The sequence below is a fragment of the Acipenser ruthenus genome, chromosome 9, assembly GCF_902713425.1.
Source record: "Acipenser ruthenus chromosome 9, fAciRut3.2 maternal haplotype, whole genome shotgun sequence".
NCBI lineage: Eukaryota > Metazoa > Chordata > Actinopteri > Acipenseriformes > Acipenseridae > Acipenser > Acipenser ruthenus.
The window spans coordinates 12007066-12079154 of record NC_081197.1 but is presented as its reverse complement, the minus strand read 5'-3'; the positions used below and the strand labels follow the sequence as shown (position 1 = coordinate 12079154).

At 36.0% G+C, this 72089-nt stretch overlaps 1 protein-coding gene across 2 annotated transcripts; it reads left to right on the top strand.

The window, feature by feature from the left end:
* Positions 1-12974: 12974 nt before the first annotated feature.
* Positions 12975-59977, top strand: LOC117407401 (platelet-derived growth factor D-like). 2 transcript variants are annotated; one of them, XM_034012387.3, is made up of 7 exons: positions 12975-13827; positions 41919-42105; positions 42918-43098; positions 49954-50010; positions 51032-51233; positions 53278-53492; positions 56625-59977. In XM_034012387.3, exons 1-7 carry the CDS (start codon positions 13716-13718, stop codon positions 56754-56756), a joined length of 1086 nt encoding a protein of 361 aa, XP_033868278.1. In that variant the 5' UTR covers positions 12975-13715; the 3' UTR covers positions 56757-59977. The 2 variants fall into 2 exon arrangements, with proteins under 2 accessions (XP_033868278.1, XP_033868277.1); XM_034012386.3 differs by having other exon boundaries at positions 41901-42105.
* The last annotated feature ends 12112 nt before the right edge of the window (positions 59978-72089 follow it).

The following is a 72089-nucleotide window of genomic DNA, read 5'->3' as shown; positions in this document are numbered from 1 at the left end:
TCTGTATTGATAATAAACATGTCAAGCATGTAAAAAAGTTTGTGTGATGGAACAGCAGACTCAATATACTCTGTGGTGTTTCAAACTGATTTGGGAACATGATAAACAACATATTTTTCTAACTAGAAAACCAGCTTCTCAATATTTCTTAATCAGTGTTTAAAATAAATATACTTCTATGCGTTACTCAAACTAAATGCTAAAAACAAATCATTAGCAATTGTGTCAAAAGTTTGATTACTTTGATATTTCAAGTATGGGCCCTGCCTTGGTTACAATATCTCCATGACTGTTTATATCTGGTGAGATGGGAATTCTAATTTCTTATGAATCTTACCTAGCTCCAGACATAATCATGAAGGGGTCTTAGACCACTGAACCCACACATGCAATCAGGGAAAGGGTATGCTTGCACATGATGAAGTACAAAACCACAAGGTCACTGTGCTTGATTGCAGATAGTGCACTGTGTTAACGTTTGTCGAAGTTTTACTGTTTCTTTTCAGTCCTTCTATATAGTTGTTATTGTATATGCTAGTAAGTGCAGTTAAGAACAGAAAAAAAAACTATTTGTATTTGTTCATTTTGAGGCTTTTTTTATAAATAAGAATAATGGCAGGGAAATGTCATAAACACAGCTATAAAAGGAGAACACTGTCTCCATGTGTTATTGTAAAATTTTAATATTCATCCACAAGCAACCAGTATTTTTTTTTATCAGAACAAGCAAATATGCTACAGAGATGGATACTGACACAGAAGATTAATATAAAATGGATACATGGATTCTTTCAGAAATTTCAATTTTGCCATGTTTCCAAAACACAGGGAAAGTATAGAGCAGTGTTCCAACCCTGTTGTAAATTGTTTAATTGATCTAATTAAACCTACAACCAGACCCTGCAGTAGTTCATTATTTAATTATACTTGGTAAACCTGGAGTGGAATGGCCCTCCAGGACTGTGATTGAATAACCCTGGCATAGGGTATAGCAACTATTTAAGGAAGGGAGTCCCTTAGTAATATTCCACCGTGCAGGACTCTCTTGGCTTATTGTGCATATTGATTGATACCTTTCAGATACCACCATGCTCTGCAGCTATTGTTCTTTTTCCCAAAACTGTCACCAGAAGGCACCAGTCAGCAGTTGTCTTCTGGGACATTTCCCATCACACAGTGGATCAGTTGCAGTCTAAAATACAGATGCTTTGTTCAACTGAGGTGTGTCTATTTACTTCCCAGAAAAAAAGTATATCACAGCTGGTACATGTAATTGGGACAAAAAGTCTAATATCAATTGGATCCAATTTTACAGACATTGAAAGAGATTATTGTATTTGCAGGGCTTTAATCCTCCTGATACCATTACAAAACCCACGTGAAAACATGTCATAGCATTGGTATATTATTGGCATGGCTACAAGAATCTTGACACTGTTGGAGAGTGTGCACATTGTCTGGATATGTAAACACACTTAATGATGCATACTAACACCTTCAATGTGTTGATTAAGTAACAATGAGGCTCAGTTATACAGGAGAGATAGTACATGCCAGCTACAGGGCAGATGGTTTATAGAAACCTGAATTTACAGCTCTCCAGACTGAACATTTGAGGCTGATTATCCAAGGTAACTTTCTCTGTATGTGAATTTAGCTTATGTGCACCATATACTTTAAGCATTAATACATTAAATATGGATTTCAACCTGCATGTAGTGCCCTGGGTCATCCTTGAGTGGCTACCATTTTAAATGAAAAGTTCAAAGAGCTGAGTGACGGTTTGTAGATAAATGTAATCAATTTGCTTTAGAGCAGGAATGAAGTGGACAAAAATGTCAAATTATTGTCAATATGTCAGACACTGTAAAACGCAGAGTCCATATCCATCATTATGATGTGAAATAGAAAGAGCTTGAAAATTGTAGGTACGTTTACATGAGGATAGCCTTGTCAGGATGCCAGTAGCATTTCACATGTATGATTCTTTTAACCCTTTAAGGACACGATCTTACTGAAGTGTCTTTCTGGGCCTGTGATTGGGTAAACATGATAACACTGTAAATCTGATGTATTGGACTTATAATTATATTAGAACATTGATTCTGTCTCATGTGTTTTAATAGTCATAAATATCAAGAAATCAGTGGATATAAACAGATAATGTTGCAATTTCACTATGTTTACTTATAATAGTGATTTGTAGTTAGCACTATTTTTGTTGTTCTTGCAGTTTGTAAAATACTGCTCTGATAATAGAATATCCTGTGTATATGTTTACTGTTTATGTACAGAAATTGATATGCACACAATAATATAAATGTTTCCACTCTACAGAATTTCAAGATGGCAAGACAATTAGATGACTCATTGTTGGCAGAAATACTGTCTGGTGAATCAGAATTTTCTGACAGTGATTCAGTTTATATAATATAGGGGTTCTCGGTATTATTTATTTTTAAAATAAATGTTCAGTTCTAAACCACGTATTGTGTTTGTTTTTTAACAAAAGGCTCTAAATTCATCAAATCACTCAGATGAAAGAATGTCTTGTATTTTGCCCATATTTTTTAAAACTCAATAATTTTTTTTTTTTTTTTTTTTTGTGGAAAATCAGTAAAGGTACTTTGTGTAGTTCCTGAAGTGTATAATATTCTCAGATGAAACAATCACTGAGGTGAAACAATGTCTTGTAATTTGCCCAAACATCAATATTTTTCAACAAAACTTTTAGTAAGTATTGTAAGATCCCTCACGTCATAGTGTAACATGTTTTTAAATACATACATAATAATAAAAAGAAACTTAACGTTTAAAAAAAAAATATATATATACTGTTAAAAAAAAGAGAGACATTGTTATGTTTTCTGAAGTACTTTATAATGTTCCCCAGAGTGTTCTGATAACAATTCAAAGATGCTACTGTAAAAAGTAGATTTTTATTGGGGGGTTTTGTAGGAAAACAGTCAAATACAGCCAAATAAAACCTGGTCCTGGGGAAGAATCCTACTGAAAAAAACTTGGTCCTTAAAGGGTTAATGACAACCATCCAGTCCCAAAAAAGCTATAGAATGTAGTTTTAACTGCACTTCAGTAACCATTTATAATTCATCTAGTCCCTGAGCAGCCAATAAAAATTTTTAAAAAAAACTCAATTTACAAATATTTTCTGACAGCTTGTCTTGCAACAGTTCTATGGACATCAATATTTCCATTCAAAACCAGAACAATCTAGGACAGATAGGGTGTATGGTCAGCCTTCTCAATGTTCTCTTACAGTATACACCTAAGTGTTCACAAGAGACAACTACATATAAACCTTTATTGCATCTCAACAAGAGCATTCCCTGTGTATTTCTAGTAATCTTAAATGCAAGACAAATTGTGTTACTGTTCAACAAACCTCTGTACAACTACACTCTGGAGGTAATGTCCCAATTTACATGGAATGCATTTCTGTTGCAGTTTAAGGGCCGATGTATTCCATATTGTTTTGACCTGTATTTCACTTGCTTTATTTTGGTTTATAATAATATTCTTACTGTTTCGACATATTGCTGTTTAACAAGTCCATAAAGATATGTATTGCAATAGATGAATCACTGCAGAAGTGGAGTCTGTCGATGAATGGTTTAAGATGCTGTAAAGTCCATCACAGTCATTTATTTGAAGCCCCTTATTTGCACCCAGTCTGAGCATGAACATTTTGTGTTTGTTGCTACCTCCATCTTCCCCTCCGTTACCTCAGCAACGGTCTCCTTGGAGATCTGGCTGCGCCAGGCTTCGCCTTCTAGGCCAAACCCTATGCTTTACTTGCTCTTATCTGCCCCCTATTTTACCGCATTTAATCCTGTACTTTAGATTACTGTAATCTGTCAAGTGTTATTTAATCTGTAGTATTTTGTATTTAATTATATCCTGATGTAACTATCACTGACACTGTTATCTGCTCCATTATTGAATCGTATTTTGTCATACTTGTACTTGCTAGAACCAAAGTCATTGTATTTATCTTGCTCTTAATTATATTATTAGCTGTACTGTGATTCTTGAAATGTATTTGTTTACGACTGTAAATCGCCCTGGATAAGGGCGTCTGCTAAGAAATAAATAATAATAGTAATAGTACCCTCCATACCCTCCACACAGCCACTGCTCCTATAACAACCCTTTAATATGGAATAATATATCTGAATGAGATGGCTGTTGTATGATAAAACAGTACCACGTATGTGACAAAAGGAATAACATATAATGCATTGTCATGTGACAGGAAGAGGAGGAGTAAAAAGTTTTCCTTTAGGTTTGATGTTAAAGTTTATTTTTAGTAGTCGTGTGTACAGTTTCGCTACAATTCCCTCAAATTCTTCTTCTCTCCATTGAGGTCTTTATTGAGTTGCCAACAAGAGGTCATATTTATTAAGGTGTTTACAAAAAAAATGTAATATTAAAATAAAACTTCTGAACGGTTAATTTAAAAATAGTAGAATTAGTGCTTTCTACAAGTTTAACACCCAGACTAGCCTTAGTTATACCTGGAGGGGTGCCGAATCCTAGTGACACCCACAATCAATGGGTAGCAGTTTTAGGTTTTGTCTTTCTGCACTTGTCTAATTTGTATCAGCATATGTTACAGTAGAATGTTTAACTGGGATATAGTTCAATGAATCCACAGAAGACTTACCCAGAGTCTTACATAGTTATCAATGATTAAAACTACTTCTAAATTATTAGGCTGAAGAAAGTAGATGTCAAAAGAGATAAAGTGATAAGAAACATTGGGATGGGAATGGGAGTGATTAAAGAGACACAGCCCTCCAGTGTAAACTAAATGTGAAGTGCGTTCTGTATTATTTAAGGCTTCATGCAGGCCTCAGAACAGTGACCTTAGACGTGCTGATAAGGATAAAAGAATATGCAATAATAAAGCTAGATGCATTAAAATATGTGCCTCAGTAGAACCCCAAATAGAACTGCTATTCTAGCAATGCCCGACATAACAGGTTTTCCCGTATAGTAGGGTACATATCACAAATACATATATAATGTAGGGGTTTTGAAGGATGTAATTTGTTTGAAAATTGCAGCAGTATGCCTAATTGACATTTAAGGTTAAAATAGGCAGCAGTGATAGATGCTGCCATCTAGTGATAGCTGAGGGAAGTGCATTTGACACATTCATTTTTTTTTATAGTGTTCTTCAGGACAAATTCACCCCAGTGCACTTAAAAACCAAACCACAACAAATACTAAAAACATATTTTATTCCAAGAACATCAGTTATAGCAATGATGCAATTTCATTCAGCAAACTAAAATGACAGTTTAAGACCTGTTCAAACAAAAATGTTTTAAAAGCTAAAACAAACTCAGCTGCTCTGAAATCCTGGGGCAGAGCATTCCATAGTTCATAATAACTATAGGCCCTTTCACCCTTTGTGCACAGTCTAGCTATAGGAAGTCTCAGTAAGAATGAATCATGAGAGCACAGTGCTGACAGGAACATACGCAGACAACCACTCACACTAATATGTCCTTTTACTGCCATATAAGTAAATAGTAGAATCACCAAACCATATCCTTAATGCAATCTGAATTGGGGTGATATGTTCAGTTTTCTTAGTTTTAGTCATATTCTGGCAGCGGTAAATGAGACAGAACATTTTCAGAGCTGCCAACAAATACTGTAAGACACTACAGTAGACTATCTTCAATGACACAAATGCCAAATCATCAGATAAGGATATAATGGATGACAAATATACTGTATCTGATTTCAGGAGCTGCTTCCATGTCAGCTTTATTGAAATAAAAGCGAGCGTCACCTAGTGCTGAGCTACTTTGGACCAAGTTTCCTTTTGTATTTCTGTCAATACACAGCTGGGCTCTATATAGTGGCAATATAAATAAACGTTTTTGCTTATCTAGCCTACATAACAACTGTGTATGGCAAGAAACTAGAGCAAAATAGAAGCTCCTGAACTCATAGTCAAAACACCTTAGCACAGAGTTATCAAAAGAAAAGAAAAAAATATTAATATTAATAATGAACATTAGATGTCATTTCCAAATCGGCTTTTTCGTAAAAAGTGCTTAGCTAACAATTCTACTACAAGGCAAGGCCATTTTACAACGCATGACCTCTGGAGATATTGGAAACGGGAGAGAAAATGAAAATTGCCTTGAACTTTGATCTTCCGTCAAAGCAGCATGCAGAGAATGTACAAGGTCCTCCTATGCTTTCACACAATTACTCTAACAATGGGTTTCAGTTTCCAGTGCATTGCAGTGTTTTTTCTTATCTTATATCCCTGCCTTTGAGCTACCGTCAGTGTACTGCCCTGCTTCTTTTGAAAAATGACAACATATGGGAAGGGTTGCCTACACTGCGTTATGAGTGAAGTTACTCAGAACTTTACACCCAGTTTAGAACGCGGTCACAGAGAGCATGCATGTAATCAATTTACCAGGAATCAATGGAACAAGGGCATGTATTATAATAAATATTAACCAACAAGGCTAGCACTGTGAGGTTCAAGTATAAAATAGTGTCGTAGAGCACATGAACATATAACTCATCCGTGCAGAACCTTTAGTTCAAATCACAGGTCATCAATATAATATTGTAAAATGATTACCCTTTTAAAGGGATTCTGTCCCATTCTGATTTCTCAAACGCTAAGCACTGCTGGGCCTGTGCAGTGCATGTTTATTTTGAATGTTTCAGTAGTTTGCTTCGCTTACTTTGTCACTCTTAAATTCTGCCAAAGACCCTTAAGATATTCAAAAGCATTGCTGGTGTGAAATGAGAATTTTATTATTGGATGCTTGCAAATGTATTTGCTGCCATGGCTTTCAAATGGTAGTCTACATGACTTGATTTTGGAAAAATACAAAGCAGTAAATGAAATAAAAGTATTTGGATTTCCATAATTTAAACAAAAATAAAATGTTGTTTTTTTTTTGTTTTGTTTTTTTACAAATCATAAAACACATGCAGGTGATAATATACCTCAAGGGCTATGCATAAACTGTACCATCTAGATTTATTCCTGGAACATTGTACTTTTTTCTAATTCATGTTGTCAGTTTGTTGGCATTTCAGTTTTAGGACTGTGATAGTGGGTATACTGTACAGTGACAACAGACCTTTTTGTTCATTTGCATACAATTTGACTAACCCATAAAAGAGTTTGATGCCAGTAAATTGTTTATTTTGCATCACCAATAAAATCTGTAAAGCAGCAGAGGAAATTAATCACAAACCTTTTGTCACTTGTTTTTACTGTCAATTTTGCCCTGGGAATAGAGCGCTGCAGATTTGTTGACATTTAATAATATCTTATGTTCCTATTGAAAACATTTAGAATGTGTCAAATAAAAAACATGATGCGTGAATATTATAATGTATTCAAATGTTATACGCCAACTTGCTTTGCTGATACAGTTTCAAATGCATGCAGAGCTGGTAGGTTTGGCAACTGTTTTGGACTTTTGTTTTGTTTGTTTTGGCCCAATTCATTTTAACCACCCAGCTGCTTATCCCGCGATTTCCACGTGGACCGCAAGCGAGTCAAAATGTGGCACTCCCGTGAGAATACTTATGCAAGCAAGATATTTTAGTTTTTTATTTTTCTTAAAAATATTTCCCAACATAAAACCAATGTCACCTTACAATAATTGATTTTGAGTTTCAGTGTTTTAAAATATCAAACAGAACGAAATTTCAATGTACCATTTGTAATTCAGTAATATGAGAGAATTGGTCAGGGGTCTGAATACTTTTGCAAGGCACTGTGTATATATATATATATATATATATATATATATATATATATATATATATATATATATATATATATATATATTCCCTTATCCATAGACTCTCAGGAAAAAACATGAATAAATCACAAGGGTCAAAGTTAATATTAAGGCTGGTGCTGGAGCCAGGGTAGGGTAATGATCCGGAGCAGTTTTTGCAAAATGAAACTGAACTGTACAGCTTAGTTTTGGGTGAAATGCAACAAATTATTGAAGATATTTTATTAAAATGTGCATGGCATGAAAATATATAGATCTGAAAACAAATATTTACATTATCTGTGCAAAAATGAGACAATCCTTTTCTCTAGCTACAGATTTAGTTTAGAACTCTTCATTTCCCCTTGTCCCATAATCAATTAGGAGGCACAGTATATCCGACAGGCAAGCTATGCAGCTGTTTCAACACATTCAAGTTATATAATACAACTAGAAACAAGCTATAGTTTGTGCGTTGTTTCAGATGGTCTTACAGAACTGGATCCATACATCTTTAGCCCCATTTGCCAAAGGAAAGATTGATTATCACCAGAGGTGCTTGACCCGCACAACACCACGTTCACATCCAGATGAATCACAGACGCCCTGCACTCTGTGATTCATCTTCCCTTGCTTTTTGCGGCTTCAACAGAAGCTGTCCCTTTCAGAAACCATGAAGCTTGTAAAACAGCACATATAAAACTCATATTTGAAGTCACCCACCTGTATTAACATAAACGTTTTTATCTTGTCAAAAAAAACTTGCATTACAAAGTAAAGCTTTTTTTAAACACACATTCATTTTATGAACTAATATTGAATGTAGTGGTCTGAAATGAAGACGTATAAGGTATATGGTTGGTCTGTGTGTTGAATTAGCTCTGCCACCATGCAATCATATTAATATACACCCAGATGCATGGGATTTATTCCGCCAGGTAAGTTGGTGTGTAAATCATATTTAAATTCTCCCCTGGGGAACTGAATTGCAGTTTGTGAACATGATAGTGACTTTAAGGTAAGGATTAGGTGTAATGTAGATGCTCCTGGAGCATTTGGCTGTGGATGGGTAACATGGGGCATGTACAGTGTTGGTTTGCTTCATAGACATTCTCATTTAATATACTTAGACTAATGTTTCATTTTTATTTAACCAGAGATTTTTTTAAAATTATATGTGTGTGTGTATATATATATATATATATATATATATATATATATATATATATATATAAATGTCTTTACATCTATCACCATCTTTTATTAAAAAAGTTAATCCCTTATGGTCCTCAGTTCCACAACAGTAAAGAAAGAAATATGATTGGACAAACATTCCGTAATCTTTTTCAGCACAGCATACGTCATGTTTTCATAGGTTTTATTGTTTGGATGTTTATATATACAGTCATATCTTATTGTCGTCAACAACAGGGTATTGCGCAAATCAGAAACGCTGCATCCACAGTTTTACTGCTCATAGGCCTGTATTATTGTATTCCGGTTGTTCAGAATGGTTGAGCAAGGAATGTTGAAATCTGCAGCAACATCCTCTTGTATGGTGATGTATTATTCACCCCTTTCAACACCTGTATATACTGTATATACTGTATATATATATATATAGAATATTGACGCAACAATGTAAGCCTATAGGGCCTTTCTGTGGCAGCCCCTGCAGGCTCTCTCTCATGCTCCGTGGATGGATAGCTGCAGGCTGGTGTTTCTGTAGGCGAAAGTGGACCACAACAGCGAAGCCTCATATCCCAAACTACGCACCACTTTACCGTGTGCATTTCTACCCTATTGAATTTGATGGGGCTGAGGCCTTTATTGGCCATTTTATCCTACATAACCCCCTTACTGACTACATATATTGGCAAAATAGAACAATATATTTATATTATATATTAATTATTATTATTAATCCGCACATTTTTCAATCACAAGGCCATCTTACAGGGAATATGTACCCCAAAATATAATCCATTTTCTAGTGATGGGAGTGGACTGAAGGGTATTAATGCCCCTCCCCTAGTCCCCTAGTTTTGTGAAATACTAATGAATTAATTTATATTTAACAATAATTTAGTATAAAGCATTTCTGTGTCATTACTGTAACAGTTCAGTCATTAATGAAACAAAATAAGTTATTACGGTATACACATTCTGACCTTGCCGAACATATAAATCATGAAATAAGTCTAACCTATTGTAAAAGGTAGGGATAACAGGGTACAGGTGCTGGCCATAATTAACAGCAATCAAGGCTTAATTGTCTTGTGTATTTACCTGGAAAAGCAGGAAAAGAGTTTATTCCTTTGTCTGTCCTGGGTTGTAGAGTTTGTCAAGTTGTCCCCACTTGTTCCAAGGTAAGCTGGTTGCGCTGTCTTAATTCTCTTTCTAGTGATTGGGTATTTTTGAAGGGAGAGTTCCAGTGTATTTTGTGTACAGGACGGCTGTTCCTCTGAACTCCCTGACCTAATTGTTTTTAATTGTCTTTTCTTTTAATGATTCTATAGCCAAACGGCTTATTTTCTGTTGCTTTAGAGTACGGGTCTCCAACCCTGGTCCTGGAGGGCCGGTGTCCTGGTTTTTGTTCCAACTGTACCCTAAATAACTTATTTGCACCAATTAAGTGCTTACTAGAAGCTTAATTGGTCCAATTAATTTATTTACTGTTCAGTTAGAACAAAAACCAGGAGGGACACCGGCCCTCCAGAACCAGGGTTGGAGACCCCTGTTTTAGGGCATTGGTTAGAACATAAGAACATAAGAAAGTTTACAAACGAGAGGAGGCCATTCAGCCTATCTTGCTCGTTTGGTTGTTAGTAGCTTATTGATCCCAGAATCTCATCAAGCAGCTTCTTGAAGGATCCCAGGGTGTCGGCTTCAACAGCATTACTGGGGAGTTGGTTCCTGGGGGAGTTGTACTGACTTTGTGTTTTTTCTCATTGAAGGACATCAGTTAGCCACTGCTTTCTTGTCTGCTGCTTTTACCTGGGTTTTCTCTCTGTTCTTACCTGTGTCGTGCCTTATTTAAAAGTGAATCATTTTACGTTGAATCCTCCTTTTGTGTATTAAAATAGTTCTGTTTTGAGAATAGTTTCTTAGGAGGAGCTTGGTAGGCTGGGCTGCTTCATTGGAGACAGGTGTGCATCCCTCTTGTTCTATCCCCTGGACTCATTCCGACTCCAGAAACACCTGTAGGTTCATTCATTTTATTGGTATTTAGAATATTTCTTTGAGTTTCTTTTATATTGTTTCACTACCTTGTTTCTTATTTATACATGGTTTTCTATGCTTGTTTATGCACTAAATATGTAAGTTTAGAGCACTGGTCACTATTGTTTAGCATTGTGAGCACTATTTGTTTCACTGTGATGTGCCTGGCTGGGTCTGGTCTGGGGCTTGTCTGGGGCTTGGTGAGTAGGGTGAGCAGAGGTGAGCTCACCTGGTAAGCTTTGTCCCCGGTTTGTGTCAGTGCTTGGTCTGCCTGTGCTCGCTCTCGCTTTATGTTTTCCAGTGCTAAAGAAACTTTGCTACAGAGGACTCAAGATTTGTGTTCTTTGAAAAACTATTTTTATTACTGTTAAAATAAATGATCCTGCTCGGACGAGCATAACTATAACTTTGTCTTTCATTTAGTTGGAAGGGGCTTGTATCGGGGAACCATGTGTTATTTTATATTCCATACCTCTTTGAATTCATATTAGAGCTTCTCTTCCTCTTCAAACTATAGATGGCGTAGTTGAGGCTATAATTATATTTTCATGAAACTGACGACCGCTACACTATAATCATGTGTTAGTAAAACATTTAATCATAGCATAATACCATGTACGGTAATGGCACATAATAAACCTAATCAATCATTTTCAGACAGTGTTTGAAACGAATCTACTCACCCTTTGGACATGTTGGAAATGATACAATCTCTTTTCATGATCACATGATCAAAGGTGTGGTTTTCAATGGCTTTTTAATCAAAAATAAAACAAATATTTTAAAATAGTTCATAGTTATACTATGATACAACATTCCTTTTTCAAAAAATATTGTCATGTTTTAAAATTATTCGATGAAATACATTTGTTTTGATGAGAAAGTACAAGAGCTGGAAGTGGGGACACTGCACTTTTATAGAAAATCACCCTTAAATGTAAATATTGCATAAAAATAATGATGCATATTTACTAAATGTTAATTAAAACAGCTAAAGAAATATATGTATACTGCATCCGACAATTAAATCGGGGGAATCAGGATAATGTAGAGGGTGGGTGTGCGTGCAAGGGGTTGCATGTTGTGTGTGTGCATGCAGGGGGTTGCATTGTATTGTGTGTGTGTGTGTGTGCAGGGGTTTCATGTTGTGTGTGTGCGTGCAGGGGTTGCATGTTGTGTGTGTGTGTGTGCAGGGGTTGCATGTTGTGTGCATGCAGGGGTTGCATGTTGTGTGTGTGCGTGCAGGGGTTGCATGTTGTGTACGTGTGCAGGGGTTGCATGTGTTGTGTGTGCAATGGATGCATGTTGTGCGTGTGTGTGCAAGGGATGCATGTTGTGTGTGTGCGTGCAGGGGTTGCATGTTGTGCGTGTGTGTGCGTGCAGGGGGTTGCATTGTACTGTGTGTGTGCGTGCAGGGGTTGCATGTTGTGGATGTGTGTGTAGGGGAATTGGGGTGCATTTTTGGCGTGAAAGACGTGGGGCAGGGGTCTGAGTAAGGGGCGGAGGGAGCGAGGGGATATAAGGGGGTGCGTGGAAAAGACCAGGATATATATATATATTATTCCTGGCCTGGTAAACTGAAGTGCATATTCATAACATGTATTGGAACCCTTGCATATATGTTTTAATACATGTATGCATACACACAAAGTCGTGTGTTCCAGTTCATAATACCAGGTTGTTCCAGTTCTGTGTATGACAAAATTACAAAACAGCCATGACATTTTACAACTTCAAGTAAACTTAAATTGGGGGTTCATGTTTAATGCTGTCTGCATGTGGCACTAAATTATGCCTACTACTGCTCAATGAAAAGCTTCCTGCCTTAAACATATTTTTGTAAAAAAGAAAAAAATATTAATAATAAATAGCAAATAAGTACGTGATGAAGGAAACTAATTCCAACTTTTCTCAAGATAAGTATACGGCACATATACATTGTGCCTGTTGACAACTGTGAGTCATTGCCTGTGCAGCAGTACACACAGGCTTTATCTGTACATGCAGTACCAGAACATCGGGCAAAAAAGAAAGAAGAAAACAAAAACACGGTCTGCCTACGTGAACCTCTTTTCCTTAGAACGTGAACACTCAGCCACTGGCTTTTCCTTTTGTTTATCCTGCCTCAAAATGAAGTTTCCTCAGGCGTTTTAACCAGCGTGTATTTCCTCGCCTTTTTTTTTCAGGGTGGGCGCACACAATCCTCCGAGATCTGTGCTTGTTGGTCACTCTACACAGGCAGCAGGCAAATATTGTTTCACTTTTCAGATTGGAAACTCTGGATGCTGCAAGATTTCGCAAACAAACAAAAAAACGTCTCTTTAATTTAAATGTGTGTGCTAATGTTTTAAAAGCTTGAGTCATGCGAGTATCCCTTTGGAAATACAAGCCGTCTTGAAAAAAAACAAAACATCTCATACAGAAATTACACGCCGTTTCTTTCTGTATGACTGCTGGTGAAAATACATCAACCTGTTGTTACTGCTGTGGTAGATTTAAGCACTGCATTGCTGAGCTACTTTTCTGCAGGGAACCAAAGGAGCAATTATGCAAAAAGTTGGACCAAACTTTTGAGGCCAATCACTGCGGTAACAAATACTTATCAAGGTTAAAGAAGTTGAAGAATTTTAAAGAAGTCCATTTGGGATTTACTATTTAAAGTGGTTGCCATCGAAAATAATATCAACGTTCCCAATGCAATTATCAGTGCTTTTAGTAATAGTTCTTGCGAACTATTGCCATCAAGGCATTGAAGCCCAAGGCGGATCTATAAAATCTTTACGATCTTCAAACATAAGGCGAGAAGGTAAGTTTTTCTCCCTACCAACTGTACTTGTATAATAGATAGATGCATGTATAAATGCGTATATTTCGACTTCAATTTGTATGATTTCTGCTGCAGCGGCTGTCTGGCGACTCCTGTTGGAATATCTGCAACAACAGTGCTGCAAAAGGTGTTTTTTTTTTCCCTTCTGACTTTTGACCGACTGTTTTAGGTGATATAAATTAACCGTGTATTTTACTGACTTGAGACAGCAGGCACAATACTGTCATATGTTCGCTCGTGCACAATGTGATATAATTTAAGCATAATCATAATTATACAACACTGTATAATGCAATATACCACTTAGTTAATTAATTAATTTAAATTAATTAACTAACTGCCATACATTTATTGTCATGCCAAATAGCGTGGAGGGATGAGTCACTCTAACTTGATTTACACAGTTTTTGTTTGGAAATGTATAATTGCTCATTGAGCAGAAAATAGTTGCTCAAACAATAGATAAAGCAGATACAGAACGAGTCTATATTATTTTTCACAAAGGGTTCCCTAGAATTCAGTGAAGGTTAGTCTAATGTATGAAATCCATAACAAGAACCACAGGCTGGCTAGGGAGAGTGTTCAACAAAGCAAGCTAAATTAAAAAAAGAAAGTCACTGAAACTAACACTTGTCTTCATTTCTGGACAATGAACCCGACAGACAGATACTCTTGCTAGCCTGTGAGTCAAATGGCAAAAACTAAAATGAGGAATTATGTTCCCGACCAAAGATTCCAACACTATTCTCTTCTCTGTGTAGCATTTTAGTGTATATATAAGCAAGTAATTATACAGTAATTGATAATAAGAAACACGAGTATATTTTCTAGTCATACACCAAAATAGGACAAAAAAATAAATACTTGTATAATGGTGAAATCCAGTGTATTATGCAAACAATTGAATGTTAACTTACACAGCAGCTGTCATAATTTCACCAACAATCACTCACCATAACTTGGCTTGATTTAATTGTCTCCTGGTTGCCTGGACAATACCAAGTATAGTATTATTAAGCAATTTACAGAAGACTCGGCCTTGTGAACTATGCATCAGCTACAGAGTCACTTACAACAACATCTCACTCGAAAGACAGAGCACAAGAAGTTAAGTGACTTGCTCAGGGTCACACAACAAGTCAGAGGTTGAGCCAGGATTTGAACTGGGGATCTCCTGGTTGCAAGCCCTTTTCTTTAACTGTTGGACCACACATGTGATTTGTATTCTACAGAAGTGTCAGTCCTCAGTCCTCCCAATTTGATTATTAAGTATGTAACTGAAGAACCAATCTCGCTACATTTTTATCAGGTTAATGTGTTGCACTCTCTTTGTCATTTCAGACATGTCTGGGTAAGACCTCTTAACATAGTTTTGAACTGTGCTTCATAAGTATTTTAGGTGACCATAAAACATCTATTAGACACCTGCTGGGAGTAGCGTGCACTAGGCTTCTATGACCAGGATGTTCCAGCAGTTATTTAAGTTGAAGCTGGGCTGGCATTACTTATACATTGAGTAAAGTGGTGTCAAAAGAGGTTTTCTGGTTTGAGCTTGTCTTTCCATACAGCCCTGTAGATCCTGCGATTTCCGAAGTGAAACAGCTGTGCATCTGTAATTCAATTTGTTATAGATATTAATAGCTCTCTAATTGCAGTCAATCAGCCTTGATTATCCTCTTGGCATTTGCCCATACACTTGACTTATTAACTGAGGGTCATTCTTCATACAGCAGCACAATATCTGCCATTACATATTAATCTGAAAAGCATTTCTAGAGAATTTCATGATAATCCAATGATTAAAAAAAAAAAAGAAAGGTGCAGTGATGTGATTTGTTTGAACTTCTGAAATCATCTGTTTTAATACCATTTGCAAAACAAAGTTGCCACCATTGGATTCATGAGCTTTACTGTAGTGTATATAAAGAATAAATACGGCATTGCTCACATATGTGGAAATATTGTGTGGAATACTGTCACTTTTAGTTACATACATACAATACATACATACAATACATTGTATGTATGTATTGATTTTCTTTTTTTGCCGTATGGTCTTCATTTATTCCCTAAACAATAGAGTCAGTGAACATAGCTGGCATGGTTCTTTAATTTTCTTTAATTCAACTCTTTCTTGTACAATATTGATCAATTTTGAGGATATGAATTTGACATTGTTTTATTGATTTGAAGCCTTGTTGTGTTTTGGGAGCCACATCAATTGTGTCACCCCCTTGTCAAAATCAATTCAGGAGTCCCCTATTTAAACTCAGACTGAGCCTTTCCCTTTGTCTCAATTTCTTTGCTCCATAACTTCCCCTCCTCTACCTCTGCAATGGTGTCGTCCCTCTGGGGGAAGGTTCTCGTCCTATTGGTGACCACAACTCTAAAATTATTTCATTTAATTAATATTCTTTGGTTGTGTTCACATGTAGCCAATCCAGGGAGTTAACCTCACAGTCTAGGCTTAGGGTTTTAAAGTTTAAGGGTCTTACATGGCAGAATTCCTTGTAGGTGCCTGGGATTTAGTAAAGAGAAGCAATTCAAGATAAACTAGGCATACAGTGAGTTCACTTTCCAACAGTTACCCATTGTTTCACATTGTTTTGTCAGTACACAAGCAGAGGTGTTGACCAGACCATTAGAAACCTTTCAAAATCTTCTTCTTGGGAACCGGTGAAGTGATTGATCTGACACTTTGCATATATCATCAGCAACCAAACTCACTTCAAGTTTGCGAAGCAGAAGTTGCTGCGATAAAGTTTACTATCAAAATGTCTGCCACAAATTTTACTGAAATGCGCCCCTAACAGCAAACTGCGTTTATTTGAAAGCCGCTTGACCAACAAACTCCAAACTTGGTAGGCATCGTCCCAGTGACAATGGAATACAAATATATCAAAATTGTGATGTTTTGTAAAAACAATATGGCCGCCAGACGTACATTTACGTCTTGCATTTAAAACTGCTTCAGTTTAAAAACAGTTTACTTGATTAACTCCAAACCTGAAAACCATCATGCCTGTGTCAGTACAATTGACTTTTTCAAACGTTGTGTTTGTGCGTGAACCAAGATGGCTGCCTGATGCATTTTTTGGAACAAACTTTCAAAATCTTCTTCTGGAGAACTGGTGAAGTTAGTTATTTCAAACTTGTCAAATATCAAGAACTAAACCCGCTTCTTAAGTGTTTGGTACTGGGGCTTGGGAGCCGTAAAACTGCCTGGCAGTTCTAGTTTATTATTATTATTATTATTATTATTATTATTATTATTATTATTGTGGATTATTGTTTAAAACAGAAGATATTGTTTTGATTTCAATTGTTGAGCAATTTGTAGGTTGTAAGGTACAATATTCTACCACCAGGCAGAATCAAAGAAACAGTTACACCTTTAAAAGGGAGTGATTTTTTTTTTTTTTTTTTACCACAATCTACAAATGTTTTGACAATTTAATGGTTAAATTCTGCTGGCATTTCACATTTATATTTCCACTTTGAACCGGAGAGTAGCTATACATAGTTACCAAGGTAACTTGTCAAGAGGGAACAGGCAGCAATGCAATAATAGCTGAACTGAACATAACAGTTAGAAAAAGCTCAATAGTCACCCCAAGCTCGTGATTTATATCCCATGAAACACATTATTGGTTCTGATTTCTGGTCATTTCTAACAAGAAATGGGTAATGAATGTCAAGTAGGTGGTAAATACAGTTGTTTTGAAATGTTTATTATAATGTGCCAGGTACTGTACGCTTTCTCGTCGCCTGTGTTATTTCCATTGCTTTGGAGGAAATACAATTCAGGCTTCTCTACAGTTAAATATATAATTCAAATCCTGAAAACATAAAAGTGGTACATTGTCAGGTATCCCAACACTACTCATGCGATGTGTTGGAGTTATTCCTGCTGACAGAAAGGTATTTTGCCTTCTTAGATACAGATATTGTTCATATGGGAATTTTTTTTTTATTGTGTAGGGGTTTACACAGTCTCAAAACTGCCTTTTTATGGAAACATTACATTTAACAGTAAAGCATTTTTTGGTAGTTTTGAATTCAAGGGAACTGCAGTGCGTTGTTCAGGCCCAAGGCTTTGTTTATAGAGAGCTGGTGTTGGCAACAGCCTCCCAGAAAGTTCTAGGAGGTCTGTGTAAACATTCCGTTGTGTCACCACATGCATGGTATTAAATATCGGTGCAACATCTTGTCAAATAACACAATGCACGCGCCCAGCTTTCAGTAAAACAAGTGCAGCCCAGATTTGTCTGTACCCTGGCTTCGGCCCAAGTGTGTAACCTTTTAAAAAGTAACGCAGCTGTACTGTACCATTTACTTTGAAGGAAAGCAAGTACCATGAGCCCGATTTTCAACTGTGCTGTAACAATAAGGCCGAACAAGGATGTTATTATTAAACTTTCTGTAATTATGGCTACCAATGCTTAAAAAATGTAATACCTATCAGTAAAACTATGTATAAGTACAGCATAAATCAGTGCTTTAGTGTTGCATACCAAAATTGCCTAGTTTTGATAAAGAGATGCCTTTTTCTTACTTGAAAACAAAAAACAATAAACTTAGTCACACAGCTGGCTGTGATAAATTTGGAAACTGTTAAAAAAAAAAAAAAATCGCTTTTTTGATTTTGTATTTCTGAGTTTTGAATAAATGTTTATCAGTAATGTGTTATATATTTATATATGTGTTGCATTTATATAGCACTTTTTATACAAAAGTAACGCCAAGCACTGTACAGTACATAGCAGAAAAAGAACAAACCACAATATATTTGTATAGCATGTCACACATACAACTGCCAAGTCAAACCATTTAAATAACAGTATGCACATAATACAAAAGCAGCAATTTTAAAGTTACATTAAAATCCACTAAGATAAGAAAGCCATTTTATAACTTATAATACACATTCCACATGCTCTTCAAGTTAAGGCTAGCAGTGTCTGGTGGCTAAGTGGGATAAATGTGTCTTACCAAAATAATGTACTCAGTTATTTTTGCTTTCTATACCAAAGAAAATCTAGGAGATCAGTGATAAAGAGGTCATTTCTAGTTTAATCGAGCCATCAGCAGAACATTGTTTCCAAGAGCAATAATAGTATACAGTTGAAATTGGTGATTAGTTAATGCTTTAGAGAATTTCAATATTTCAAAGCCCTTGGGTAACTGGGGCATTGCCAGGACATATTATCTGATGAAGCTGAGGCATTTTGTATTCTGTTCTTGTCCATGTTTAATATTTATTTTTTGAATACAATACTTATTTTGTCTCTAAAGGGAAAACTGGTGTAAAATTATCTACTGTTCTGTCTACTGAAAAAGTATTTTGCCTGCTGATTTTAATCTTTAAAGAGAAATCGGAAATACTGTGGCTTAATCTGACATGTTGAAATACAGTTTTCTTTGTGGACAAGATACAGGTCAAGTATAGTGACACGATGTTGCTGATAATTACACACGTCAATACAACAAGATGTGCCTGGATGTTGGGAATGTATTAGAATAATTCATTAACTTATAGGCCCAATGGCAAAATGCTTAAGAGTTTAAAGAGCTTGTGAAAAATATGTATCGTTTACTGATTTTATCATTTCAATGTTTTCCTGTAGTCAAGCGCTACTGAAGGACTTTTCCCAGCAATACTCCCCTCACTCACACTCCCAAGCAGAGATTACCGCATGGATCCTAATTGGAGCAAGCCTGTGTTTATGATTATCTGCCTCGCTCCTCCCCAGTCCTAGGTCTTAGCAGCAAAACCTGCTGCGCAGCAGTGTGTCAGAACAAGCGTGCCAGAATACACACCCCACTGAGAGTTGGCAAGTCTTCTTCCGACACATGAAATCTGGGTCAGCCCACAGACTAAACGTCTCCTTCATAACAAAAAGGGAAAAGTATAATTGTATGCAAGGTGAGCAAAAGGAAAGTAAATAAAATGAATAGTTCTTGTTAATGGTAATTTTAGACTTTTTAAGATTGTAAATGTTCGGTGTTATTGTTGTCACGTTGTGCCATCTGCATTTTCATAATATTTCACTTCTTACCTGTTTAATGTAGGTTCTCCATAAGTCGTATTGTTGTTTCTGTTTTGATAGTTAATAACTATGCTGCTTACTGTCTATAGCAGCGGTTCTCAATCTGTGGTCTGTGGAAATGTTACATAATTATGGAAAGGAAGCGGCAGCATAGTTTATAGATCCCAAAATTTGAGACCTTAAAAACTCAATTACAAACGCAAGAAAATGCATGCATTGAGAATATCTTTTGGAGTGTCTAAATGTATTCTTTACTAGAGAGTTTGCGTCTATTGCGCTCACGTGCACAGCCGCTTGTAAAGTAAGGGATAGTTGCATTAACATAAGGCTGATTTGGGGTTGGAGGCACAAAGTGAAGTGCCTTCAACCAACAAAGCCATATGTTAGTGCCACACAACACACAAGCCCTGGAGTGTGTTTTTCAAAAAAACAAACAATTTTATTATATATATCCTTCCGCTTTGGAGAAAAAATAGTCCATCAAACAAGGTTCTATGTGTTGTAAACATTAAACTGGAGGTTTTCAGCATTTCCATTTATTGTAATTAATTAAAATGAATGAATCCTCCGTGCTGGTCTCTATAAACAGAGCTGACATAACCCGCAATGTTAGCCTTGTTAGTGACCAAGCATTTAAAAATGCCAGTCATGTATTTTTGTTGATAATGAAAAGATACAGAAAAAGGAGGCAAAGACAAAGTTCACTATCCACACATTACAAAAATACATTATTAGCATTTTAAGTGCTTGCACTAACAGGCTGCCATTGCGGTTTATGTCAGCACTGTTTATGGAGCGATTGAGACCAGCATGGAGGCTAACATAACACAATTGAGTAGCCTACTCTCGACCAGTCGAATTACGCACTGAAGCATAGAATCCATTTTTTTTCCTCTCTGTAAATTCGCTATGAAAAGGAAACTAGAACCATTCTTTAAAACCCCTAATTTTAAAATAGCTTTGCTCACAGAAATGCACCCATCTACCACATTAAAACAAAGAAAGGTAATCTACGGTTATTCTTATTATTACAATGATTTTTTTAGGTGCTTATTTTTCAGTAAGCTAGACTGTTTATTGTCTGGTCCGCTGGTATAAAAAATCAGGTGGTCCGTGAACAAAAAAGTTTAAGAACCACTGATCTATAGTATTCAGCAAAAAAATAAAAAAATTTAAAAATAACTTTTTTCAACCACTTCTAAATGATTAATTGAGTTGTTTCCAAAAATGGCCACAAGGGCTGTGCAACTGTAATCTCTGTCCATGTTATAGAGTTTCCATTTTCTAAGTCACGGTTGCAGAGAAGGTGGAAATCAGTTGCACACTCCTAGTGGTCAATTGAGCTTTTAGAAATAAAATATTTTTTTTCTGGAATGCTGTAGTTTGTAAATGCTGATCCAAACAAACACATTTAGAGAGAATAGTAGGAAGGTTTTTCTTTTTTTTTTAGTGAGGTGTTTCTGGTCATGTGCGTTATGGCATTACCAGTTGGTTGCTCTTCCTCCAAGTGTGCAGATGGCTTAGTAAAATAGTTCATAGTTTATTTCACATCAAAGTGAAATCATTTGGGTTTTAGTTAAGGTGTTGACACTTACAGTGATAACCTGGCTGTATGTACCCAATCTCATCAGTCTAACGGAGCAGAAAGCATTAAAGCTTTTTTGCAGAATTCAGTAATAAGAATCATTGGAATAAGTGTGCCAAAAATACTGAGAAGAGGTAAAGTCCCTTTAGAAACAAAGGTAAACATAAGCACATGTATGGGGCATGGTTTTTAAGTTTCCTGGAAGGGGGGCTTATATATTTTTGTTATCCCTTGCCTCCGCCATTTTAATTTCGGAAATGGGCAAAATATAACGGTACTATTTGTACAATAATGGGGTGACGTTACTTTTTGGTTTCCGCATGATAACGAGATATGTGCTTCATACGCAGAATAGAACTGTATTCTCTTATTCTCTAGGCCAAGTTTGATCATGGGTATCCTAGAATAAAAAATCACCCTATTGTTTCCATATTTTTTATAAAGCTTCTGCGTCTACAGCAGGGGTTCCCAAACTTTTTTTTGCTGTGCCCCCCTTCTAGTAAACAGTGCAATATTTAGAAAACTATAATTTTCCTAAAACAACATATTGTAACGTTGCGTGTAAAATGAAAGCAGGCCCCACACAGGCAGTAGCTCTGTGCTCGAATTCAGCAGTTTATTAGCACAGGACAAATAAACAATTAAGGCCCACGCCAAAGCAAAACAAAACAATAGAGACCTATCTCTCTGTGCTGAATTCCAGGTTACCTCTCACTCTCACTGAGACAGACTCTGTCACAGTCTCGCAGAACTGCACTCAGACACGCACTCCTATTTATCTCTTCGCATTAAACTGTGCCCTCCATCTGCCCTCACCAATCCTGGGCATGCCATTCGGACCCCTATCTCCCGCCTGTATTCTGGGGGTACAAATGCATGTCCAGGATTGGTGAACACGGATAGACTTACAACCAACACTCCCCCCACCCCCAGCTATTGACGTGGCGCAGCAAAACATTATGTAATACAGAAACATAAAAGACAAACAAATGGCACAGTCAATAAGTCCTGCAACAATGGAAATCGCCGGGTCGCTACAATATTGTAGCTTTCAGCGTGCTGTAGGTTCTACCAATATACAGTGCAGCTGGGAAAGGTGCAACATTTCAAATGAATAGAGTAAATGGCAGTGGAGTCGCTGAGCTATGATAGGTCTGAAACGACACAAGCTCTATGGATGGGGATTGGTCAGATTTGCCAGGGGGTAGTTGATTGAGTCAATCATCCTGGAGGTCCACCGAGTCTGCCATTTACCACAGAGCTTTTACAATCGCCAGGAAGTCAGAAAAAAGTATTTTCCGATCAGGTATTGGTGCCCCCCCAATAACCTTGTTGTGCCCCACAGTTTGAAAACCTGTGCTCTACAGTATCAAAGTATCATCTCAGAAACCACTTGAGGAAGTGACTTCATATTTGCAGGATTATATGCTAGACATACTTACACAGCTATGATTCTTTCAATAAAGTTCTTTTACCAGTGTCAGTGTTGTACAGTAAAAAAAATCAATCAGATATGCCATCCCCTTTACATTATGTCCCTGGGTATGCTTTGTTTTTCTTTACAAAAACTCAAATTGCTAGTTAGGATGTGTATTTTCAAACATGAGCATCCCCCTGTGAGCTGCCCATTTGATTCTCATTTTTATACAAATTTTTCATATCATAAATAGAGAAACTCCTGATCGTTCTGGTTATTATACTGCCTGATGTGCTTATGCTGAGTACTCAGTGTTGTTCTGGTTTGGCAGTTTTAAGATGAGACTGCTTTTAAAAAAAAAAAGTCATAAGCACTTTTTTCCAGTAGGAAAGCCAACTTCACAAATTAAGAATTAATACATTTAGGAAAACTTAAGTAAGGTCTGTACCTGATGTAAATACTGTAATTAGTGTCAGACCAGGTAGGATTATAGACCACCCATCCTCCTATCCTATCCTTGTGTCCATCCGGACATCTGCTTGTTAAAATGAAAGGTTACATTGGGCACTGTACAGTAATAAGTCATTGTCACGGAGAACGTTTGCTAGAAATCATTTCCAGAGTCAGACTGCACAGATCATTTGAAGAAGAATGGTTTGGGGAGCTTCGGCTACCGGTTCTTGCAGCTTACCGAACATGCGCAAGTTAGTTTAATTGCTAGTAAACATCTATAGTTAACACTTCACACACTTTTTTTGCACAGAAACAACTCTTTCTTCAGAGCGCCACCTTTCATAGACAAAAACTTGACTTCACCAAAATAAAGTACACATTTAAAACTGTCTCCAAATCCTCATCTTTTAACACATTCTTGTTTTGGATTCGTGTGCAAGCACACACACACTCACACACACACACACACACACACTGTGAGCTGTTTCTGTTATTAAAAGAATCAAAACATGACTATACAGTTCACTGAATCAGGAGCCCTACATTGTGCAATATGTCTTTCTCTTTTATTAAAATAACTTAATTCTTGCCTGTTGACCATTTGTGTGGCCCAAAGTTAATCTATCTGCCAAGTTCCACAATCACTGAACTGAAAATTATATAACTGATACATAATATTATCTTTTTGGCACTCATACAAGAGACATAATTTATAGTGTGACAGTGGATGTTAACATGTTTGTGGCCCAAGCAGCTATAGATTTATGCAAGCTAACACATTCTTGTATGTTGTAGTATGCCCATTGACCTGGTAAGAAAAAAAAAAAAAAAAATGTTATAAAGTGCACTGCACACCTTAGAAAAAAGACTAATTTTGCTAAAATAATTGATTCCTTTTCGCAAAATGTAATTAAAACATATATTTCATTTCCTTTCTTTTACATGGATTTGCAATCAATAAACAAGGCCCCATGTCCCATTAAGTGCTGTAAAGGAGGACACATCACTCCTTCCTTTCCCCTCGAGCAGAGCTCTCTACAGTACCCATCCTGCATCCTAATGAACAAAAGTGAGGATTCATAGACTTAAACACCACAGCATGTTATCTAACAAGGGTTTGAAATGGGTTTACCCCCTCTGTAGAAATTAGATATCTTGGAAACTTTGTGGAACGAGGTTGGTGTGAATAATACTTTTCTGAGTAAACTTAGCAGGGAAGGGATTTATGACACATGAGTTCCATTCCAGATCATTTTGAACTCAACAGGGACCTCCGAAATGTAGTATGGGAAAATAGAAACAGAGTTAAAATGATAAACATATGGAATTTGTGTACAGTATTTGTGGTTCTAACTGAGTTAAGTCCAAGAAGGTGAATGAACATCTTGCATCATAATTTTTTATTTCAGTTTCAATGATGAGTTTTGCCTTGTGGACTGTCTACTCAGAGCTGGGTAAAGACCAGCAGAACTCAGATAATTAAACCACACCATAAAAATGAGGGCAGTTATGAAAAACCTTCTACAAGAAATGGGGGTTCCTATTGATTGATGTTAGCATTATACAATGCTAACACAACATCCTGTACTGCATATCTGACCTGGGATGCAAGGTTTCCTGGGTAAACTGTGGGTGATTTTCTGAATGGGACACCTCGGATACATTATATTTTTGAAATCCCTCAAATTGTCTTACAAGCCATTGTTTTCAGATCAGCGCACCACAGTCACTCACCTTGCATGTTTCTCGTCCTGTCTGCTTATTTATCTGACAGCCATATTCAGAAACACATACGTGTTAGCTTTTACTGAAGCCTGCTTTCTCAGTATCCGAACAACCATTGCAACATTACGTTAATGATTAAACATTATATCATGCAGTATTTTCTACCAAATATATTTTGTTACACTGGACCAGAAGACCATATGTTTAAGAGGGGCACATTTTTCTTCTTTCTCCCAACTGATTAGGGGAATCATTAGGGACACGACACGTTAAACAATCTGGAAACCATTGATCTAATGTATTCATTTGATTCGGTCCCAGATAATAATTTCAGTTCTACAGCAAAACAGTAATGATCTATTAAGGACAATAAAAAAAAGAACACTACAACACAATAGCATGTGTAACTGTGTGCAGATTTCATTTCGCGATGCATACCTTCTTTAGATTTATTTTGTGAAAATGAGCTTTAATCCAATTCCATGTAACACAATAACAAACAAAAGCCAACAATATTCCCTGCCCATTCACTTTTTGTTTTCTAAACCTGTGTGTTTGTTAAAGGAGATGTATTGCATTGTTAACTAGCTGAAGTCCAGTGTCTTTGTGTGTCTCTTGCCTAGTCAGCACAAGTCTGTGTTTAACAGCATGATGAAGAATAATGATTTTTCTTTATCTTGATGCAAGTGAACATCTGCTTTTAGGATTCATTTAATAACGGGCAGTTTGCTAATGGATAAGTAGGCTTGGGGAAGCTGCCGTGACTTGGACAGTATCTGTAAGTATTTACTTAAAACCTCAAAAAAACTCTTGCTAGTTCAGCTTTAATCAGAGCACTGTAATCGAGTGCCCAAATAAAACTCATTACAAAGTACTTTGATGAATTATTGAGTAATTAAAGCATTTCTTACATTTGTAGAATTCTCGATTGGGGTATTTTAGCACAAATCTAAGAAACAAATAGTTTGTTATATTTTTATTATATAAAAAAAAAACACATTGATTGAGATTGAGACGTTGTTGAAGCATCCGTTATCATTTTTTTTTTTTTTTTTTACAAAGCTCGGCAGGGCAGAATGGTAACCAGAATGGCCCTAAAGTTTTCTTAAGTTGAACCTGGACTGAGATGCAGCATGGCTTGATATGCATAACTTTACAATGCCATAGAAGTAAAAGTGCATGACTGCAACACTTAACAGCAGCCTATCGTATACTGTACATCTTGTCAGAGCACAAATATGAGGGATAAAAGAATGAACCCTCAGTGGAAAAAATCAGTATTATATCAAAATACTGTACTGTAGTAGACATTTTATTGTATTTCAATTGTGAACTCTCTAACTAGTAAGGTTACCTCCTATTAAGAACACATTGTGTTGGTCTCTTATCCGGCCTTATTAGTAAGTTTTTACTGTGAATCCCAAGTAGAATTATGCTTTGGATTGTGGATAAATACAAAAGCCTAAACCCTTACACTCATCTTAACTTCACCGATGGGGTCATATTTTTAATCATTGACAATGAACTCCAAGCCATTGGGGTCGGATATCGGATTCTAACATATATAATAATACATACAAAAATATCACTCAATCAGCCATTTATCTTTCTGGCTTGGTCACAGAGAGACAAAATCCAAATTGGTAAGGTTCGCTTTAGAATCCTTTACGATAGTATTTGTAATGATTTTGCACTTAACTTCCTTGTTTGCAATATGGTTGAAGGAATTGATTTAACCTTTTGATCAGATTGTGCATGTCGTTTTTTCAGAAGCTTTTCAGAGGCTGAAAAAGGACATAAGTCAATAAACCAGGAAAATGTGGTCAAATCAGAAATAACCATATAGAATTATACGCACATAATTGGATATTAAACATGTAAGAAATTTGTTAATATGAAATTGTAGATGATCCCTTAAACATGACCAAAAGAAATGGTGAAGTTCACCTCTTCTGGAATGTAAATGTTATTACTAGCATTCATCACAGCTCATTCAATGTGCAGTTTGTTAGTAAAAGGGTGAGCAGTCATTCAGTAAATAAAGTAAACTTTTAAGCATGTATTTTTTTCTCATGCTGGAGATGTCTCTTAAACTTGAGCAAATCTGCTGTAAAACACTTGCTTCTGTTTATAGTTATTGGCAAATAGAACCCGGTCTATAATAACCGCACAGGTTATAGCAAGACAGTGTTTTAAGAACATAAGACATTTATATATATAAAAAATAAAAACTACACTTTCTAGCATGACATGAAGGTTTACAATACTAGTGGTAAACTGCTGTTCCTTGTTAATAACCTTCAAATATCGTTTATAAAATGCAGTTTTTCAGTGGTTGAACTGTTTGCTATTATTGAATATGAAAACTACACTCAGATAAAATAATCATTCTGGCAGATTAGGTATAAAACTAATTTCGTAAGGGAGTAATAATACATAGGTGTGAAAATGCGAAACAGTGTCATGAATATGTTACCATCTTTGAAGCTTTGTGTTACAGCGTGATGAATTACTTGGGGAAATGAAACCAGATGAATATTCTTCTTTTGAAGGATTTTTGTTTAACTTTTTTGTGGGTTATAAGATAAATAAAACCTAATACAAATGTATGATAGTTTATTTAACACATGAATACTGCCATTATCATCAGCAGTACTGCCATTGTCTGTACACCAAGTAAAATTTTAACAAGGAATCATTATCTTCTGTCTGTACATCAAACTAGCTCTTCAATTGCTTTTGCTCACCCCTTTTGTTCTGTTTAGACATGACTTTCATTTCTCCAGTAAGCTTATTCATGGATTATGGTTACCATCCTGGAAATCAGAAAACCAAGTAAATGAGATCTCACACCATAGGGTAAGTAACAACAGAAAAGTACAATAAAACTAATTCTGCAGTTTTTAACTCATTCATCTTGCAGTGGTACTGAAAAATCCCATACTTTTTAGTAAATACTATTACAAAACACTGCATTCGAAGGCTCCAAAGTAGTGCAGTATGCTGCATCATATTGCCTAATACTGCAAGATATTTTTGTATACTAATAAAAGCAATACAGTTGTGAAACAAATTAGATGTTTGCAGTCACGCATTGCCGTAATGTAACCAGCCCCCTATGTATAGGTCACTTCCTGTGTGTAACATGCATGGCTGAGGTGCCATGGGCTAGATCTTTTTTTATAACCTACACATGTTTTATAATGTGCACATTGTGTATGCTATGCTATTAATAAATAAATACATTTGTAAACTATATAGAATACTAAAACCTGAGTATATGCAGAAAACAATTAAATTGTACACAATACTGTATTTTATAAATGAAAAGATGTAGATAATAGCAAAGATGTGGAAATAAAAAAAGCACAACGTCCTTCAGAAGTAAATCTGCCCTCTACATTGCATGGTGGTGGTACAACCTGCAGCCAGATTGATCATGATACACCAGCTACAGAAAACTAGCCTCCAAAATGCTGATGACTGCCCTGAAACTGACAGATTGGACCCCATGAATGTGATTTATGACCTCTGTCTGGAACATCTGTTTCATGCTGATTTTCAACTAGTCCTAGCCAGACTAAAAGATTAAAAAATAAAACACTGCTACACTGTTGAATTCTCTTGCTTGTTTAGTATTATCGTGTAGACTAAGCTTTGGAAACACCAGCAGAACAGATGGAAGAGGGATATGGCATTGGGCTGGAATGGATAGAGGCATTGGGGAAGAATACAATGTGGTGCCGTTAGTTTATTTGGCTTGGAGATGGTTGGACTGAAGCCAATAAGCAGCAGGAGATGAATATGCAAGATTTGATGGTAAAATCAAACCAGGTACTACAAGAAGAGCTACAATGAAAGGGGTTTGTCTGTACATGGAGAAAAACAATCCTAGACACTCTTTGATATGTGGAAACCGATAATGTAGAGTTCTTAAAGAAATTAGCCAGTTGCACAATACCATTCAGAAAACAAATGTTTTTAGCGTGCAGCGCAGAATACTGTGCAGATCTTGGCTGCTTGCCCACCATAACTTGTGAACAAGAGCTTCAGAATCTGTGATCTAAATTTGAAGTGGTCATTTAGAAATATAAAAGCATCTGTCTGTGATATAATGCTGGTTAAGCTCTACAAAGCACCTGATGACAACTCAATCAATCTGTTTAACACAGTATTACCAGCATATCACAAAATCTGCTCTGCTGGAAGACCAGTTAAAAGGTTTCTTCATTCTAAAGGTAAAGAGCAATCTAATTCCTCCCTTGCTATGCAATGACGTATTGAACAGAATCTGTCACACAGTATCAGACTGCAGCAGTGTGCTTAGCTAAACAACATTTAGAAAAAAACACTGAATACCAGTGTGTGTTTTGTTTCATTCAGCTTCAGCCTTCTGTACCAAGGTTACATTATGTAAACCAACTTATTTTTCAGTGTTTGAGGACAATACATTCAATATACACGTAAAATATGAAGCGATTAACAGAAAAGGGTGTAATTCGGTAACAGAAAAAAATAAAAAACAGGCCCCACTTGTCATTCTTAATCCACTGTGGGTCAGAACCTGAAAGGGACGTCAAACTCGGACGTCGAAATACTAACATGTGCATGTGTCTTGAATAGAATAAAGGGCAAGAAAGAACTAGGGAATACAGGAGGAATGCAATCGCATGTACAGGAGCATTATCGTCACAGCCAGGAGATCCAGGAAAGACTGAAGTCGGTTAGTATTTCTGTTAGTAGAATAAACCTTTGTGACTGAATATGACAACCAAAACATCGCTCAGGGACAAAAATGACAAGATTGTTAGCAGCAGACATCAGCAGAGGATGACAATCCAGACATCAAATATTGTGAGCAAAGAAGCAAGCTTCCTAAGATGTTTGACCTGATAATGAGAACTAATTACCATATTTCCTGAATTCAGATGATTGATGTACATCCCAAATCTAATTTCGGCTTGACACATACACAGCAGAACAATAAATACATGTGACCTACATTGATGTATTAAAGTGAAATATTGCCAAGAGGTAACATACACATAGTAATGGTGTTATAAAAAGCAGAGAACCGAGATGGAGCCCCAAGGTTCTTCAGATTGTAAGTCAGTAAGAATGAATGAGAAACCGTCCAGACTGGCAGCCGGAGGTCAATTAAGATCTACAGTAAACCAATACAGAGCTGTGACGTGATCAATCTGGATACAGTACTTGGACCATGCTTATACATAAAGGCAGTGGTGGATAGGGCAGCTGTGTGGAGTCTGGGCAGCAGTGTGGAGAAGTGGTTAGGGTTTTGGACTCTTGACAGGAGGGTCGTGGGTTCAATCCCCAGTGGGGGACACTGCTGCTGTACCCTTGAGCAAGGTACTTTACCTAGATTGCTCCAGTAAAAAAACAACTGTATTATTTTTTACATACATAAATTGTATGTAAAAAATAATGTGTAAAAAAATAAATAAATAATGTAATTGTATGTAAAAATAATGTGATATCTTGTAACAATTGTATAAGGGATAAGGATAAGGGCGTCTGCTAAGAAAATAAATGATAATAAATAATAGAGCACTGCTTGTTCTTCCCAGATCTTAGTAATGTGTTTGTTTGTTTTTGCTAATGCCGTTTTTTATCATGGTTTGGAGTAGAATTTACCAATTTATGTATCAAGTAGTATTCCAGTATCCCAGCCGATTGTTACACAGATGTAGCAATAGCTGTTTCGTGAATGTCCAGCTTCTAGCGTTTGTAAATCATTTTCAGGAACAAATTCCTCTCTCAGCCTTCTCAAACTTGCATCATCTTCTGTCAACAGATTTCAATTTGGTGTCTATTTTAATGATCTACACACATCCATACAATAATACAAAAAAAAAATGTGCAGATCCAACTTATATTATCTTAATTATTATTATTTATTTTTTAGCAGACAACCTTATCCAGGGCGACTTATAATTGTTACCAGATATCACATTATTATTACATACAATTACATTATTTTTTACACATTATTTTTACATACAATTACTCATTTATACAGTTGAGTTTTTATTGGAGCAATTTAGGTAAAGTATGTTGCTCAAGTGTGGGAGGCTGTGTGGTCCAGGGGTTAAAGAAAAGGGCTTGTAACCAGGAGGTCCCCGGTTCAAATCCCACCTCAGCCACTGACTCATTGTGATCCTGAGCAAGTCTATAGTTACAGAGTTGTTATATGAAATACAAATACCTGCTGTCTCATTAGACAATGAATGCTGCATAAATAAAACATGTGATTGTACACATTAGCTGAAGTGAGGGTGTGCTTTACATCAAGTAAAGCCATGGCAGACGATACTCATTGCTTCACTGAATTCATATCAGCACAGCATAAGCTTTGCATCTTCTAGGAACATGTAGGACTCTGCAGAAAAATAACTAGGGTGTCTGCAGCGATTTAACATCCCAGGTTCAATTTGTGTGAAGAAAATCTCTTTTCCTTCAGGTTTCATTGGCCGTGCAAATGAGAAGGCTCAATGTGTGATCCTGTAAATTGGAGTAAGATTGAACTTGCAAGTAAATGTGCTAGCTGTTGTTTTTTCAGAAATGTAAGAAACTGTTTTCTAAATGTTCCTCTCAAGAAAAATCAGTAGCAGAACATTCAGGTTTTCATTTTCCAAGAACTTAAATGGCCCTTTTCCACCGTGACAAACTGTTTTACCTTTCATTTTATGTTTTACAGCCATAAGCTACAAACAAGGCCAAATTCACTTAACATGCTTCCCTCAAACAGATGGTCCAAGGACACTAGCCAATTTGAACGTTTAAACTGCTAGATTGAATAATTACCTAAAATAAGACACTTTCAACTGCTGGTTAGCTGTTCTTGGATGAGTCAGGGGTGAAAGACACCAATGCCAATTATTGACACATTATATTTGTACAGACAGCCAATACATAGAAAATATGGCACTTTATTCGTATTACTGTTTTTTTGGTGTTAATGCCAGAGAGAAATGCTTTCTCTCTCTCTTGTCTGTTCAATACATTTCTTTCTAGTGAATGTGCTTTGTGCATGAGTGTACAAAGATTATAGAGACTGTTCGTAAATCATACCTATCATGGTCTTCGGTTTGCTAAATAGATATCCTATCTGCAGTTTTGACGGAAGCAACATATATATTTTCAGACTACCTGAAAGTAAGGCATCTAAAAGGTGAGCTTTCTTCACCTAGCACGGTATAAGATATCAATCAAATTATTTTCAAAACTGCACACGTAGAGTCAGTAGAAGAGCGCAACATGTACGTTTTATGGAATTATTTAATTTAGCTATACGCCCTTTAATAAATAGATTCAGAACCGCAGTCTCTCAGCGCAGTCTATAATTTTATAAAGCACAGAACACTGCTGTTTCCATTGACCTTGTGTTTATCAAGTAGTTTTTTTTTTTTTTTTAGCAAGTTTATAATTATTTTTGCTAACAAGCAGTAATAAAAACTTTAACTGCGTAGGCAGTGAAAAACGCCTTTGAGCAAAAGGCATCAGAGATTATTTAAATTCTCTTTGGGAGAATGCCACTAGGGGTGATGCCTGTGTCTCGTTAAGAATGTGGTGCTTTTGGTATCCTAATGCTTTTCATTACTGGGCTGAAAATGCAGGACTATTCATTTGCTTAGGTTATGGACAAGCAATCATTCTACTGTGGGAGCGGCCGAGCTTGTCTCAGGCGGATTACATTCAGACAGTCTTAGTATACACGACTGAATAACACATAACTAATTCTGTTCAGCTGGCTGTCTGACAAAAGTGATTCTTAATTGAATAAACATTTTCAATGTATGTGTGTTTTTTGGTAGTCCCTAGAGATTGTGGTTTAAATCTCACAGCAACCTGTGTTTTTTTTATTTTTGGATAAATAACTGCTGTCACTGGCAATGGCAGTTCCTGTTACCCAGTCACCCAGTAGTTCATTTTTCAAATGCAATGCAATTAAAACAGTTGAAGTATAAACCATCTGCATACATATGTATGCATGTAGTAGCATGTGATTAATTGGGTTGCAGCCTACCCCTGACACTTAATCCAGTGATATGCCAATACATGGGTAATTTGAATGTATAGCTTTTTGTTAATGGCCAAAATGAAGGCAATAATAATGAAGTGATACCAACTTGAGACATTTTGAGGCATGAAACAGAATATACATGTTGGCTATAATGTTAGTTGTCCACTTGCTGCTGTTGCTGTGAATAATATATATATATATATATATATATATATATATATATAATATATATATATATCACTGCATACAGTAGCAGCAGATGGACTCACCCAGTGGTTTCCCCGACTCTGGTCCTCAAGATCCATTTCAGTACAGATCTTTTTTTCAACCAGGTCCTAAATTAGTTAATTGATTGGGTAAGTGCCATTTACTTGCCTCATCATATAATTCATTAGTATGTGAAACATGAATTGATTAGATTTGGCAGAACTGCTCTCTCCAGAGCAAGTATTATCTAAACCACTAAATAATGCTTTATGAGCTTTCAGTTACCATATGGACGAGTATCACATGGTTGTCACATGAAATAAGTTATCAGGGGAGACCACTGAAGAAGGTTGTTTGATTGAATGTGCTTCTTTTTGGACCGCATACAGAACTGGGGCAGAAACTTGGAAAATTCAATTTAATGTCAACAAATGCAGTGTTACATGCCAGTCACAAAAACGTAGGATCCAAATACGTAATGGGGGGAGGGAGGAAGGGGGAGGGGGGAGGGGGTCCAACCAAAAGCAGCAAGACTAATCCCAGCAGGGCTTACAGGAATGTGCTATGAAGATAGGCAGAAAGAACAAAAATCTATTTAGCCTGGAGCAAAGGAGAATTAGAGGGGCGGGGCATTATTGGTCTTTAAAATCCTAAAAGCAGTTGACAGTTAACCCTAATCTTTACTTTAAGAGTAATACAGAAACCACAATCAGAGGACACAGTTTGGAAATGAAGTGGAGATAGACTTAGGACAGAGGGAAGGGAGACACTTCTTCACTCAAAGAGTGGTGAGGGTATGGAATGGGTTACCTAGTCATGTTGCTGAAACAGAATTACTTGCAACCTTCAGGACCAAACTTGACAACGTTTTGATATCAATCAGCTTAGTACATTTCCTTGTGTTCTTATGGGGGGTGGGGTGGAAAGGTGATCAAAGAAAAATGAGAAAAAAGGCTGATGACTTCATGTTTCTAAAATGTCTTTTATGTTTTATTCCATACCCATCTCATTTACTCAGTCTAGTTATATACTGTAAAATGCATAGCTAAAATCTAACTAAAATATCCTGGCTATCATTTATTCTTCACCAGCCACAATGCCACACCTTTTTATATTTCAAAGGTTAGAAATCCCCTGTTTAGTCTTCCAAGCTACATTTGAAGTGAGATGATTAAAGAAAAAAATCAATCTGGACTGTCAAATGACAGCTGATTTACAGACTAGAAGGGTAGGACATGATTACTATTCACACTGCAGTTCATGCAGAGCAAGTAATGTGTGAAGTAGATCCAGGTTTGTTCATATGCTCTGCAACATCAAGGTACTATAAAAATGTTGAAATGAGAAAACAAGGTGGTCTCTTTTAATGATCCAAACACTTGAAGGGCATCAGTAGATTTGCCACTGTTTATATCATTAAAATAGACTGAAAGTTATGTTAAAAGCTGTATATTTCTTTGTGGCTGCTGCCTATCGTAAAAGCCAAGAGGAAAGAGTGTAACGGGCAGTGTTGTGTCACCCTGCAGATGAGATGAGATTACAGTGGTTAAGACATTGGCTTGGAAAGTGAGTGGCCACTGGTTTGTGCCCGGCATTCACCTGTTACATACACAATCCATTACATCTATACACATTCATACACAATTACATCTATACACATGCATACACTGTGAAGGGGCCACCACAGTGGTGCCTTATTAGGAGGCCTTCTACTGAGAATCCAAAAAGACGTAAAACCACAAAATGTGTGCTGGATAACACTTTACTGAACAAGAATAGAAATTTTCCTATGAGGGTTAATTATATTTTAAATTATTGATTTTTTTTTTTTATCAGGTTTACCCAAAGCTAGTTTAAGTGTTGCTCTGATGCTATACACTGTAGCCTATTCCCCGTAGAAGTGAGACTTGTTGTAGTCAGTGATTCATTTTCCTAGTTAAGCATAATTGAAATGAATACAAATTAAATTCTGCACTGCATTGCAAAACATTGCTGTGGGATTGTGCCTGCTTTTCAAGCACATGCTTGTGTTCATGTTCGAGGTTCAAACTTTTGGCCATTATTTGAGTAGTAAAGAGCTTCTATTTACCATACTGCCCTGTGTAGCTTATTCTTTGGGATTTACAGTCCAGTTACCGTATTCGCTCGAGTAAAAGTCGACCTTGTGTAAAAGTCGAGCCCCCCATTGTAAGGGCGAGATTCAGGTATCTTTTTTTTTTTTTTCATTTGTTATTGAAACAGATGGTAAGTAGTTTAGTGTAACAGAAAACAAAAGGTAACTCCTGAAATCAAAACTGTTGTTAGAGTGCAGTTCAGGTGTTAGTTTTCCTAAATATATATGTTAGATATCCTGACGGCGTCTGAGCGGCAGATTTGCAAAATTAACAATTTTATAAGCACTTCTACCGAGAACCGCAGTACATGTGTGTGTGGGTTTTTTTTTGTATAGCCTACAATAGTATTATTTCAGTATACAAGCCCCACCCCCACTTCCTTCCTAGCCCACATGGAAGTATGTATTTCAGTGGAATGTGGGAGGTGGTGTGGTCTGGCTGTACAACTGCATCTGTGTTTTACGTGACAGCTCATTTTTTTATAGATAGACAATGTCACGGAATCGTTTTCGCCAAATCTTGAGATGTTTGCGTTTTTGATTTGAGAGAACGAGGGCAACAAGGACTTGCCTACAACAATTGATGTGCTGCTGTTTATCACAGAAGCACTATGCTGCAGGGTCACGCAATTGAAAAGGTATTATTATTATTATTATTATTATTATTACATACCTGTCAACTTTTGAAAATACAAAATCGGGAGTGTAGATTGGCAGCGGCAGGGGGGGCGCAGGGTGCAGGTCCGTGGCTAAGTACTGTATGTGAATGTCTCTCGCACTGAATGCATGCCTGCACAGGGCTCCCCTGAGTCCTAAACCCTGCTAGGTACAGACGGGGATTGCAGTAACCACACACCGGCCATGACTTTTGCAGACATTAACGTTTTGCTGACATAAGGGGTTTTTTGCTTGTGTATCAGTCGACCCCCCCCCCCAACTTCAGGATTGTGTTTTGGGGTTAAATTTCTCGACATACTCGAGCACATATGGTAGTTTAATCATATAGAAAATACATTTCACAGGGTTTAGAGCAAGCATTTCTCATTCCTTAGCAGTATTTTTTTAAGCTTCCCTGTGACGGTGGCGTGTATGGAATTGCAAATATGCCACCATAGCTAATACAACTACTAATATCTCATCTCATAAACTTAATTTTTAAAGTGTTTTAGAGAGGCAAAATGTAACAGCACCTTTCACTTTGACCTGTATGGCTGCCACAGTGGGGTCATGTCATTATTTTGTTTTCCGGATGATAAAGACCTAATAATTTGATATTACCTTATTGTTTGGTTCAAAGTTCTATTCTGTGATTCTCTTGGTTAAGTCAATCAAGGGTATCGTACAGAAAAACGGACTCTTTCGTGGCAGATACTTTGTAAAGCTGCCACCACCACATTGTTATATATTAGAAATAATTTGAGGTGTTGTGACTTCATATTTGCAGGCTTCTATAAACCCTCCTTCCTTTGGGTAACTTAATGTGTAGACCTTTGAGTACCAGCAATGCACTGTCTTGTTTGAAAGTACAGTAGATGGCCCAGATTGCTGACAACACTGTGCCATGCAGAATCAGTTTCAACAATCCTGTACTGTTATTCCACCCAGATGGAATCAGTAGTGTGCCAGGGTAGACAGGGAATATCGTAATTCTGTTCTGGAAGAGCTGATGTATTGGTCTCATCGAGGTAGCATTTTGTAGTTTTGGCTGCCTGTTGGCTGCTCAGATTGAATGTGCCATTAGAAGAGAATTGTAGTAAAACAAAACAGTTAATCTGTTCGCTTTTATTTTGTAATAATTATATGGCAGTATGTAGGCCTAAGGAAGTGTAGCTAACTGAATAGTTAACAATGATGTCATGTAATGTTTCAACACAAGATTTTATTATTATTTAAACCAGGGCTTCGCCTTTGGGCCACCATGTTATTTCCTAATTAGGTATATGGAAGATCACCTCAATGAGGCCTTAGAAACAGTTTGTGGATTGTCTTTTCCAGCCAGATTGCAGAACAGTAAGGCACGTCATACCTCTCCCCACATGGCCACAAGGTTGCCTTCTGGTTGACCTGCTCTAGCGCCATTGAGACCATGTTATCGTTCCATTTGCAGTCTAGTGTAATTGGCTCCAATTAGGTGCAATGCAGAAAAAGCCATTATTATACGAGGTTGTTCTGCTTGTATAAAAATTGCGCCTAATGTAATAAGCTTGCATACTGTGAATAATTTAATTGAGTCATTTCATTAGAAAAAAAAGTTTCCATCAGCAACAGACTATATTCAGTACTGCATACTTTTGTAGTATATTATCCATTTCACCTTTTTTTTTTTTTTTTTTTTTTTGAGAATCTCATAAATTTTCCATGCCTTTTATTCTGCTTTCGTACCCTAATTTGATCTAATGTAAGCTTTTTATTTTATGACTTCTGTGCTTAAATTATTGCTGAAAATCATTCTGCTATGCCATTGCGCATGGATTCCTGGAAAGGGGCCGGTTAAACTAATATATATAGGGAAGTTGGCTCTTTTGAGCAAACACACACACACACACACACACACACACACACACACACACACACACAGTATATATATATATATATATATATATATATATATATATATATATATATATATATTATAGCTGTCAATCGATTACAATTTGTGGACATCAGTTGATTAATCAGTAGATTAATCCGTAAACATGTTTAATAAAGGTAACCATATTATAGCGGCTGTCCTGCATAGTAATACAAAAAAAATCAATAGAATTTAAATAAAAAAAATTGGGATTAAAAGGGAAGACTTTGTGATAAAACCAAGTAAAACTCAGTGCCCTATCAAAAGCCAGGGATAATTTTATGCAGGCTTAAAAAAAAAAAAATGCTTGACAGAGGAAATCAACCTCTTAAGCGTCAACCATTTTTGATATAGTTGTCTGTCCAAAACAATGACAATAAAGAGATCAATATACAAGGCCTTGTGCCTGTGTCACACTGTGTTAATTGGAGTGGTTTTAAAGGTTACAGTGTTTTATTTCAGTTTCTTCACTATAGAGTAGCTTACTGTCGACTCTACTCTGTTGATAGATCACTGAAAACTGCTCTTTTCATTATAGTAGTGGACAGTAAATTGGAAGAAGAAACACTTCTTCTTCTTCATCTTCTTCTTAAATAAAGACCCATCACAGGGGATTTTATGTTTAAGTGACAGTTCTGTTCCCATTGCTATGTACCGTTGTTCAGTAAAGCAAATCAGGTTTGGTGTGACAAAAAAGAGTGGGATTGTGCAGGTGCCTCATCATCTAAAAACAAAGCGTTTTGAAATATGAAGAAAGTTACCTGGAAATTGGATTCGCCTGTGTTGAACCTCGTCCTCAGTGTGTAGTCTGTGGTGATCCACTGGCTAACGACAGCCTATTTATTAAAAACAAAAGTGAAGCCGGAGAAACATGTGTTTTTAAAACGTTTATAGTGATTTTAGTAATATATTTATTCAGAGAAACTAGTGTCCAGTTCATCAGAATGTAAAGAAAAAGAGTAAAATTTATAGGAGGATCCATTTTACAAAAGGTACGAGGTATGCGTGTGTTGGAATTAGGTGTGGTGTTCTGTGCCTAGGATGACATCTGTAACCAGAAATTTTGGCAAATACTTGCGATTGGTTGATTTGTGCTATGTGATTTATAATTATCACTGTTGTGATGGGTAATAAAATGCTAAAAAGGTTGATAACCCCTGTTCTAAGATACAGAATCAGCTGGCTCCATGCTGTCCTAGTTAAAAATGGAAAAAAATGTGAACAATTTGTGGTGTTTGTAGTTTGTACGTATTTAGAATGTGTTAAGCAAACATCCCGATTATTTGTGGTAGTTGTGGTATTCTTGTAATCTTCAAATGACATAGAGATGTAGAACTGGAAGGATGCAGCTTGCACACGTTGCTTGTAGATTTTCAGCTTTGCTAAGCAGTTCAAATTTACAGAAGTGCTATGTCAGAAGCTTTAGAATGGCTACGTGACTGAAATACAACCCATGAGATTCTGGTGCAGCAGAAGAGGTTGGCAGAATATGTATCCCCCTGCAGGAGATTAATATTCCCTGTGACAGGGATATTGTGGAATTGCTCGTATGGTAGTGTGTATGTACAAATGATTGTGTGTCATGCTTATAGTTTTATAGGCATCAGAGTCTAGGTGACAGTGACCTTGAATTTTAGTCTTGATAGCTGTATAATCTTTAATGTAAAGCAAAGCGATCAACCTGTTTTTCATACTGCAGACTTACAGGTATTTTGTTTTAGAAGTTTTTAGTATTTTCATGCATCCATAATGCATAAGCCACTTAAGTTTAATTCAGCTGATAACTAATGTTCAGCTATGACACTATATATTATATATTATATTATATCATGTTATACATATTTTAATCTGGCTGAACAGATGGTAACAGAGAGAGACAGCTACGTGGAACAGAGAGACTTGCCACTTGCAAAGGCCTTAAGAGCTCCCGTTCATTGCTGAACAAGATTCAAGAAAATTGCCATAGATACAGTACACATCAAATAAAGGATGGTCCTGTAAAACTCAAATGATTTTAGTGTGCTCATGGGGCTCCCCCAGTTGCTGCTCAGTCACATCTAAGTATAGGCCCACTGATGCATCCTGCATAGAGTGCTTTGGGTGACTGACATGAATAATCAAAAACTACCATTTGAAAAAAAAAGGCAGCATGATTTCTTGATTTTATTAATGTAATATGACCCTTCTAGGTCCTGTGTGAAAATCAGCCCTATCATAGCTACTGGTATCAAGTAAGCATGTTTTTCAGAACTGTCTATAAAGACGTCTACTATTTACATCTTCTTTTTAATTAAACACAATGTTAAATACTTACTAACTCTTCCAGTAATCATATGGAAACACTCATTAAGGCTGAGATGAGGAAGCATATCATTGTTGCTGAGGCTTCAATGCACACTGCTTCACCTATGGGCTTCAGTGCACAGAGCAATGTCACATTAATATGCTTCCACACCTTCACATCAGCCATGAGGTGTCTTCAGAAGCTACTGTTTGTTTTTTTAGCTGGAATAGGTTTGCAATCAAATAGTGATATAAGTAGAAACCTCAACGGAGAATTAAACAGAACACACATAATAATTTATCAAACAAATAAGAAATGACATATCAGAGAAATGTAGCTGTAATAAAGTATGCATGTAATCCAGTATTCCTGGCCAGATTCCAACAAAGGTGTTTAAAAATCTTCTCACCCCCGTAACCAGAGATCTCTTTTAAAAGATTCTCAGTACACACAGCTATGGCCAAAGGTTTTGCATCAGCCTATAGAATTAACTAATTTGGGTTCATAAAGTCGAATGAAACCTGCTGAATAATATTATGTTAACATATTGAATTGCATACCGCTTTTTAGTTTTCCATATACTTAAACAAAAACTGACAACAATTTTAAAACTTGACTTTTCGAAATCTAACATGAAATACTGTGCTGCTATTATGGCTTCCGGTAGACTTTTGCAATATCATTTTGTAGTTTCTTTGATTACATGATATTAAATAAAATATCTAAATTATGTTCATATAGTTTTTTTTTTCTGTTTGTTTTTCACTTATGTCTCAGTTCTAAAATTCTAGGTGATGCAAAACCTTTGGCCAGAGCTGTATTCTCTATTCAGTATCAGCTTGGAATAAGTCAGAATCAGTCACAGTAACTGGACATCTTTTCTATGTGGCAGCCATGTATGATCTCATGTAGAAAACCAATATATGTTGCATATCAGTAAATTGTGTACCGATGTGTCAGTCCTATTAATTCTTATATAATACCAAATTGATCATAACATGTGATTTCAAGATTTATGAATAGGGACCACTTCATAGACACATACTGGTTTTATATATATATATATAAAAGGAAATTTGAACTAAGGCCCATTTACTATGGCAGTTCAGTACTCAGTCTGTGCAACCACATAACCACGTGGTAGCTCTCTGATATCCATTTTGGAGTTGTCGAGATTATATATTTCAGTTGTTACTCACTTGGACTTTTTGGGGAAAATAGTAAATGGAGAATCAGGTACCAATAAACAAACAAAACAAATATGTGTGAAATAAAATATAAATGACTGAACTGGTGCTATATTGCCTAATGTAATGCTGTGGTATCCTGGTATAGCAGTCCTATAATTTACTCTGAGGAGATTTGTATCAGAAAATCTATAAAGTATTGTTATTATTTGTTTCTATTGACATAAGAATCATATTAACCATGTTTTAAATCCAAATGAAAAATCATAACACTGCTTGAACTAATCGTGTAACTTGCCTCAACAGGTGACGATACCCCATTTGTTATATTGTGCGTGTTTTTTTAATTTAATTTGATTGTATTTTGTTCCAATGATTAAACACACTAACTTATACAAGTTGTGACCACTAACAGACAGCAATCACCTCACAGACTTATACCGGAAAGAAGATACCATCATAGTCTCGGAGAATGGCTACATCCAGAGTCCTCGCTTTCCCAATAGCTACCCAAGAAACCTTCTACTGACATGGAAATTGTTCTCTCCGGAAAACACTCGGATACAGCTTGACTTTGACAGCCACTTTGGCCTTGAAGAGCCGGAAAATGAAATCTGTCGGTAAGTAAAGCCCTCTTCAAATATGATCCGTGAAATCTCATATGAAGTACCAAATCTTTTTTTTGTTATGTTGTGTAAAAACTCACTTCCATTATTAGGTAAATACCACCACTGTGTTAGACTGTAATTTTACCAATTTGAGGTCATACCCCTCTTCCTTTCAAAGTTTCACCGGCAGTCTGTGAGTGCTGTTCCAGAGAAAATCCAATGCAGTGAGGCACTGATTAAATACAGTGGATCTGAAACCAGCTGAATTTACTGAACTGAACCTATTTCAGTTCTGTAAGAATATGAAGGTCCAGCTTCTGCATAATATAATATTATATAATATAATATAATATAATATAATATGGATATTAATTAATAACAACATATCTAAACATGTTATAATGGTATTACGCAGGAATTAACATTCTAAACATTATGTTATAACAATGTAATTAATATAGTTATAACACAGTATAAAGCATCAACTAGTTGTGTGGCAACACTCTTATGACTGTTATTAACCCTCATTATTAATACATTAACATTATATAGATGTGTATTCGTTTATTCTTGTGCTGCTGTTCTTTATTCCCAGCAATATTTTGCATTAATATTCTTATGGGGCAAAGCAGATGTATTTACAAACATTGAAGACGTTCACTGCCCTGCTTAACAATCAGGTTGGAATCATTGCCTGTCAGGTTTCATTGCTAGAGTACTGCAGCATTCCAAAGTGCTGCTAATGCAATAGCCGTGCTGATGTTAGATCCCTGCCATGTAAATGGTGTTGCTCTATTCAAATGTGTGTATTTTTCTGTTTGCAGATATGACTTTGTGGAGGTAGAGGATGTATCTGAAACCAGCACAGTTATCAGGGGGAGATGGTGTGGACACAAAGAACTTCCTCCTAGAATCACTTCAAAAACTAACAAGATAAAAATCACCTTTAAATCTGATGACTATTTTGTTGCCAAACCCGGATTTAAATTGCATTACTCTCTTGTGGTAAGTGACGACAGTACACATGGTTGAGTCCTTGGCATTATATCTTGTGATTGCAGGCTTCATGCGGGTGAAGTGATCCAGCATGGTTGTTATGTGTGATTGCTGTGTTGACTGCTTTTAGATTAGAGGGTATACACAAAAGCCATTAAAAAATAAGACATGTACTCTTGGGGGAGCTAAATGTGTAATATTTGATAGAGGTAATGTTTTGTGTTATGAAAAATCCGATAAAATCAACACTTTTCATTAATCAGTGAGCAAAGGAACATTTGTTCTCTATGACTGTGTGATATCAGATTTTGGAAATTGGCTTTTTAATCCTTTGCAGTCCATTTATTAAGTGTTTGTCAGGCACGTCAGGTCCAATTTATTTTCACACGCGCAGTTAATTTTAGACGCGCTGTTTAAAAGTATTTTTTTCCACAGTCAAACGGGTTTAAAAGTCCCTGCATAACAACAAAGCACTCACTAGGCATCTCCAGCCCGCCCCACCCTTTCGTTCGCTATAGCTTTCACCTATGTAAGAAATAAATAATAATAATTATAATAGTCGTACATACCGATCAATCATCTCCTGATCACTCGTTTTATCACCAAACTCCTCAATAATGCGATCCAAGTCATTATTTTATTACTATAACATCTCAAAAAAGCTCTGCAAATGTCTGTGTTCTCTGTGCGCTGACACACTATGAGCCAGCTTGTTTACTTATGACCGCCCCGTTATCTGATACCAGGGCCATGTATGACTAATCATGAGATACGCTTTTTTTTTTTTTTTTCGACTTGTCTCGTCTCCTGTCGCTCCCACTCGGCCATTGAATGGTTTTCTTGGCTTTTTCCGGAGAAAAAACGACTAGAAACCCGTTTTTTGCGTTCCTATAATGATGTCGGACAGGGTCCGACAATGGACCTGATAGGAATAATTGCAATGTCGGACCAGGTCCGACAATGGACCGCAAAGGGTTAAGCATGGTATACCTGGAGGGAGTAAAAGTCTCAGTCCAGCCACAGAGAAGCATTGAAGCTTGTGAAATACCAAGCACAGCACACAAACACATCCTTTTTCATGGTATGAAGGAATATTAAGGGACGCATTTAAGAAATTGTCAGAGAGAGGAAAAAAGGTAAGAGGAAAACTTCTATTAAATCTACTGTAAGCCAAGGTATTTAGGTAGGTAAAATTAAACCTTGATTATAAGAGCTTAAAAAGTCATTGTACTGACCTTTTTTAAAGCAGTTCATGACCAGTTCACTTTTTCTGAAGCATGACAACGGTTTCCTACTTATCATAAAATGACAATTTTTTTAACAGTAAAGCATATTAGTAAAGCCATGGTCCTAAAAAGCGAGGTCAATTGAAGTTTTTCTCAGGAATAATAGTACCACATCATGCTATCCCTCTAATTTTGTTGAAAACTATTTTATTTTTTTAGGCAACTGAAGGGTTAAAAGCTAGCTTTTTAAAGTAAATATTTTAAAATGAATGCCAGTTCTTTTGGCAGCTGAGCAAATACTTACCAATGCAATAGCAGTTGTCCCTGCTAATCTCTGATTATTGTAATGCACTGATAATTATAATGTAAATACAGTATAGAACATTCATTTTACAACAACAAAGTAGATGTTATATAAAAAGACTAATTCACCCTGTTCTGTTGCAAAGTGAAGTAGATTTGCTTTGGTAAAGTTTTAGAAGGGATAATTGAATGTATTGTTTCAATGTGCATTTTAAGCTCAATGATTTACAGCACATTTGTCATGCATGGACTTAGAGCAGAGCAAGGTTGTTGAGTGAGTAACTGGAGCAGATGGGGACTACAAGTACATACTCCCTTGAACCACAGATAGATTTAATGCATTGATTCAGCTGCGGAATTGTTCCCATCAGCTGAGTAATATGTCATTTGAATGCACATATAATCATGCATTATAACTCATTTAGGAAGGGATGATGTGTTAAAAAGGTCACCCTTCACAGCTGCTGGGCAGCATGTGTTCAGTGGGTTTGGTGCTTGTTAGAGCGGGGTTGGGAGACTAGGACAATTTTTCTGTACTTCACCCACTGACAGAATATGGTGTTTAGTTAATGCTTGGCTTAGTTACAAAAATGTCTGCTTTACCCCATTTCATACATCCCATTAGTGTCAAATTCTGTGGTCTTGTGGTGAAACATAACTGAGTTAAAAAAAACTTTGTGACTTACAAATACACTTCAATATTTTCCAGTCATAGATACTGAAATATTATAAAGGAAAGGAAAGGCTTTGTCACTATTTGGTAAGTCAATATAGCAAATTAATGTAATGTAATCATTTCTGAGTATGACTTGCTTATTTAAAGAGTAAAGGGCATTACAATCATTATAATAGTGCAGCACTTTTAATTCCTTTTTAACCCCAGTTCTCTAACACAGCATGAGCTACATGATATTCAAGTTTGAGATGGCTGTGTTACAAATTACTTTAATAAACTAAATGAACTGCTTTCATGTTACAGAATTACGCCCTATTGTAAATTTGTACACTTCAATAATCAGAATCAGAAAATTAAGAGTAGTGTCAAATTGATATCGGACTGGAACCAAGAAATATGGATGTACTGTACAGACTTTGTATTTGTCATACATTTAATTTAAACAAGGACAGGCACCAATGCAGACAGATTGAATGTGTATTCAAAGATTCACTTCATATTGTATTATATTGGAAAGCTGAATTTCCTGTACACACACATATGTTTATTGTCAAGGGCTAAGATGGCAACCGCTACCTGTGATACAATCCACTGAGGAAATCAGTCACACAGTTTCTTTCTGAGAAATATTGCTCTTACTATTAGTTTTATATTGCACTTTAAAAATAGCAACTCATTGGTATATAATATCCTATATCTTTGTGTCCTATTTGTTCTTCATGGATCTGCACTGACAAATTATACAGACGTTTAACTGAACTGTAAAATGGCAACTTGACAGTATATTGTACAGTCTGGTTTCTATATAGGGTACAGAGAGGCACCATGTGTGTCAATCTGTGTATCTGTCTCTATGTCACCCTTAACTGTTTTTTTTTTTTTTTTATTTAGTCGTCGCCAATGGTTTTTACTCCGGTTTTCTCCCCAATTTGGAATGCCCAATTATTATTTTTATCCCGGTTCATGGCTGCAACCCCCTGGCGACTCGGGAAACGGAGGCTGAAACACGCATCCTCCGAAACGTGTTCCTGCCAAGCCATCATTTTTCGCACTGCGGATCCACAGCGATGCCACCATTGATAGTATCAGAATATGGTGGTATATGGAGCTGACTGTCAGTATATCACATACATTCTACATGTGCAAATGGTTGATACAGATAGCTCTAATTTTGTATTTACTGGGGATGCACGACATACTTGTTTCAGTGAGGTCTTAAAACAGTTCGATGTGGCATACTTTGGTTTTAATTTACTTCTTAACCTGGTCTAGTCAGAAATCCTCAAGTTGGATTAAGGTTTTTATTTTTAATTGATGATGTTAAACCACAAATAGTACCGGTGTTGAAACGTTATTGTTTTTGGCTCTTCACACCCCCACATTGCATAGACATGTTGTGAAGTCAAGCATCGACTTCCAAAATCGGTGTAGCCTTCGGTTAGATAAACTTTGATACTTCTGTCTGACTTCAAGCTGGCTAATGAAGCACAACATTTCAAAAGCTTTTGCTGAGACTACATGAAATGAACTACAAGGGATTTGAAGAAATACACCAGCAGACCAGAGAGAAAGTGGTGTAAGGCTATAGTATGTGCAGCAAAAAAGCAAAGCAAAAATGAAGACCTAGATTGTACATTCATTCGTCATTATTACAATATGTGGTGCATACATAAGAATGTACTTAATATTTAAATATTAAATCTTAGTGCTTTAACTACACAGCATTGAATGAAAAAATCAGTTTTTTTTTACTAAATAAATCTTGATATTTGGAAACATAATATTATTAAATATTAAAGTATTAAAATGCATACTCTGAATCAAAAAGTGCAATTCAAATTAAAGTTAATCAAAAACTCTTTGAACGTGTTATATTCTTCCAGATTTCTAAATGTCAACAGCCTTTTGTGTCCTTGAGTGAGTTTTGTTTTTTATGAACTAGGAACAGACATGTTTCAACAAGTTGAAAGTCAAAAGAATGAGCTGCATTCCTTCTGTCTGTGAGATAGAGGCATTTTTGTCTGCTGCAAGTTGTCTGCCCTAAGCATCTTCCGGAGGTTTGGTGATGTAAAGATTTGAATCAGATGTTTATCTAAAGAGGAGCTACCAGCTGTTTGGGTTTCTGAATGTGATGGTGAAAGGAATTTTCTGGTATTGAGTCAAACATCCCTACCACTCACTGTCTTAAAATATCCACACACAAAGAAGCATTTGTCAGCGCTGACCACCTAGAGATTTTTAAATGAGGCAATAAGGGTTAGGTCTGGGTTGTTTTGTTCTACTAGAATTGGAAGTGAATATGTATGTTAAAATGTAAGCACTGTACTTTGCACCTCGATTAACCAAATGGATGTATTACTATGTGTGTATCAATCTTGATCCAATCAAAAATCAGATTTTTCAATCTGGTGTTCTTTTCTTTAAATAGTGTGTGGGTTACCATCATAGCCCAAACAAAAATGTTCTGCAAAATAACCTACCATGGAATGAAGCAATATTCATTTGGTGTAAAACAGTAGACCTGTACATTGATCTGGAACAAGAAGCACTCTGGATTCTGAAAATATCACCAAAACCATTTGATTTCTCCTCTGGTGTAGGTGGATGACACATACCTTTATTATACAATTGGAATCATAGAAATCTCAGAAAATATCTGGACTCCTGCAGGAGACAAGAGACACTTCTTTGGGAATGAAAATTCACAATAATAATCTCAATAGTATAAGTAGTAATATCGTAGTTCTGACTCAATTCCATCATACTGCCCATACATTTTCTGCAAAGCACCATTGCATAACCCTGGTGATCATAAATCGTTTGGAGGTGCAAAGTAAAGATCATTCACAATTATTTACTGTTATCACTGGAATGCGTTAATGAATTGTTCCTGGCATCTGTACGACTTTAATGAAGCCAAGTTTGGGGTCTTAAAGGACTTAAGAAATAAGGACAATATATGGTTGTAACTATTTTATTGTCAAAAATAAATAAAGCATGATCAAATGTTCATGTTCCAGTGTTAATTTAGTTGCTCAAAATGATGACTAAATATTAGCAGGTAAATAACTCACCAAGTGTTTTCTTAGGAAGCACATTTTAAAGCTTTGCTTGCTACTGGTACTGCAAGAAACAGTTTATAACCTGTTGTAATAAGCATTTTCACTCCCAATTATTTTGTAAAGTTTTAGGGGTTAAACACTAATGTCATTCTCATCATTCTGTTAGTTTTCACTCACTCCAGAGAGCTTTTTTATGTTTTTCTAAATAAGTTTTTCACCCTTGGCACATCTTTTCCCGTTTTGAAGAATATCTGACTCTGGAGGAGAACCATTTCATAATCTAAAATTGAATTGATACATTTTGACAAGGTTTACAGGCAGTGCCATAGCAACAAGCCAAAGTCATGCCTGAGCCAGCACATACTGCAGCATCTCTTAGACTGTGATATGGAAACAATATGTTGAAGAAGGATTAGCTTTTGCTGTACCACCCAATTCATTTTGCATTAGCTTTTTTTTTGAAGGCTTGCCTATAGAATATGTGACATAATTTATAGCTTTATTTGTAAAATAATACTACCTCATTGAACAGCACATGTAGCTTATTGTCTCCAGCAACTACAGATATCAGTGGATACCACAAGCTAACACGTTGTTTCAAAATCTTTATTTTTACTGAAATAAAAATGAATTTTCTTTTTTAAAATGTGTTTCCTTTTTTATCAATAGCAGACATGAAGTGCAATTAACAACTGATGGTATTACAGCTTCTGGTGGTGATTTTTCAGAAAACATTAGTCTCTACCCCTTTGCTTGGTTAAGTGATATGACCTCCAGACTGAAAAAAAAAACCAACACCAACCTGATATTCAATTTCATACCTGTTGTTTACTTTTGCTGCTTTCTTCAGAAATATAGTAGAGCAAAGAAATGGTCCATTAAATAATGAAAAGCTAAAATCTTCAGTGAAATATCCAGAATTACAATGGACACGGCTGCATTTATGCAATAATTGGAATGAACTGAAAAAAGCCAGTTTACATTCTGCAGGCAAACACATTGAACATTTGTGTTATCACTCTGGCCTGTTTGTGTGACTTATGAATATCCCTGTATCTCAAGGGGCCCCATGCTATAATGGAGACTACAAGTACTACACGAATAAACAATTTGGGCAACACGTGAAGCAATTTATCACTTGTGTGCAGTTACCCATGAACCCCTCCACACCCACATTACTGAAATGTCCTAAACCTATTCATTAGGAAAAGGTGTCTGTTTTTATTTGTCCAACATTTAGTTCCCCGAGCCGCAAGACCAGGTCAGTTATGGTTTTGTGTATCAGGATCTTTTTTGAATACATTTTTAAATCTGGTTTCTTTAGGCTGTTTGTTATTTACATTGTAGTTTTAAAGGAAGAGTCCATGTTCTGATGTTCAGTTAGCTTTCTGAAAGCGTCCGCCGAAGGATAATGACCAAAATCCACTCAGAACCTGATTGATTGACTTTATAATAACGGTTACAGGGGGTTTTACATTATTGAGGAACCAGAGAGTGATCAAGGTTGATTGTTTGATGGATTCTTTTAAAGAGCTCCAATGGCCTCCTTTCATATAAATGACCCAAGCTGTTTGTGACCTTTTTTTTCCTTTCTCAGGATGACTTGCCTGCAGCATCAGAAACTAATTGGGAGGCAGTCACTGTCTCAGTCTCAGTAAGTAATTTGCTACCCCATCCATGACAAATGAATTGACCAATGTCAAGATACATGCTGAATGTTTTATCAATGAATACCTTCTTTTTTTTAAATTACAAGAATTGGCTAGCTCCCCTTCAAAAAATGTCAGCCATTAGTTATCCAACATTAACTCGTTATAACCAGAAAGGTAATTGCCCATCATTAAAGCAAGTTTAAGCGATACCACTAGAGTACCGTAATGATAGTGTGCAATAATTGGATTTTAGTGCTATCAAAACTATTAACTGTATGGCTGTATTCAGAGAAACAAAAAATAGTATCCACTAAAAGAGCACAATATTTCCAACAGACCTGTAATGTAATTGAAATTTAGCTTCGAGTCAAATCTGTTTTGCCAAGTCATTAAAGAAACATCTAAACAAGAACAATGTCAAAGATAAGCTTCAAATGTAAAAGCTAAATTCACTATCTTCAAACGTCTGGCTCTTCCTGTTGGTGAAGAGTAGATTTAAACAATGAATACGGAACTACATTCACAGTTTACACAAACAGAAGAATGCCTTCATGTAAACACAGTTTTATATACTGTATCAAATGTGTTTTTTTCAGAAATGGTGTATTAATAGGTTTATGTAACACATTTTTGGTAAAACAAATTGTAATATATTGCTTTGCATTCACAGAGGGCAGACATCATCAAGCAATGTTTATTATGCCATCTAAAAAATAAATTCCATATTTAAATGTTAAGAAATGATGATAACTGTAGTGAGACAGAAGAGTTCACATGATCTAAAAGAAATCCTTGGACACTGGACCAGCAAAGACAGTCTCACTTTGAGTAACAAAGAAAAGTATCTGCAGAAAGTGTGTAGAGAAGTTATAAAAGTGATAATATCATTGCATCGGAGCATTAAAAAGTAAAAACTGATTATTGTCCTTTTTAAAACAAAAGTAATGCATCATGGATACTGAAGATAGGATTAACCAGTTGAATATATGGATTTTTAAAATGTATTTTTATTTGAAATTCCAGGGACCAGCTGTGTTTTCTTCTTCAGTAACTGAGTCTCCTCTGACTGCTGCTGCTTTGGACCAGACGATCGCTGCCTTTGATACAGTGGAGGATCTACTAAAACATCTCAACCCAGAGAGCTGGCAGGAAGACCTGGATAGTCTTTACAGTGACACAGCGCATCTTAGACCCAGAAGCTTTCACCACGAACGAAAACAGAAAAGTAAGGGGGATTTTACTGAATGAAACAATAGAAAACGAATATAAAAGGAATATAAAAGGAATACAAAAGGATTACAAAAATACACAGAAAAACCACAAAACATACTACAAATAAAGCAATGTATTAAGGTTTGTGGCCCCACAGAATTAGTAATAAAACTAGTAATAAAATTAGTAATAAAAGACTTTATATTAAGAAAACATTCTGGGCACTACATACAGTAAATGCTTATTTTCCCCACAAATAGACGGCAGTGTAACGGTTAAATTAAAATAATAGTTCCCCTCAGCCTCTTTACAACCTCAGCATTTTCTGAATAAACATGTTAAAACTGCAATAGCTTTTCAAAGTTCTCTTAAGTCGCTGTGATTGAAGAGCAGCTGTGATTCTTAATGCAGAGTGTGCTCTAGAGCTCTAATTGGAAATTCTTGCTGACCAGCCAGACAGAAATGTTACCAGTATCAGCATTTACCTTTTTTATATTCATTAAGTAAAAAACAAATCTTTTGATGGTGATTTTAAAGAATAAACAGCATATGTAACATTAAATAGAAAATGTGAGATTGACATAACCCATGACTGGAAACTAATGGTACACATTAGTGTCCTGTTTTTGTTATGAACTGACCATATCCTTGGCATGTTTTTCCATCTTTATTTGGTATCACTTTTACTTAAAGGAAAATTCAGAAATAGACTTGTACGCTTACCATGTGTGGTGTACATTACAAATACATATATACAATTACAGCTTACAAAGGGATAAGCTTTTAATCTGATGTTTAGTAGAATGGTTTTAACCAGCTATAATCTCAAATGCACATACTCGACCTCTATCTAGGAAAACTCAGGTTTGAATTTCACAGGAACACTATTTCATCTGCCGACACATCAGTGATACCCTGGGTTATCTGTGCTGTCATCGTGTCATTCTGTCTGCAAGCTTAAATTGAAATGAGACCCCACAGCAGTTATTAAGAGCTGTTTGTTTGTTATACTACAAAAATGTAAAAACCTGTTTGAAACATTTAATAAATGAATTACCAGACATATAGCTAAATAGTAAGCATTAGTGAGAACAACTGTTTCAAGGACAAGACGAGATAAATATAACAAGTAATATAATGAGTAATATAACATGCTACTTTCTTTACTAAGTAAATGCAAGCACATTATATAATTTTTTTCTGATGAAATGAGTAATGAGTAATAAGTAATTTTTTTCAGTAAAATGCCCAACACTGTTTGTATATTATTATTATTATTATTATTATTATTATTATTATTATTATTATTATTATTATTAGTAGTAGTAGTAGTCGTAGTAGCAGTAGTAGTATTGGGTTCCATACTGGATAATATATATATATATATATATATATATATATATATATATATATATAAATTCAAATTGGAGGACTGATGTGCAAGGGTGTTCAGAGAGATTTGCCACAAAGCTTATTGATTCTGAAGGCTGTTCATTGCCAAAATCGCCACCTTTTATGCCATTTTGTGTGATGGTTTTGTCATATGGACAGCTGGTATTGCCTTAAATATATTCAAATGTCTGTCAAATTTCAACATAAACTATGAATAAATGTATAAAACTGTACAGAGAGTGCACATATGCTAGGGAGTAGCAAATACAGGTAACACTTTAAAATAATGATCACACGTGAATGAATTCCAATCAAGTTTCATTGGACTGTATAGGAGTAACATCTCAATAAAAAAAATGTTTTGTTTTTATTTTCTAATGCTTGTTAGCTATTCCAATGGTGATTCCAATCACCATTGGAATAGCTAATGCACTGGAATTCATAGGAATTTGCAGCCACTATTTTAAAGTGATACCCAAATATAATACATTCAGTTATATTTTTGTAATGCAGTGTAAATGCTGTGCAAGAGATTATTATACCCAAACCAACTAACAGATATCACAACCCCAACCCAAATAGAGGTATCTTATATCACATAAATGCCCGTCTCATTGAAGCCGCATTGTGGTGACTCTTTTACAATCTGATTGTTTGCTTTCCAGTTGATTTGGACAGGCTGAACGAAGATGTGAAACGCTACAGCTGCACGCCTCGGAATTACTCTGTAAATTTAAGGGAGGAGCTGAAGTTGACAAACGCTGTTTTCTTTCCACGTTGCCTCCTGGTACAGCGATGCGGCGGAAACTGCGCCTGTGGCACAGAGCATTGGAGGACATGCACCTGCACAGCAGCTAAAACAGCCATGAAGCTTTACGAGGTATGTTGCTCTTCCTATCATGTTATACTGTCCTCAGGGTGTTGAAAGTAAGCAAGCTTAATGCCTGCAGATCTCTATGCCTTGGGCAGTTAACCCTGTCCAGTCTGGATCTGCAAGGTCAAGCCTGCCTGGGGTCTTAAAATACTGATAAGAATTTGTAGAGGTTCAGGATACTGCATTCAAATTGTATTGGCTTGGGGTAATCTTGTACAATAGTGGAGAGGTCAGATTTCCCCATGGGGGGATTTTGTGATGTCCTGCATCATTTTAGTTAAGCCAGCTAATGCTGTTAATCTTGGAGCTGGTCTTGGTAGGCAGCAGCTAAAGAAGAATATACCCAGTCCTGATTCTTTCTGCTGGTTTCAGATACAGTACAAGAGTGATTTGGCATTTAGTATTTTGCTGTATTTGGCATAGTAAATTGCTTATAGTACAAGGTTGTTTGACTGAAACAAGCATATTTTATTATTATTTGTTTTGTAATGGATACAAGGTATCTCGGATGGGGCTTACAGCAGAACATTGGGAATTGTAAGTCATGTTATGTTTCCACTGAATATAGTTTTTATTGCCCCACTACTGTACAAATAAATAAAGTGAGAAATAACCAAGCCTGCAAAAAACTAAATTCAATGCTACCAGTATTATCAGCCTGCAGTCTAACAAGTTGGGATGTATTGCTGTAGCTGTAGTTAATTTGGATTTGGCCCATGTTCCTATTCCCAAAAGCACATTTCTTTTAAGACCAGGCAGTGCTTTTATATCTTCTTACACAGCTGTGTCAGCAGAAATGTTTGTCTACTTAACTTTCTGATAGTTTTACCTTTTTAATATCTTACCAGCCACCTCTGCAGTCACTGGTCAATTATTTATTTATTTATTTATTTATTTATTTATTTTTTGCCTACTTAACTTTGAAGCACTTTGAAGATTAGAGTCACAAGTCGGCAAGAAAAAGCTGTCCAATTTCCATTCTGTTCAAACATTTCTTTCCTGTCTTGTCTGGGAATGCGTCTGCCCATTCATTTTCCTTTCTTATCAGTTTTGCACATATAGCCTGTTCATGTTTCTTATTATAAAACACTGGGAAAAATCCACCAGCTGTCCTTCAGTCTATAACTATAATATTATCTCAACATTCCTAACTAGCTTAAACTGACTCATACCGCATTAAAACAAGCCAAGCTCAGCCAAGCAGTTTCCCTTTTAAGTCACATGCACTGAAAAACAGCCCAGCCCCTTGGATGGCAGTTCCTCTTCAGATCCCATATCTCAAGTCATCACAAAAAGATTTAAAATGATCTACAAACCAAGGGATTGGGGAGCTTCAGTGGATTAGTTTGCTATCCTTCAGCCTTTGTAACCTGGCTTTAAATCCAGCCTACAAATGTTCCCTTCCTCTGGTGAAGATGACGAAACCAGATGAAGAAATAATGTAGCCCTGTACCTTTATCTGTTGCTACAGTAAAAGTATTTGGCTTGTCTTTGCAATTCTCAAACCAGGTTTTCATTTAAAGTTTTAACAGAATGTAAAAACAAAATGTTGTGAAACACCTTCTGTTCTTATATTATAGATTCTGATTGGTCGATATCGGTCCAAATGCAAATTTGGAATTGATGTACACAATGATTAGATTACTTGAAAAATTCAGTATATAATACAGCTAATACATATCAAAAAGCGTGGCTTGTCAGGGCAATGCTGAGCCTGGCTTTCCACTTGCAAATACCATATTGAGTTAAACTATTATTTTTTTGGAAATAACTCTAAATATCATTCTATTGTGGGTACCTTTTGCAATTAGAATGCTAATAGGTTTCTCGCTGTTCCAGCTAAATGCTTAATGTCTAATAATTTCATTAGTCCATTCCATGTCCGTGAAGAGCCAAAGTCAATTTAGTCAACCCCATGTTTGTGTTGGCTCTGAGCAGTTCAAATTGAAACCAAGGGTGTTATTTGTAGATTTAAGGGACAGCATGGCAAACCTGAAGGCAATTATACACCTGCCAACTGCTAAATCAATACATTAAAAGTTGCTTCAAGAATATGTTCTCAAAAATGCTTCAGGTGCCATTTTTTAAATTGCAAGCACTCAATAAGTTAAGATATTCCTGAAACAATTCTGAACGTATTGACTTAATGTAAAAAAAATATAATCATTGTGCAGTTGGATCATTGCTTAACAATGAGTGTTTTCAGAGTCAGCATGAAAACTGTAAAATGTGCTACTCCTCTTCAAGGAAGGTAGTCAATTTAGTTGGGGTGTGCAGTGAAGCTAAAATTCATTATTCACATACTGGGGCCTTCATACTCGTAATTAGAAAGGGGCGGGGCTAAAACCATAAATGTCGTAGTTTTGAAGTGCTATTGTGTATTTCTAGCACACATGTGGGCAAGGCTGAACTGGTAGTGCCTTAAAAAAAAGGAGGAGTAATAAGCTTTGTACTTGTGTATTACTCGTGCATTGGTGCGGGTGGAGAATGGAATGGGGATAGCTCCCACCATCGCATTCCATTACCACTGCTGGTCATACAGTCAGCTAGTCCAGCGGGTGAAAAGAGGATTGTCAGCGAGAACTGAGGTTGCCTTTTGATATTCAGCCTTTCTCTTTGGTAAATGCAGTGGTGAAACAACATTCAAATTGGGTATTTAAAACATAGAAAAAAAGGTGATGAAAAAAATGACTGTTCTTTATCACTAATAAACAGATGCTTTTTTATTTTCTTCTAGTGTATCTTTTGCATTCTGCTCTGCTTTACAGGCAGGGTTTTGAGACCTGATAAATGAATGGAAATAATCAACTGTTCCTTCCTCAACAGTATCACAGCTGCTGCAGCAACTTCAGATGGCACTGGGCAGGAGTCTGTGAAAAAAAATAATTAAGAAACAAAGAAAAAACATTTTCACTATTCGGATTAACTAAACCCAAATATTGAAACAGCAGTGAAGCTTGACCAGCAATTAACTGGCTGATTTAACAAAGTGTAATCCTTTTGCAGAATTTTCTTTCAGAACACACCCTAGTGCCACTATTGGTAGATTTTCCATTTACATGTTTATTACTTTTTGCAGACACTGTTTTATTAGGTGAAGTGACTTCACGTAATGAAATGTTTTCTTGTTTTGTCTAGGTGCTGAAATTTGCTCCAGAACCAGGTTATTTCAGGAGAAGGAGCCGAACTAAGAGCATGACGCTGGCTGAAATTCACCTGGAACACCACGAGCAATGCGATTGTGTTTGCAACACCAAACCACCGCGATGAAAGCACAAGCAATGAGAAATCTATGTGACATTTAACCTCTTCAGATGGCCTTATTTACCCCTGGCAAACAGACTTTGCTATTGCGCTGCATTGCAAATGAGTACACAACTTGCTGTGCTTGAGTTAAACCTTTTGTTAAACTTGCATTGTCTCGGCTGAATGTTTTCTTTAATATCCTTCTATGTATTTGTAGCAAGAATGTAGGATATTTAAGTCCCCCTGTTTTGCAAGACAATCAATGAAGCCAGTTCAACTGGTATTCATTTTTAAAATGAGATAATGACCCCCAAATTCTCCTCACTCAGAAAGTGATCCCAGGACTGTTAATGAGCATATGACAAAATATATTATTATTTATTTTATATACTTTTTTTTTCATTGTAAAATAAAATAAATAATAATTGTGTCTATATTTGCGTACTCTGCAGTGGGAAGTTTTAAACGTGATTTTATAGTAGAAGAATAGTGTTTAGGGTGGTGTTACAACATAATGATAATGCCATAATATTTTTATTGTCCCTTCAGTTGCTGGCATTACTTTACGTAACAGCCCCCGTATTAACCAACCATATACATTATCGGATTTGATGATGTGGGTAGGAAAGTAACTGACCTATTGTATTTAACGTGAGCATTCTGTTTTCTATTACGTTTCTAGCAGGTGGTGTTGGTTCTGGTTAGTTCAGAGTGTAACTATGAAGTAAAGTGGTTTGGTCACGTGGGTAAAAGAAAAAAAGAAAGCCGCTGACAGCTATGTTTTGAATCATCGGATTAGTCGGTTTTATCTGCACTTCTAACAGCATATCACCCCCAAATACCAGGTGATTGAGACAGAAAGGACTGGGCCACCAACACTGCCATGAACTCTTGGCTGTCCTTGAAGGTTCCCGCCAACCAAGTACCAACCTTGCATAGGTCAAACAGAATCAGCATCCATGGAGGCAAGACTGTGGTACTTTATTGGACTGGGGTGGAAGGTACTAGCTATGGGGGGGGGGAATTTAGCCACAGACCAAGCAGCCTAGCATATCTCTAGTTATACTACTGCAAATAGCTGATTATTTCATTAAGGGTTCCCATTTGTATGCAGTTTATATAGGGAAATGAGTCTAAGCTCTCTAATAACACTCTGGAGCTTGTATCTTAATCAGCAACACATATCAAAATAGTGTAATAAACTGTTTAACACAGGGTTAAGTCTTAAGCAAACACATGGTGAAAGTGGATTCAGTAAATAAAGTTGGAATACCAAATGGAATCCTTCACAATTCATTGTGTGCCTTAAATGACCTTGAGGTAGTAAACATCAAAGCAGAATTATATTAACAGTGGGTGCAGTGGCACTGGTGCACTGTGGGTATTTTTACATAGCTGTGTATTTTAGTCTCTGGTTTATTGTTGAAACATAGATCTGCAAAACTTAACATAATGTGAGCATTTTGAAGTTGTAGGTGGTTTAATAATATTATAGGCTGAATTTAAAGCATCATCAAGCACATTATTGTGGTTAAACAATGTGCATGTTATGTCATTTAAATTTGAACTGCCAAGAATGCTGTTATTAGTTGTGTATGTAAAGATTTCCTAATGACGCCTTATTGAGGTTTTCAGTTATTTGTCCTTAGACCACAGATGTTTATGGAGCCAGTCTGCGTACAGTTTAACACCGGGTGGGCAGAAAATGGGACCAGGCATGTTAATTTAGAAAATATTCTAAAAGCTTTTATTTCTGCATCAAATTCTACTGTATTTCATCCAAAAAGGGATTATTCCCAGTACCACAGAATTATGAAGCAGCTGCTTTAGGTATCAAATGAATCGATCAAATTACAGCTTCCATACACTTTTTAAATGAAAAGTCCACATATTTGAGTAGCTTATGTCATATTTGGACTGGCCTGCCTTGCAAACACAGTAATTGTTCAAATTGTTCCAGATATAACACATTTGTTTTACATTACTGCCTGGAAAGGCATCATTAATGAATACAGAAACTCAAACTATGGCAATTTAGCTATTTAGGTTGCATTAAATGCAGCTAAACAGGATAATCATATATACACATTTGGAAAGCTAGTACATGTAGCTTATTTTGGCAATAAAATGTGTGCTGTGTAAATCCATGATTATGATAAACTGGAAGTGCATTTTTAACATACTTAAAACAAAAATGCCCTTGTGTTTTTCATGAAACAATGTCAGGAAATGAGTCCCGTGCACCATGGTTTAATAGTTGTGTGATATTTTTATTATTTCTGAAGTTCAGTATAAATATTCTAACAAAAATATGCAGAAACTTCTTTTCAGCACATACATTTGATCTAACTTTTTGTTTTTCTGTCTAAATATTATTTAATTTGTTGTGTACAGTTTAACACGCAACTGTCTACTTTGAAATAACATTGCTTTCCATTTAATAGGAACATTCAACTTGATGAAAGTGGGGTAATTTACAGTATTTATTCGGCTTTTGTGTTGATTTATCCACAGCACGGATCTCCCTTTGTGCCAGTGTAACCAGAGGTCTTTTGTGACAGAACCAATTCATTTCTGAATGTTTTAATTCTGTCAGTCTCGCTTATAACCAGAAGGGTTTTTTGTACTATATTTAATGAGTTACAGTAATGACAGTCCCTGCTGAATCTCCATTAATCAAAGAGAAGGCTGTAACATGTTTAGTAGCTTCAGTTTTCAAGGCTTTACTTCGTCAGTCCAAATCATTTGTGTTGACGTTGGCTCCAAATTCTGGCAAAATAGGTTTGCCTTCTTTTGTTATTAAAAAAAATAAAAATAAAACAGCCAATACAGGAAATACAATGAGAAGCCTAACGAGCTGAGCTCATTGAGCATGTATCACCATAAGCTGTGTTCACTGTCTTGTTTATTTTGTAGCATTCATTTTAGTAGTATTTAATTAACAATAAATAATTTAAGTTGTAGCTTTTATTTGAATAATTACAGTATTTTGGTAATGGGTGGTGTTTCCACTACTTACTGTATAAAGTTAACAATTTGAGAGGGATTTTAAAGCTTCGTTGTAAAACCCAGGCTTTTAAAATATCTTTGTCTGTCCAAATCTCTGTACATTTTCACATTTCAACTTTTGTTCTTGTATTTGTAATTAGTGCCCTTTGTTATGATTGAATGTAAAGATTGCTTAAGAAAGGGAATAAGTTCAGGATTATTTTTTGTTACAAAAATGCAATAAAACCAGTATATCAGACATGTTCTTGTGCTATGGTCTTATCTGCATGCAGCTTTGAGTATTTTTAGGGTCATTCATTTCAAATAATAACTAAACAGATATATGAAGGTATTTACACCAAAATGCAATTTGGTACTGGAGTCATTGAATTAACCTTTTGTAACATTTGCAGTTATATATATATATATATTTTTTATATTCATAAAAAAAAAAGTATGTGATAGCGTGCGGCGTATTATTTTTCTTTCGCATTGATTTCAAATTGTATTTGGTGTTAGGATGCAGCCCCCAGACACAGGCTTTCTTATCCATGATTTGAAAACTTTTGACCACCAAGATTCTCTGCAAATCAAAAACGCTGCACATGTTCAACCTACATATTGAACACTAAGGGCCAGATTCTCAAAGCTGTTTAGAAAGGAAAAAAACACCATTAACAATTATAAAATGAATGATAACAATTGATGCACTCCTTGCCAGCCACTCAGTTAAATGTCAGGGTTCCTTATTTCTAGTATGATTTGTGTTTTTTTCTAAAAATCTTTTGAAGTAAATAGCATTGAGGGTCTGGCACATTGCATCATCCCTATGTAATATAATACCTTACCTCCACCTGTTTCCTCCAATATTCTCCTCTGTAAACCAAAATAGGCTTCTAGTTAATCCTGGTGTTCTTCAGTTATGCAATTATACGTTTGAGAAACGGCATTACTTTTCCGTGCCTCATTTCTGGAAAGCAGGAGCCCTTATCTTTTGAATACAATGTTGCAGTAGCCCAAGCATGAAAAACTGGAAAGCGCAAAGTCGTCTGAACTTTCAGAGCTTTATATAATCTTAGCATTTTGGTACATGAGCGATATCAAGTCAAATATCAACTGTAGGAACCCAGTTTGTTCAGCAGCAAGCTAAACAGGGATGACACATTTGTGTATGGAACCAGCTGGATCATCACTGAATGTTGTTATTTTATTCGGAATGGCGTTACTTAAATCATTCTGTCAAAAAATAATCCCATCTATTATAAATAGTTTTATTTAATACTAAAATAAGAGCTTCTGAATACCGCTGATGATAGACGGTTAAAATAGGACCACCTTCTGTAAGTGCATGCAAGTTTTTTGATTGGCTGAGAAGAACTTGATTTACTGTAGATTCATCCCTTCTTTCACTTGTCAATGTGGCCCTGAAAGCCTTTGGGACAGACTTAACATTCTGAGTAAAAGTTTTGAAATGTTAACAATTATTTGATTAACAGTTTGCAAACTCACTGGAACAAAAGCTAAGCAAATCCAAAATCACTGCCTATGGTAAACTGTGTGACGTTATAAACTTAACATTATTGAGCTGACTGATGACTAGCATGCCACCACCAATCCACTCAGTGTGATAAACCTGGTCTGTGAATCATGCCATCATTTTTAATATTCAGTGCAAGAGGTTTGCACAGAACCAATCATTTAATGAACTGGCATTTCAATTTCATTCCACTGCACCAAAATAAATAACACTAGTCAATTTCAATGACTTTGAAATGGTTACATTGTCTTTGCCCCTAATTTTACTTGTGTCTTCCAAAGGGCCAGGATTTTGGCCAGGTAATGGTTTAAATTTCCATTCGTATTCTCCCATCTACAAGATATCCCCAATCCACATAATCCTCTCTGGCACTAAAGACGTTTTAAGACGCTAATTGTGGTGGGAAAGAAATCTTTATAGAAAAGAATGAGAGGAAAAAAAAACAATGTGTTAAGTGACTGTGAGAATAAAGCTTTCTTCCTGTAGCACCATGTTCAGTGTAGTCACCAGGCAGGCTTACTTATTCTAACAAAAGCTATGATATGTTTGTTCTTATAATACAAAGCAATGTGCATTTTTACAGCAGCTTTCATAAGAAGGGTGTTGCTTTCCAAGAGCGACTTATTAATGGGAGGTCATGACTAATAACAATAAAAAGGGGTTTTAGAACTGAAGTTGGAAAAGGTCTGCTTGAAAAGACATCCTTCCACAACCAGGGTGCATAGTGACTAAATAAAAATAACAGCATAAGCAGCATTAGTTCACAAATACTTTAGATACATATTATAGGATTTATTGGTATCAATTGATCTGCAATTATAATGTTCTGCTGCCCAGGATATCCATTGATTCATTTATGTATTCATTTTATATTGGAGAATGCAATTACATTTACATGCTGTAAAGATGATTTACAGCTGACACTATTTAGCCAAAGATGGGGGTCCTTAATCCCTTCCTACAGTAAATGTCTGCAATGGCTGTGCAGTGGCAGTACTGTGACAAGCTATTTCACAGTGGTAAAATGTGTATACTTTAACATCGCAATGTCATTACAATGATTTATCAACATGAATTAATACACAGTGATAATCCATTCCAGTACCACTGCACCACATCAGCACCCGTGTGCCACACATCAGCTGTTGTTCCACATCCACAGGGTCATCCTTGTGTTGTGCCGAGCTTTCCTTGGAGTAGTTCACTTGTATCATAATGGTATAATCCAAACATAACTCCTTCATATTCAGTCGTACTAAAACTTGGTTTGGGTTCTTTTTCACCGATCACTTGTCCATCTGTCTGTATGTTATAATTACATTTTTACATGTGCATGTAGTAGATTGAGGTCATGGTGATCCACTTTTTAATATTACTAATAGCTCTTATATAGTATATACAGCTGTGGTGGGAGATGAATGTCACTGACATGTTTGTTTTGATACTTTTCAGTAAAGAAAATCTCTGTCGACATTTACAATCATTTTAGTTTTTGACTCTTATGCTTGAAACAAGATGGGTTACTCTTATTAATAATCCTTACCCATTAAATTTTACTTCTTCATTGCTCTGCATTTGCTATGTGAATATAACAGTTTTCTTCTGATGTACTCAGATGTGTAATTATCATTATTTTTTAGATTTATTTTGACATATTGTTCAGTGGCCATACAGTATGTGGTTTTGATAACCTTGACACATTTTCAAAGTTTTTGTTCAATGTAATGTAAATATTAGTAGAGGAACTGACTAAAACTGAGCACTGTTGATGGGACTGACAGGGTGAATTAAATAGTTTTGACATAGCCTATACTATATTTTATAGGTAGATTTCCTTGCTGGCCATTGGATGTCAGAGAGAGATAAGATGCATGGGACCACTACGGAGATTGCTGCTCATTTTATTCATTTCAACCTATAGGATCGTGAAACAAACAACTGTAAAATGCACATCTCAAAAGTACTGCAGATAAGCATTTAATAAGCCTTCCAAACCAAAGCTGCCAGCAGCAACTGTGACTTGTCTACACTTAAGTCTCAAGAGCAACATGTCATTAAAATTGCACTTCTGAGTTCAGAACTGGTTTTGGTTAAGTTACGAAGCTTCCCTTCCAAATGGTCCTTTCTGGTATTCCTTCTTTATTCCAGCTTAAGCATAAGCATCCAATGCGATTTACTAGCCAATAAAGCACTGGTGTGTATGGAATATGTGAACAGGTTTAATGAGTATTGTCATTTAATGACTTGATTAATTATTAAATATGAAAGCCCATACAGAGTGGTCACAAACAATCCTATATAGTAGCCATAATAAGAAACTAAAATAACTGACTTCATTTTAATGTGCATATGCATGAGGGATTCCCCCCAAAGGGCGATCTAACCATGCAGTATTAAAGGCAAAGCTGATACATCACTAATGGAAAATTGTAGAGGTCCCTATCAGCTTAAAGACATACTGGACTGTTATTACAGTATGTTTGCTGTAGCCTGCGCAGCACTATACAACGGCTGTCTGTAATGATGTAAGTACACCCTACGTGCTCTATGGCTTTGGTGGTCGTTCTACTTTACAACATAAGATTAAAGCCTCAAATATAATCCAGATGACAGACTGACACATTTTACCCCAGTATAAAAAAGAAAGTGGAACTACAGTAGAAGGGTGTTAGCCTAATATTGTACATAAATGAGAGCCTGCAAATGGTAATTCTCATAGATCAGAAAGCCAGTGGGTGGGATTTTGGGGTGCTTTGAGGAGAGCTGTTAGCTGTCTTTTTTTCTTCCGTTAAGAAGCGTTTACAAATGTTGGTAATGCTTTATTTGAAGTGTAATAAATAAGTATTTAATATGCAGTTAAATATTTGCTGAAGTCGAGTTACATGTTAATAAGCAGTCACTAGCTATGCCATGCATGTGTGTATCTATCATTAGACTGCCACTAGAGCTCATATTTCACATGTACAGTATGTTTTTTAAGACTTGGTAGTTTCCTGCTCTAGTAAAACAAGAAATACAAAGACTGGTATGTAGCATTACTCATATTATTTTCTAAGCTATCCACACACCCTAAATAATGCTCATTTAAACCACATGATTGCCATTCACATTTCACTTTTTTTTCACTAGGGCAGGAAACTACAAAGTCTCAAAAACATACTTAATGTACATGTGAAATATGAGTGCAAATGGCAGTCTAATAATAGACACACATGCATGGCATATCTATTGACTGCTTATTAACATGTAACTCAACTTTAGCAAATGGTTGATTTCATATTAATTATGTCACTCCAAATAAAGCATTACCCACATTTTAGAGCAGTCTACAAAATAATATTGAACCATGACTGGAGCAGTGACTTCCTTCTTAATTCTGGGAAATTAAGTACAAATCTTTCAAAACATTGTCACTGGCTGTTTACAGGGGAAAAACACATCTGCATGTGGTTGTGATGATAGAAAGAATGTAAAATATGTCACTGCTTCAGAAGTGAACTACAAAAGTGGCACAGCAAATGTGACCTTCAAGCTGACAGACTCTGCCCTTTTGTCCTTCTGTCTGCTTGAGCTCCCTTGTGTTTTAGATGGTGGGATAATATTGCTATTACGACTGACATTCAGTAAAACTGGTCACAGTCTCCATGTTACAACCAAAGGGCAAATGCAATGAAATAATGACCAACACGTACCGTAGTAATCTGATAACAATTCAAATGTTGTATTGCATTTGTAAATCTAATAACATATTAAACAATGGATTTATTATTAATTTATATATATATATATATATATATATATATATATATATATATATATATATATATATATATAAATCATATTTCCTACTGCGTGTTATGGAATTAAATGTGTAATAACCAAAGCTTTAAAATACACCCTCGTACCTGTATTAGCGTGAACAACATTTGTCTGTGTCGGTCCATAAGAATATGTTTTAATCAGGGAAGGGATGGAATGTCATACTTTAGGCATTCATTCCTCAACCAACTCAGGTATAATCACGCTTTTAAAAAAAGTCAAACAACAAACTTCTCTCCCTTGCAAACAAAACTATAATCTCCAGTTGATGACCTGTCAAACGAGGCAAGTTTTTAAATTTCTCTATAGCTACTGCGGTTCCTTCCAAGCTAGCTTTATTAGGAAGATCCTTCCTGGGAAAGCATTTAAATTTAAATATTCATTTATTGCAACAATAGAACTATGATATACAAAAGCAACATAAAGAAAATAATTTCCATTGCAAATGCTAATTAGTCGTATCATCTAACAATATATCCTGAAAGATGTCAATATACACATATAGATTTTTTTTTTTGATTGAGCCACTATCACTCCATAATTATAACTGTCATTTACATCATTCTCTTTATGATAATAAAAATACATATTGAAGTATGTACCTATTCCATAATTTCTGATGGTCTAGGTTTTTTTTACAGTCACAACTACAGTAGCTCCTGAACTATATTATTTTAAAAACATAACTATTATCTGCAACATACTATAAACAACAACTATTGCAAGTAATTACAGACAAGAAAGGGACCAATATCCTTGCTTGTTTTGTATTACAACATGCATGTTATTATGCTTGTTGACTGCATACACTGTATTTTCCAAGTCATGCCACATCTAATTTTTAGTTTTTGTAAAGTGTTGGCGATAGACGGTTTCCTTTTTCATATTATGCTATTGATGTGTGCCAGTGGGCTGGATTTCTATAATTTCTTAAAATAAATATTCTTCCATTGTAATTCTGTGGAAATACAAGAAAATACTACATTTGACTTGCAATGCCATTCTTTTACTACAGAAAATCTAAACACATAAACCATTGTTCAGATAGCCACATGGCACATTTGAAATGAATAAAGGTTAGGAATACATTTATTAAGTGAACTTATATACTGATATAAGTTGAGACATTTGTCAAAGTCAAAAATCATACAAATAATACAGGACTTAATATAACACTTGCAAGGTAGGAAATCTATAGTATCATTAATACAAGCTCCTAGTACATCATATTCATTCATTCACTGGTCATATCTACAAGCCAGTTACCAGCAAGTTTCCATCCTGCCGTGCTTGAATTACCACCTCCTCCCCAACCACCATCACCTCACTCCCAGCCTCGTCCGGAGGGGGGAGTATACGATGCTCCTCCGCCTGACAGTTTTTGTTCACTGGGTTCAACATGTCGCATAGATTTATTATTGTGTTCTTTGTTTTTTAGCAGGTGGCGCCTTAATGAAGAACGAGGCTGTGCTCCAACTACTTTTAATTTTTTTCTTCAACCATTGTTGAGGTTCAAGGTGTTTGGAAATCTGTAAGATTTCGTATTATAATAAAGGTGTTTATTTAACGCAAGATTGTGTTGACTGAAAAGAATGTTGTTGCACACATTGAGAAAAGGGTACAGACCTCTTTAAAACTTAACCCATCCAAAGAGACCAAAGGTTCCCTCCAGCTTTCGTATTTGAAATCAGTAAACTCTGCAGCACATTATTATTTTGTTCATCTTTTTTTACACTGTATGAAGAGGATGTAACTTGTGAGGTGGCTGTTGATCATGCAGCTTTTGTGATTGCAGCACAGCAGGTGCAGCATACACAGCCCCATCACTGCAGTGATGGATAGCAGACTGAATACTGACACCACTGTCTTATTGCCTCAGGCTAAGTGGGTGGATCTCTGTGAAACAAAATGTATGCGCAAAGAACTTTAATCACTGAGAGGAGAAGAAGAAAAGAAAGAAAGTTAACAAGTAAATTACAAAGAGAAGAACGTACAAGTGTGTAACAAGGCAGTACCACTAAAAGAACAAAGGTCTTCTGAGACTTTGAAATATTCATGAGCCTCATTAATGTCTTACAAGAATGCAGATTCTGTGTGTGATGAAGGGATACAGTATGACATATGCAGTAGGGCACCTGGCACTAACATGTATTCATACCATTCATCATTTTGAACATATCTTGTGGATGCCCAATTTCCACATTAGAGCAAAATACACAAATCAGCAGTTTTTTCAAATGTGGCCGCCATGGTGATTCTATGTGGCCACATCAAACCCCTAAGTAGCCCCTGTCTTAATTAACCTTTCAATTGCATTGTAACAGTAGATGCTGTGTGGCTTTTACTCAACCCATTTCAATGATGTTGTCATGATCTGGGCTTGCATTCTGATTCCTCCTTACTGTTTCCCTTTATGTTGATTTCTGTTGGCCAGCCAGAACAAAATATGCTGCCATCAAACAGTAGTTTTCTTGTATTGCAATCTTCAGGGTGGGCAAACGGTTCTAAGTTTCTGCACTCCCTTTAATGTATAATTAAATATCTTTGAGCTGAATGGAATTCTTAATAATAATAATAATAATAATAATAATAATAATAATAATAATAATAATAACAATAATAATAATAATAATAATAATAATAATAATAATAATAATAATAAGTAAAGGAACATGTTGATTACACAAGAGAATGAACTGCCTTCTCTTCACAATGTGATAATTTCAAATGATTGCCTCTGAGATGTAGATTTGAAATGATTATAATATTAAGTGAAGGCATCCTTCTACTTGTGCAGTAACTATGTTTCTTTCATTTTTAAAGAGGTTGTACAGCAAACATGTACTGCATTTTCAGTTATACAATACTAGCTTAAATAAATTTTTGTTAGCAAGCCTTATTTTCAGGTTGTCTTGCGTTTCATTCAATACAAATAGACCAGTGCATTTGAATTTGAGTACAGGAGATTATAAAACCCTTGTGTACAGAAGTTACAATATTTCTATATACTTTGTTTTGTGATACAGTATGACTGTGCCATGTAGAGAAACTCATTCTAAATGACAGTAGTTTTTATGTTGTTGCACAAATTGCCTGGCAATTTTACTTTGTAAAACCACTGCTATATTCAGTATAGTACTGGTGATATAAAAAAAATGTGACCAGACCTTGAAGATCGCACATTCTAAAAAAAAAAAAATCTCTACATGATGTTCAATCTTTATTTCACTGACATTTATAAAATATGCTACTCCATCATCTCAGATGTTTAATGCATAGGACTGTAAGCACACCATAAAGAAACGGTCACACCTGTCATTACTTCAGCATTTATCATTCCAAATGTCTTTATCAGGCATGAGCAACCTCAAGGTGAATCCAGGACGAAAGCTGCCAATTAGAGAAAAACGGCAGGAGTGCTCCGTTTTTAAAGGGTCTGCTGAAGTGTAGATTTACACCATTTTTCAAAGGGAAGGGTGACTGTTAAAAACCAGTACGCTGCAATCATGTTAAATTTTATACAAAAAATGCTTTTGGAGCCTGTTGTCTGTTTATCTTTCTACTTTATCAGAAAGGAGACTTTGATAAGAAGTCTTAACATTTTTTTGTTTACGTGCCCCACAGGTAGTTTTAGCTGTTGATAGCCGTGATTACTATTTTCAGCAGTAGGCCGTTACCTGTATCCTCTCCAATCTCTGTTATAGCTCAGGAAAGTAAAACAGAAATAGTTTTAAAATTGACCTACAGAGATAAATAACTTAAAGGCGTATTTGTCCCCATGGCTGAAAAATGATTTTTTTTAGTAAGCCTGGTGAATAATGAAACAGCAGTAGAGAGCAATTGAGGGGAAATAAACAAACAAAAAAAACCCATAAAGGAGATTAAAAAAGAAAAGCTACTCATAAAAATGCTGAGGAAAAATAAAATACACTTTCATGTTATTGTTTTATTGTTTCTTTCTGCTGACAGGCTAGCTTGCAATGTGATATCTAAAACGATACATCTCCAAAATGTAAAAATAAATAAATAAATAAATAAATAAATAAATAAACACCGGCTTCAAATGGGGAATTTACAACCCCAGAAGTGTATCCCTTTACATAGAAGTCACTACATTTCTCTAAGAACCTTCTTACATACTGCACAGTGTGTAATTAAAAACAAATTATATGGGACACTATACTTTTAATGTACCATACAAAAACTTGTCACAGCAATTCATTTGTAGAGAGAATTTGAGAGAACATTAAGTACATACCTTTATATTAAAACTAAAAAAGACAGAGCATCTTAAGCTTTCCATCTGGAAACCTATTTTGTGTTCCAAGTTTTAACCTTATCCAAGTTTGACAGTGCCAAATGTGAAAAATAAATCTCTCCTTTCTTCCACGAGTGTTACACTGATTCAGAACTCAGCTATACACAGTCAGGTTCTAAAAATATATGGTTAACAGAACTTTCTCAGAAGAGGGTCTTAAAACCCAGTAGTGGCATGATTACTACTCCATGTATTATACATTATGTGATGTCCATTTTAACTTACCAGATAAACCATGTTTCCTGTGATGGCGAAGAATAACAGCCACATACAGCAGAACTGTATTGAAATAAGAGGTTTATGAATTCAATTGTGTGTTTAGTTTTCAGAGTTTAGTCGCTGATTTACTGTATTCACATTTAACCTCTAAATCCTGCACGTACTACTCTACAAAGCTGCTGGCACTGCAGGCTGCCACAGTTTGTGCTTCATATAAGTGAGACTGGAGTTTAAATCACCACAGGAACTCCATTACTGTAGCCTAATCTCTCTTGTGCAGAGGTAGGAATTGCAGGTGAAAAAGTTACAAAGGAGCCAAGTGCATGAGTCATCTGGCAAAATACAACAGGATCAATTCAAAACATGCAGCAATCCATTATAGAGATGCAGTACTTTGCAGCAAGTGAATGAGCAATTAACTCACATTCTTTTTAAAGGAATTATCTTTGCGCTTGCAGCAGGATTACTTTCTGCTCTGATGCCAAGCAGCCTTTCCCTGATTATCTTGCATGCTCCATATTAAATATTTCTGCATTAACATTTTATTTGCATGTTAATTTTGTTCTGCTTTTTCCAATATTTAACTAATTTATAGGTTCCGGTAGAGTTGCACCAAGTAGAACAAATTGTCTAAATGTGTCATCCCCTGGCTCTAATAATGCCACTGTATCAAACTGTATCAAACTGGAGTTGTGCTGTGTATGCAGTGCCACAGAAAAGAGCCATACAGGTGATCCCCGGACCATTCTTGTATAAAACTGTGCATGTCTGTTTCCATCTAAATCATATGGACAACTCGCATCATCCATCAGGTAATTGGAATGTGAGCTCCATACAGCGATATGACATCACAGTGTAAACTTAAAGCCCAGCAATGGGGCAGCAAAATTGGATAGCTCCAAATGAGAAGGTACAAGAAGGAAACATCACCTGCTGTACCACAGGAGACACGGGCAACCAGAATGAACCATATCAAGATTTAGTGTCCTTTGCCAAATGTGAGGGGGCATAATGAAAGGCAATTCCCACTGCATGGGCTATTATGATATTTTCAACCAAAAAAACACTTTTTACATTTTTCATACATAATATGTCAGGTTAGTTTATTTTTATAAGAGTGTGACATAAAGGGAGTTTATTTTCAAAAACTTCCAAAATTCATAAAGGAATCATCATTATCAGTAATGCTTTTAAGAAGCTTACATTGTCAATAGAGACTCCTAGTTTGATAACATATGTCTCACCTCCTAATATGGAAAGAACTGAAGAAAATGGATGACAGTCTGTAATAATTAATTCAGTCCATTTTTTTTTTCTTCATATTAAGCTGGACTGAGGACTTCAGAATTATGCTCTTCTGGAATAAACCACAGCTGGATTTGTGTATAACATTTTAAAACAGCAGGGAATCCACCTGGATAGCACAAACCACTTACTTTTAAGGGTAATTCCTGGATAACCACAGATATGGACGTTGATGCAATCCAGGGTGATTCCACTAGAAATACATCTGTGGCTTAACTCAGTGGGGTATTGTTTGATCTGCCTTGTGTGGCTGGTACTGTATGATGCTGTAGAAATGGCAACACTATGCCAATGTGGGTATATATTTACATTTTTTTGTAGATTGTAAAACAAAGGTCAGAAATAAAATTGCCTGGTCAAGAAGCGGCTGTTAGTTACAGAGGAAATAATACAAAATAATAAAAAAAATTATAGCAAAACTATAAGGTATGTCCCCATGCAGAAGTTCATTTTATCACACAAAAACCAAGGCTGTTCTACTCTATTTTTTCTTGATACTTCATATTGTTTTGGATTAATTCCCCAAAAATCCACAAACATTTGAAAAATAATATTATCAATCTCAGTAAACACTGCAGTTATAACTATTTAGGGTTTCAATGGACAAGTGATGACTAACCTCATGTCACTATAAGGTGTAACCCTGGAGGAAACCATATTTAGGATGTAGCCTGAGGCGGTGGTTTTCAGCCCCGGTCCTGGGGACTCACTGTGTCTGCTGGTTTTCCAACTGAGCTCTCAATTACTTAACTAGACCCTTAATTGAACTGATAACTTGCTTAATTAGACCTGTTTAATAATTTTCAGCTCTTAAACAGTTGCAGATTTCAAGTTAGCTATAACATTTTATAAGTAATTTGAACTCTGCAACTGTTAAGAGCTGAAAACATTTTATTTTTTTTTCAAATAGGACAAGATATGTCGGAGAAAGAAAAATGTAAAAAGAAGCAGGAAGAAAGAGAAGCACACCTGCAGTACTATTAAGGAATTATAGAAACAACCTTGTTTAAATCAATGGAAGATGCCAATCATTTTTACATTTCAATCTCAATACATACCTGTTCCATATTAAAAGGTAATACAGAGGATTATCTGTACTCCAAGCTAATCAATATCGACCCTGCTTTAATCCTCTCTTTGGTTCCAGCTGTCAAGCAGCAAGCTAATCTTA

Excerpts from the sequence above, each read along its gene's own strand:
- LOC117407401 (XM_034012386.3), top strand. The coding sequence starts at position 13,716 with ATGCAATTATCAGTGCTTTTAGTAATAGTTCTTGCGAACTATTGCCAT. Across the intron at positions 43,099-49,953 it reads AATTGCATTACTCTCTTGTG|GATGACTTGCCTGCAGCATC; the intron begins GTAAGTGACGAC and ends TTCCTTTCTCAG. Across the intron at positions 51,234-53,277 it reads CCACGAACGAAAACAGAAAA|TTGATTTGGACAGGCTGAAC; the intron begins GTAAGGGGGATT and ends TTTGCTTTCCAG.